Genomic DNA, 60948 nt, shown 5'->3' on the forward strand with positions numbered 1-60948 from the left:
GCCATGTATAATGGACCAGACATGGTTCAGAAGCGGTTTGGGTGTGGGGGGGGGGCAGCAATTCAGGTGAAACAATCACAGAATCGAGGGGTTTAGTAAGTTCAGTCTAAGTCATCAGCACAATATGGTTGCCAAGGGTAAATTCAATTTTAGGCCATATTAATAGAGATACACTATTTGGAATAAAGGAGAGGTTTGATAGTCCTGCTTTACTCCGAGTTGGCAAGGTATCAGTCATCATAGCAGTGGCTGTTTAGTGAGCTGGGAACGTTGAGGCTGGAGGGGAGGAGTCAGGACTCATTAAAGCTCAAATTGTGAAGGGGAGGAAGAATTAGACTAACATCATGTGACACACTGCTTACCAGGGCCGGTGAAGGTGACGGTAGGGCCTGATTGGGGATGGTGGGGAACCTGAACCAGGTAGTTGGGTCTTTGTTGAGGCCCCTTCCCACCAAGATCTGTGATTCCTCCTGCTTTTGTCCTTTTTGTACCCCTCACCAAACCTTCGTGCTCCCCTGGACCTGAGGTCAGTCTCCTCTTTCTCCACAGGGCTCCCTGAGGATGCCACCTGCACTGATTACATCAAGTCCACATCTTTTCATTATTTAGCATCTTTCATTGTGTTTAACTGTCACTACCTTATGAGCTCCTTGAGGGCAGTGAAACATGATACTGTATTTTCATATAAGATAATAAGAAAAATTTTTAACAAGATGGAGATGAAGACAAAACCCTAAAACACACAAATGTTCTCCTGGTCAATACACGGGATCAAAACTTACTCATCACTGACTGTTCTCAGCCTCCCTCATCTCCCCTCCCCTCACCCCCAAGATAATTTTATCCCTCACCTGTTGTGGGAAATCTTGTCTCGGCCTGCTCAGTTCCAGAGCTTTTGTGATGCAGAACTGGGAGCTGAGCAGGTGAGAGACAGGAGGCTGGAGCCAGGCAGCTTTCTTGTGGGTTAGGGAGAATCTGGGTAATGGGTGAAAGAAAAGGAAAATAATGAAGCCTGACAGGCTAAGCCAGTCTGTATGATAAGGGGATGAAAGCGGGCTAAAGGAGGCAGAGGAGCTGCGTGGACTACAGAGGACAGAACCTGGTGGAGAGTGAGTCAGCTGCCGCATGCTGTAGCAGACAGAAGAGGGAAAGGGAATTTTAACAAGTGGAGCCGTAGGTTACGAATTGGATCATCAGGAGATACGAGTAAACTTTGGGATTCCTTTTTGAAATGATTTTTGGTGGTGGCAAATTATTTGGGTGGCGGGATCCCAGACTATATTCGGGTTTCATATTCTGCCTCTTTCCTGGGTTCCAGCATCATGCCAGGGCATGGGCACCCCCAAGACGCAGGACTCCAGTCCCAGCAGATGAAGTGGACATGGTCCCAAGGCCATGAGATTCTGCCAAGAAGACTGAAATGTTAGGCTTCTTCTCTTACCTTCTCTTACCAAGAGGTTTGTCTTGGAAAGCCATGGCCTAATCTGGGGCTTCAAGAAGTGCCAAACGCCCAGCAGTTAGAAGCGGTTATAGGTTTTGACAGACAGAGAACATGAGCCCCAGGCAAGTCCATCGGCTTGCTCGAAGTCACAGAGCAGGTCTGAGGTCTGACTGGGACTAGGACTATGCTGGGCCCAGGGATTTATCCACAATCCAGGGATGGCATTGTTCAACTGGGCCAGAGAGCCACCTGCTTATGAAGAGAGTCTTGATGAGAGAGAAAAGGGGGAGCCCCAGGAGCCTGGGCAGCTGAGCCCCTCTCCCTGTGTTCAGAGCCCTGATAAGGCGGCCAAGCCTGCCTTCCCAGATCTTGTGGCCTTGCAGGAAAATGAGCCAGACACAGGAAGAAGTCCAATGGAAAGTTGGAAGCAAGCACTGCAGTGGTGTGGTGGGGAGGGTCTGGACTGGGAACCAGGAGGCCTGTGTACCACGGCCAGCCATCACCCACTAGCCACCATCCTATCACCACACTGGGCCTCAGTTTCCTCACCTGTTAGGTCTATTTTTTTAATTAATGAATTATTTTATTGGGGGGCAGGAGCAGAGGGAGAGGAAGAGAGCATCTTAAGCAGACTGCACTGAGCAGGGAGCTGACACGGGGCCCCATCTCAGGAACCTGAGATCATGCCCTGAGCCCGAAAGCAGGAGGAGGAGGCTTAACCCGACTGAGTCACCCAGGTGCCCCGACCTGTGAATATTCTCTCAAAAACAAAAGCTCTCTAAGGCCACTTAAAAGAGCAAATTATAGCACTAACTAACGTATCTTGTTGAGTGCTTCAGGCTCGCCCCTCCCAGCACAATCTCAGAAAGGTCCTTGCCCCTCAGTTGATGGCAGAAAATAAAACGTTCCCAGGACCCAGAACTGCCAGGCAAAGTGCACGGTGAAGGGTAGGTGACATGTGACTCTGGGCCCCAGCTTCCTGGTAGCCTCTCCAGGACTTCTAAAAGCCACCCTCCTCCCCCCCTCCCCACGCCCACCGGCGCCCCGGAGTGTGTATTTCTGGATCCACTAACCAAGCCTGCTTGTTTGTTATCTTCCCGATAAAGAGCCCAGAAGATAAACTCATCCAATCCTTTTGGTTTACATATGAAAAAAAATAAGGCTGGAGGCAGGGTGTGACTAGGCCAGGGTCACACGTGACTAGGACAAGGTCACAAACTCTTGACTCTCAGGTCTGTCCTCTTTTTAGGTCTCGGGGAATTTCTTAGCAATGGATTATTGCTGTGGGTGGGGTGAGGGAGGTACCTGACTGGCTCAGTTAGCACAACATGCGACTCTTGATTTCGGGGTTGTGGGTTTGAGCCCCATGTTGGGTGTAGAGATTACTTAAAAAATAAAATCTTTAAAAAATAAAAAGAAAAGGAATGGGTTGTTTGGGAAGACAGCCTTAGAGATCCCTCCCTCCTCCCTCGTAACATCTGGTGAGATTCCTTGCTGGGATCCTGGTCTATCTTTAGGCCTCCAGGGATATGTACTGTCTGCCCAGACAGAACCTTAGGCGCACCTTAGGCGGCCATAAGTCTCAGCTCAGATGTTGCTCCCTGAGTTTGTAGGAAACTTTTCAGGCTCCTAACTCCAGGATAAGGGTCTCTTTCAAGTGCTCCCCAAGGCTTCATGATACTGAATTGAGATCACTTGTTCGCTTGTCTGTCCCCACTTAGACTGCAGGCTCTGAGGGCAAGGACCACATCTGTCTTGCTCACCGACATATACCTACTGTCTGGTCCAGTGCCCGGTGCATAGTAGGTCTTCAAAAATAGTTTTTGAATGAATAAGTAGATGGGGTTGGTCAGAGGAGGATTCCAGGAGGAAAAGGCAAATATTGAGGCAGGTGTCACAGCCTTAAAGGAGGACAGAATTGCCCCTATTTGGGTGAACTGGCCACAGAAGAGGGAAGTCTTAGATGCTTAACGGGAAATGGGGAGAGGGTGGGAAGTAAGGCAACTGGAAGGAAAAACAAAGGAAGGAGGAAAGGAAGTCTGCAAGGGCACGGCCTTCAGTAACCTGGGAGGGCTTCTGGGTGGAGGGGAGAAAGGGTCTCAGCTCTGAGGGGGAGAAAGGGAAGTGGTTTCGATCACCTAAAATCGCTCAAGCGGGGTACTTTTATGAGGAGAAACCCAGAGGGCAGCTTGGCTGAAGGAGAGGGAAGCTGGAGTGCAGCAGGCTAGCTGGTGGAAGCTTTGAATATAGGTTTGAATTTGATGCTGGGGTCTGGAAGGAATAGGCGTTCTGGGAAGGCTGGGGGCACAGAAAGAAACAGGTGAGGAGCAGCTTCCTTCGACTGACCCCCTCTGTTAGGTTGAGAACCTCGGAGGACAGGGTCATGTCTTCTGTTACCCGCCCCCCCTTCCAGGTCCCTGGGCACCTGGGACCCACAAGTAAGAGTCCCCTCAGGCAAAGATCTGGAAGTAGCTGAGGCAGCCTGCTGAGTGGGGGTGGCAGAGCAGGTGTTGTGGGAGCTCCCTCCTTCCATCAGTCTTCCCAGAGGAGTCTCTTTACCTCCGGAAGTGCTATTCCTTCGGGAGTAGTACTCCAGCTGTCTCCCAAGTCCTCCACCCATTTCCACCTGAACAGAGCTGGAGCCGTTAACTGCTAAGCCAGTTCTAGCCACCAGGGGGCCCAAAACAGGCAGCCCTTAGGTCAGTGTCCCTCCACTCCCCCAACCCACCCCCCTACACCTGAAGGCCAGGATGGGCGGTGCCTCACCTGGCTCTCACACGGAGTCGGGTAGCCCCGTTAACCCCTTCCTGCCCAGCCTGGGTTACTTCCCTCAGGCGGAGTCATTCAGAGTACTGGAAGGCAAATCTGATGGTGGAGGGGGTGCTGCCCGAGAAAGGGGCTGGGGTGAAGGCGATATCAGCGTTTCCAGTTACTCAGGCGCTCGTCCTAGCCGGAGCTGGCGGAGGCTAGCATTCCCTGCCTCCGTTGGGGAGCTGTCTCCGCAGAAAGTCGAAGGCAAAAGAGGCAAGGGTTGTGGTCACCTGCGCTGGGCCTCACAGGGGATACAGAGAATGCTGGGGCAGCCGCAGGAGCCAGACTTCCGGGTTCTCCGCCGCCTTCCGTCTGTCAGGGACCTTTGTAATGACTAGTGTTGGTGGGGGAGGGTGGTCAGAGATTGGAGGGAGAGACACGGAGGACTGGGGTTGGGGGAGTAAGGACAATTAAGATTTGCCCCAGAATGGGCCAGATCACTCAGCTCTCAGGTGCCCGGTTTTGTGCGTATCCCCTCGAATATCGGTCAGCCAGCCTTCCAGGGCTCTGATCAGCCCAAATCCCGAGACTGCATTCCGGGCCACAAGGTGTTAAACAGTGGTGGGAGTGGGGTCCGGAGTCCCTCCCTCTTTCTCTCCCTCCCAGCGTCACCACCCCGGAGTCCACCAGGCTGGCACACAAGGAGTTAAGTCTGCCCGCAATCTGCAAGACTGGAGCCGGGGAAGGGGAGGAGGGGGAAAGGAGGGGGGAGAGAGAAGAAGGGGGAAGCAGACTGCAGGGAGACAGCGCCAGGAACCCCCTCCCCAGGGACCTGGCCCCTGGGCCCCCAGCCCCAAAAGAGGCCCTGCCCTCCCCGGGGTCGCGCTCTCTTCCCCCGCCCAGCCTCCGCCCTCCAGCTTTGTGTCCCCAGGAGGGTGGGCTGCTGGATTTCCAGCCAAGCCTTGGCTGCCTGCTCAGTTTTTCCAAACCCTCCAGTCGGGGAAGGCGGGAGCCCTGTCAGGATAAGAGTCCCTCCCCCACTGCCCCTGCCGGCCCCCTCTCCCAGCCTCCTTTTTCCTGCCCCCGCACCTTTCCCAAACTTCTTTCCCTTTCCGATCCTGGCCCCTGCGCCCCCTATCCCCACCTCTGTTGGCTCCCAAGTTCCAAGTTCAGGTTGGAGGGGCCAGGTGGGTCCCATATTCCTGGCGAGGCGCTGGTAGAGCCAAACTCCGCAGGCCGACACTGAGACCTACTGGGCGCCCGCCCGACTGCCAGCTGGCGCCCGCCCCATCCCAAGACGTGGCCCCAGGTCCACCGGGGAAGGTGGCCCAGGGGTCTCCCGCCCCGGGACGGAGGTGGTGCTGGGGGCGCCGGCAGAGCTGGACGGCGGACTCTGGGCTGCTGGTGCCAGGCCTTGGGGCACGCTTCGGGAGGGGGCAGAGTGTTCCCAGCGTTGGCACGGTTCTGTCCAGCAGGTCTATTACATAATAATCACCATCTATCAGGAAGCCAGGCAGCTGGAGTGAGTGGGGAAGCCAGGATGCCCGGATCCGCTCCTCCTCCAGGCCCAGGAAGATGTCTCCATCAAGATGGGGGTGTGGGCGCAGCCCAGAAGTGAAACGATGTGGGGGTCGAGGGGCAAGTGAGGGGCCCTGGGCAGTCTGAAGGCGGCCCCGAAAACCCCGCCCCAGAACTCTGACTGACAGTGCTCTGAGCCAATGATTGAAGTCACTGTAGGGCTCAACGTTAACCCTTTCTTGGGTCCTTAGTTGCTTTAGGGGATTAGAGTCCCTTCCCAGGAACTGAATCTCTCCCACCTGCGAGAGGTTAGGTGAGGAGTCCCAGCTGGAGAATCCTTGCGTCCTAATCGCCTCACGAAGTAATCTCAGATCATCGGCAGCCCTAGCGCCGCGCCCCCTACCCCCTACCCCCGCCTCCAGTCCCAAAGTTAATTGTGTTACATGATGCGGTTGTGTGTGTACACTCCGATTCCAAAGCCAGGCCCGCTTGGCACCGGCACACCCACACTGAGCCACGAACAGGCACCCTCACACACCTATACCCATGCAGGCATTTCCACCGTCAGTCGCTGGCACACCTGTGACACTCCTCGTGACACAGTGACACACAGATGCATGGAAACACCCGGTGATTTCTCGAGTTGGCCAGTAGAGGGAGCCGCTCGATTCCAGCAGTGGGCTGCCAGCCCCTCTTCTCTCCTCGCTCACTCCAGGGTTCCACCCAGAACTCGTGGCTGCCTGGAGCTCAGCTCCGCATCCCAACCTGGACCCTACGCTGGGGGAATGAGTCACAGCCCCACCCAGGGGAGCGCGCCACACGGCTGCTCCACTGGACATGCAGCATGCACTTGAACTTACTGTGTACCGCATTTTACAGACCTTTTGAAACACAGCCGTCACTCACTTCTGCGAACACTGTTTTCTGGACCTCCTGTGAACCGGGCATTGTGCCAAACAGATCGTAACATGCCCATGTGGTTTGTCATGTATGTAATGGGAAACTGATCCACATAAATGGGGTGGACCCTTCCTCCTAACAAGCATTCTGTTTGAGAAATAGCCCCTTTTCCCTTGCGGGTTATATTATATCCACTGGACCCTGGAAAGCGGAGAAGAAATTAAACCCTTCTTCCATGGGTCAGGTCATGGATCCTAGGCTCTAGGATCTTTCACACCAGAGCTCAGCTTTTCTGGGCTTCAGTTTTCCGTGGCAATACCTACCTCATGAGATTGTAATGATTCAACCCCTAACCCATCTTGGTGTTTGGTACAGCAGTTAGGAGGCATTTGAGGAAGTTTTGTTGAACAGATCAAAACATGATCTAGAGATAATGTGTATGAAGAAGCTTTGTAAACTGATGTTAGATACACGGGGGGGGGGGGGTGGTACTGTGATCTTTTTTTAGTGTTTGTCCCCCATCTCCACCTGTGCCTCCTCAGACTTTGCCCAGTGCCCAGCTGCTGGCACTCTCAACTCATTGAGTGAGTCCCCCGCTCCCCCAGCAAGTGAATGGAAGTGCTACTATGAACAGAGTGCTTGAGTGCTGTGGGGAATACAAAGGCATAGGAAGCAGAGTTTGGACCCTAAAGGATCTTTTGGGGCAATCAAATAAACAAAACACCCATCTCTGTTGGGTGTCATAGATGTAATAGGTAGTCAGAAAGGAGGATGGTCTATAAGGGTTAGGGCTCTCTGGGGACCCAGGAGGGGCCTGGGAAAAGGCAGTGAAACTGAATACCAGGAGCAAACAGGCTTGTTTGTTTTCTTCATTTCTGAAGCAGTCTTGTTAGTGGTTGGTATTAATTTTGGGTGGGAGCAGTAGGATATAAGGAAAGCATCCTGGGACAAGGAGTCCCAAATTCTTCTCCTGGGCTTACCACTTTCTAGCTGTATAACCCTGAGGAGGTCCTTAACTACTATAAGGCTCAGTTTCCCCATCAGTGTAATGGGGCCATAACCTCTTTCTCAAAGGTCAGTGGTAAACACTGACATCACATTTGTGAAACGCTTTTAAAAAGTGCTTTACAATTTCTTATTCATTGCATCTACCCTCTTATAGGGTCTTGTGTGTGTGTGTGTGTGTGTGTGTGTAGCACTTTGAGGTTAGGAGTTCTTTGGAGAAGACAAAGATTTTACTTCCACATTTTCTTAGCATCCACTTTGTGCTAAGGACTGAGATGAAAAACATTCAGTCTATGCCCTCAAGGACCTCATGGTCTACTAGGAAAGACAAATGAATAAAGAGATGCTCGGTTTATAATGAATGTGGATGGGTACAGTGAAAAGGGATCCAGCAGAGAGAGAGAGAGAGAGAGAGAGAGAGAGTGTGTGTGTGTGTGTGTGTTGGGGGTTGAGGGGAGTCCAGGGAACTCCCATCCCTTCCAATCAGTGTAGACTGGAGGGTAGGTTTGTGAAACCTCTCTCCAGCCGGGGATGTTGTTGGCGCGCCTCTTCCCCAGTCCTCAGGAATGGGGAGGAGAGGCGGATAGAAGCCCCCTCCCCACCCCCGGACCAACCTGCCTCCCGCATCCCGGCCGGGCGCCTTACCGAGTCAGACCACTGGGAGGCTGGGGGAGCCGGGTTGGGCGAGGAGGCGAGAGAGATGGGGGAGCTCTTATTTTGACAGGGGCCTCTCCGGGCTCTGGTATGAAGGCAGAAGGAGGCAGCCAGAGAGCCCCGATGCTTATTCAGGCTGGGGAGAGGAGCCGAGTGGAGGGGCGAGAGAGGCTCCGGCAGCGCAGGGGAACCCGGGGAGGCGGCGGCGCGCGGCGGAGCCAGTGGCCGGACATGCCCCGGACCCGGGGCCGCTGCACCACTGACGCCGCCCGGAGCCAGCCGGCCGGACGCCCGCACGCCTGGGTCCCCCGGCGCCGCGCCGCCCGGGGGCTGCGACCCGGACCCTCGGCGTCCGACCAACAATAAGCGCCCAGACAGCCCCCTCCCCGCCCCGCGCCCGCCGTCCCCGCGGGCCTCGGGGAAAGTGAAAGGAGGAGGCGAAGGAAGGGAGGAAGGAAGGAAGGAAGCAAGGAAGGAAGGAAGGGAGGAGGAGCAGGAGCCGGAGCCGTGAGGTTTGGGGCCGAGACCCCAGCCCCGAGCCCCGGGTCGGGCGGGTGTGCACGCTCTCCCGCCGCTGTCCGGCGCCCACGACCATGCTCGGCGGTTGGGAGGCAGGAACCCAGGCGCCCAGCGACCCCCGGATACCCTCTCCCGGGCCGGGCTGGTATTGAGATCAAGGCGTCCAGGATCAAAAGATCACCGCCTGCCCGCCCCCCTCCGCACCTCCATCTGGCAAGCCGGAGGACCCCAATCCAGTCACCGACCCTGATCTGGTCATGGCGTCCAGCTCCGGTCTGGCGTGAGGACCCCCGACCCGCGCGAGGTGAGGGGTGGGCTGGGGCCGAGGGTGAAAGTCATGCCAGGCGGGCAGAGGCGCGAGGAGGGAGATCCAGTTTGAACTGGGGAGGGGGAACATAGTCTGATTGTCTGTTGCCCTCTGGCACGCACCCCCAGGCTGTTTAAGGGCTGGGGGACTCCCCCAGGGTTAGTGGTGACTACTCTTGGGCCCCCAGTCAGGTTGGCAGCCCCAGAGCTCAGGGGAGAGGGCTTAGGGACAACCAGGGGACCCTGCCACCCTAGCGCAGAGAACAAGGCCGGCCTTGGGCCAGCTGGAGCAGCAACCCTGCCCTGGGGGCTTCTGGGAGATGTAGTCCCCCTCCCAGGCTCCCCAACCTCTTGGGTCTCACACCCCAGCACTCCTCCCCTGGCTGATGGGAGCCTCCAGAAGGAAGTGCATTAGGATTGGGGATTGCTGGGGTTACCCTCTGCCCCCAAGCAGTGCCTAGGAGCAATAGGGGCTGTGACTCCTGGAGTCTCCCCTGCCAAGGATTCTCAGCAGTGTGGGCTTGGCTGGGGGGTGGGGCAGTCACACAGTTCCTTGGAGGTGTCCCTGCACTGCTAAGGGGAGGCTCCCCCTGCCTTGGTGCTGGGAGCTCCTGGGGGAGGAATATGAGGAAGAGAAGTGAGACTTAAGGCTTTTAGCTTGTCTGGAGTATGCCCTATCCCTGGGCTGCTGGAATTTTGGTTTCTGGAGACACTAAAGTCTATTCTCCCCTTCTCCCTCTGGGCTGCTGAGAAAGAGCATGTCCCTCGCAGTCTGGGAGTCTGGAGGGTGTCTCTCTGGAGCAGTGAAGCCAGGATCTGCTTCTGTCTGTCTGTCCAGCCTCCTTCCTTCCGGGTTTTTCTGACACCCCCTCCTCCCGCCTCCCTCAGTCTGTCTGCTGCTTGGGGTGTGTGTCTGTGTCTGGGGAGGTGTGGAGGGGGGCTCTGCTGCAGGGAGGAAGAGTGTTGCTTTGGGAGAGGTGAGCTGGGCATGTGACTGAGCCATGGGATAGGGGCTTGAGGCCCACTTGATCTTTGGCCTTGGTTTCCAGTTTTACCTAGGAAAGCTGTCTTCACACTGTGTCTGCTGGAACCCTACTGATGTCTCTGGGCAGCTCTCTGAGCCTGACCTCCAGGGTGGGTGGCCTTCTACTCCTCTTGTTCTCCCCACTCCTCAGCCTCTCCGGAGAGCAGACACTTCTGCTGGGCCTGGCTTTTCTGTGGCTTCCAGCACGGGTCTTGCCTTCTCTGGGTCAGGACCACGATTTCATAGCCCCAGGGGAAAGCATGATCAGGCCCCGTCTTTCTGTGTCATCTGTGAGGCGACTGGTTTGAAGCCTCAGGATGCAGTGAGAATGGGTCAGGAAGGTGAGGGGTAAGGGAAGTCTGGTAGAAAAGGAAGGTGTTACCTCCCCAAGGTGATCAGGCTCCTTGGCCTTGGAGAACCAGGCCTGGAAGGCCAGGGTCTAGCCACCTCTCTCTAGAGGCTCCCTGCTTACCTGTGTTGCTCCTGATTAGGGGTGGAGCCTGGGGGAAGGGTTGATGTTTGAGAAGGGTGCTGGTTTGGGGGTAGAGTACCTATCATCTTCCATCCATGGCAACACTTGTGTTTGGAATAGCAGGGGCCCCATGGCTGGAGATGGGTCCTGGAGGTCCATGTGCGGGTTCAAGATGAGTTTCTAATTACCGGGCTTGAGGGTCAAGGTGGGACGACATTACAGAGTCCTGGGGAAGGTTTGGTGGTCCACAGAAACCTGGGACTAGTGCAACAGTCGTAATGGGGGGACTTGCGAACTTGCTTATTGACCCTGTGCAGGGCGCCTGTGCCTCTGTCTGCGTAGTTCCTGGCCCCCAGCTTCTGGGTACCTGGGTTAAACAGAAGCCCTGGGCTGGAGACTCTGCTTCCCTGAACAAGCAGGACAGTAGCCTTCTGGGCAGAGGCCTAGTGGGTGGCAGTGTGGACTCAGCTGGAATGCCTGGCACCTGCTTTAGATTAAAGAAGATGCCTGCAAAGGGGGGATGCCTGCCTGTGGGGGAGTGGCCGGGATGGAGCCCAGGAGTGGGGTGGAGGGAGAAGAGAACCAGGGTTGCAGGTAGCAGCAGCTCTGGCAGGAGTGGAAGGAGTCAGAACTCACCCAGCTCCGCAGCCCCTCCTCCAGGGAGTATAAGACCGGAGCTGGGGGCACCCCCACACTGCCTCTGGCGCCACAGGCTGAACTTCTGCCCCAGTGCCCAGGGGATGGGGCAGCTAAAGGGAGCCAGGGTGTCTGAGTATCCGTTCTTCCCGGGACTGGGAAAAGCCTGCAAGGAAGTGGGGGGAACACTTTGGGGTTCTTGTTTACTCTTCCTGGGGCTCCTTGGTTGCTGGTGGTGAGGCACCCCAAAAGCCTGGGTACCCAGGGGTGTTGGGGAAATGGCATTCCTTCCTTGTGCCAGGAGCCCTGGGCACTGCCCGGGTGCTGACCTGGGGGGAGGGGGCAGAAGGGGATGGCAGCGTGGGAAAGCGGGCAGCCGTGGGAGCCAAGCGGGTGCAGGCTGGGTGCCGCGGGCAGGGAGCCTCTGCCAGGCCCGCTCTCCCTGGGGTGGGGCTGGCTGTTCCAGGGACTGGCTCAACCTGTTGAGCGCCTGGCTGCTGTAGCTTGGCATGTGTGCCCCTGCCTGCCAGCCCTGGCAGCTGCCCACCATAGCCACACTGGAGGGGCTGCCCCCAGGGATCTGGGGAAAGGCAGCTCAGAGTGGCCAAGGGGCCGGGATGGGTCTGGTAGAGGCTGTTTCCCCAGGTCCAGTCCTCTAACTATCAGAGCTGGGCTGGGGCCAGTTGGAGGGCTAGGTAGCCGGAAGCCAGGAGCTGGGGGGCTAGGCGGAGAAGGCCCCCACAGCGCTCTCGCTCTTGAGGTGCTGCTTGTCCTTTGGATGGGCGGCCCTAAAGGCAGCCTGGAGTTACAGCCTGGAATTTCCTCTGCTGGGTGCCAGGGCCAGGCCTCCAGAGCCCCACCTCCAGCCTGGCCTGACCTCCCCTCCCTGGGAGAGAACTGCCCACTTTCCCTAGAGGCTGGGGGAGGAGCAGTAAGGGCATTCTGCTGCCCTGGGAGGGGAGGGGTGACTTCCTGGGTGTGGGGGTATGTGGCATTGCCTCAGTCTCCTCAAAAGCCCCCCTCCCCATGAAGAAGAGGGAAGCCCCTGGTTCTCCAGGAGCTGTCTCCCACCTTGCTCTGAGTATGGGGAGTCCTGGGTCCCACGGAGGATCTCTGAGCCCTGTGGGGCCCTTGCTGTCTCCCCACCCCCTCGGACCCCTTAGCTTTGGGCCCACCTTTGGGCTCTACTAGCTGGTAAAGGGGAGCCTGGTTGTTACTCTGTAGAGGAGAAGGGCACAGGCAGCTTCCCTCTTCCTCTCACTCCTGAGGGGAACGGCAGCCTCCCCTGCCTTCTTACTTTTTCAGTCAGTGGCCAAAGCAGAGTCCTCTCGTTCTTCGCCTCCTTTCCACCCCAGGCCCTTCCTGCTGGTGCCTAGACCACCAGACCCTCCTAACCTTGGTGTCTCTTCCAGGCCCCCCCTCTCTGGGGGGCTGGGATTCCCTCTGCCCCACCCCCTCTCCAAAGGGCTGGTGGCCCTTCGCTGGCCTGCCTTCCCCTCCCCCCTACTCTCCACCCCCCAGCCTCAACTGGGAATGGCCCTGAATCCAGCATTTCCAGCATTTCGAAACCAAGATTGTTTTGAAATCCCTGAGTACTTCTCCACCCCCCTCTGGCTCCCCTCCTCCCCACTAGTCCAGAATTTAGTCCTCTAATCTGACCTCACGCTGTGCATTGCCAGGGTCTGTGTGTGTATGTGAGTTCGAGTGCTAGCACTCAGCCACGTGCATACTACTGTGTGTGTGTGTGTGTGTGTGTGTGTGTGGTGTGTTTGTGTATCCCAGTGTGGGTATATCTTCTGTCTGTCAGCAGGTCTGTGTGACTGGCCTGTGTCTTTTGTGATTCTGGCTCTCCTCATTCCTTGGGAGTATGGCAGCCTCTGTGGGTCTCGAGGCATTCTTAGGGAGTTTGGGGTTATTTTTAGGAGGTAGAGATCTTGGACGTGTGTCTTTGGGAGTCGTGTCTGCGTCTCAGTTGCACGTCCCAGGGAGTGTCTCTGAGGAGTGTGTGTGCCTGGGGTTGTGTCTCTTCGATGAGTTTATGTGTGTGTAAACATGTGTGTGTGTGTTCTGCTTCTGTTCCTGCTTCTCTCCTCCTCCCTTTGAACATGACTGGTGTGTGTAGTCACAGGTCTCCCCGCAGCAACCTGGGACATGGAGTACTCTGTCCCTTGATAGGGAGATTTCCTGGAGTGGGGCCAAGGCTTCTGGCAGGGCCAGGGTCCTTGGAGAGAAAGTGGTGGCATGGGGAGACTTTGGGATAAACTGCTCCCCTCCCCCCGACTGGGCTCTCTTCCTCTGCCCCTCACAGACACCCAGCACCTTTGGGGTCCCAACACCCTCTTCTTGACCTCATGATACAGTGGTGGGTGATCATAGGGAGGCCAGTCCCCAAAGGAAGGGCTAGGAGAGGGAGTTAAGCCTCCATCCCAGTCACTTGCTTCACTGGGGTTGAGGAAGGGGCTGGCCGCATCAGACCTGGGAGCTTGGTGGCTAATTTAAGATTCAGGAAAGTTGACTTCTTTAGCTAGGGGGAGGCAGCAAAACAAGACAAGACATTCATATTTCCAGTCTTTACAGAAGACAGAGGAAGCTAGAATCCTAAGGGGGTGATATTCCACCCCAGAAATACAAGGCATTTGGGGTATTTGGGGTGGGGCCAGCTGCCATTGTAGCCTGGGAAGTCCTTCATGTTTAAGTTCATTCTGCAATTAGACAGTGTTCTACAGTGGGGGAGGAGGCAGGGGGGAGGTTTTTTTTGTTGTTATTATTATTTTTTTTTTCCCAAAGCAAGGGTGGTGATAACAGAGTTATGTTAGCATGGGATTCGGGCCCCGGAACCCTTGTTAATCTCCTATGACTCAGTATCCCATCCTGGGGTCTCAGGCTCTAATTGAATGCTTTCTTCTAGAAGCACTTGGGTCAGATCAGTGAGGAAGAAGAGGGCCCAGGCAGGGGCTGTTTGTAGGAGTCCAGGGCCTGTGCAGACAGCAGCAGGATGTAGGCAGAGGATAAGCTGTCCCTTCCCCCCACCCCCGTGGCCTCTGGTCCCAGGACACAGTGGGAGGAAGGGAGGCCTAGAGGCACAGGTTGGTACAGTGCTCAGTGACCCAGCAAGGGGAGGGCTTTGGCCAGGAATTTTCAGTTTGTTTCTCAATCTCTGTCTCTGAGACACGCACACACACGTCACTGCAGACACCTTCAGGAGATGAGCCTAGAAAAGTCACCTAGGGGGCGGCAGGGCAGGGCACTACCAGATGGGGCTGTGTGGAACCAGCTTCATTCTGGCAGCAGAGGCCCCGCACCTGCCCTCTTGAACTGGAAGTTGGGCCCAGCTGGAGGTCTCCTACCCAGCTCCCCCTTCCTGGGCCTGGGAGCAACACAGGCTGGACAGGGTTAAGTCTGGTTGGCAGGGACACCCCCCTGCCCCCAGTGCAGAGAGAGAGAGAGAGAGAGAGAGAGAGAGAGAAAGAGGGAGGGGTGGTTCGCAGCTTGCTCTAGTTGGCGTCTCTCCCAGAATTCTTCGGAAAAGAACTCCCCTTTGACCCCCAGTACAAACTGAGCCCAGCCACCAGCTTCCCTCCCGCCTGCCTGTGGGAGCTTCACCCAGCCCCCCTCCTACAGAACTGCTAAGCCAGATCCTCTCACCCCAGGCCCTCCCAACCAGGCCGGTGGGGACTTTGCGTCTTCAGGGGACAAGGGGTATAGCCAAAGGGACCACACATGGACACGGGAGAGGCCCCATTTTTATCTCTGACATAGGATGACCCTGGGGCTGGCTGGCACTGAAAGCCAGGGTCCTCTGGTCTCCCCATCCCTTCCCCCAGGACCTCAGGCCAGGTCATGGGAGTCATTGGCCCCGCCTCTGTCGAAGGCATCTTCTAGTGCCTTCTCCTTTCCTGCTTCCAGGATAGGGAGGGGGAGCAGTGTGGTGCAGCAGCTGGGTCAGGCCTGGCTCCCAGCCAATCCACAGAAGTCCTGGAGTGGGGGGGGGGGGTGTGTGGTCGTGTCCGAGTAGCTCAGAGACTTCCTGGAGCTGCAGGCTGTGTGTGTGTGTGTGTGTGTGTGTGTGTGTGTACACGTTTCTGTGGTGTACATGTTGGGGGAGGGGCTGGGGTTATGGGAGGAGCAGGGCCCTAGATTGCTGGCTTGGGGCTTCTAGCTGTGAGTGACCCTCTCTCCACAGGGAGCCCCCTTCCCAGACCACACCCTTGAGCCTGAGCCCGGCACACGTTACTCCTGAGGTGAGAGCTCCGTGTGCTTGTGCCCGCCCTCTGCAGCCTCCTTGCTGCTCTCCTGTCTGCTGGTCTCCTGCTTGGCTTTTTGTCTTGGGCACCCTCCTCCTGGCTTTCTGCCCCCACTTCTCCTTTCATTCTCCTGCCCCCAGAGGAGGGGAGCTAGCAGCCTTACAACCTGGAACCTGGGGGGTGGGGCTGGGGCAGGGAGGGGTAAAGCCCCACCCCTGTGAAAGTCCCAGGTCTTCTCAGAGCTGGAATCTTTCCAGGCCCGGGAGGTGGGGAGCTCCTGCCCAATCACCCCTGGAGGGCAAGGTAGGGTTTCCTGGTCATCCCAAGTGCTTGCCCCGCTCTGTCCTGGCTTTGGCCTCCCCCTGCTGAGTCAAAGCCAGGGTGGCTATCAGCCACCGAAATGTGGTTTCTGCCCTGGCTTCCAGACACACAGACACACAGACACACACACACACACACACACACACACACACACACACAGACACACACACGCACGCTCTCTCCCTACTGCTAACCCCCCCTCCTTCCCTCCCTCCCCTCCTTCCTTACTTAGCAACAACTCCCTGAATTCACAACAAACACGCCTGTAGGCTCCTGGGCTGACTAGGGAAGGCTGCAGAAGGCAGAGGTCTGGGAGGAGGCACGTCTCTCAGACTGTCCTCCGGAGGGAGGGGCTTCTGATCCCCCCACTCTCCTTCCTGGGGGCCCGCTGGAGGCCACTGCCTCTCAGGGACCAGGAGGAAGTCATCCCATTTCCAACTCAGGCAATGAAAAAAGTGGGGAGCAGTGACAGGTGTGGCTGAGCAGGTGTGGGGGCAGGGCTTGGACTCTACCCTTCATTAGTGAGTCCCACTTGACTTTTGACCCCCACCTGGAGAGGGAGAGGGGTGGCAGACTCCTCTCCAGCCCACCGGTCTCTCTCAGCAGGGGCCCGGTATTGTTGTCATGGTAACTTGCCTGGCTCCCTTCCGACTATTAGGGACCAAGGAGGACATAGCGGACTGGGGGTGGGTGGGACTGGGGGCCCCCCGGAGAACTTTGCTCTCAGGGCACCTGTGCCGAGGGGGTGGGGAGGGGTGCCCTCTCTCTGATCTCTTCCTTGGGCAGGAATTTGTGGTCTCTAGCCAGGACCTGGGGCACATCGGGCGTGGAGGGAGTGTGTGTGGAATGGTGAGGGGCGCCCATTCTCTCGTTAGAGCACTGATACAGGGTGAACTGGTCTCGCAAAATGGTTAAGAACCCAGTTGCGGGCGTGTCTGGGTTCAAATCCCTATTCTTCTCATTCTGGACTGTGTAATTTAGGCAAGTCACCTAACTTCCTTGTGCCTTAAATTGGGGGATCATAAAAGTACTTTGGTGTAGAGCTGTTGTGAGGATTAAATTAGATCGTGTGTATGTGTAGTGTTCAGGACAGCCTGATGCGATGGCGTAAAATGCTCAGTATGAGGTAGTGAGCCTCCTCTTTGCTCCTAGACATTGCTTTCTCCAGGAACTCCTAACCCCACCCCCGGGGGCGCTTTGGCCTGGAAGAATGGTTGGCCATCGGCAGTGGAGGACTGGGGAGTGCGGGTGGGGGTGGGGGAGAACAACCTTCCCAGTACTTTGGACTCGGAGATTCTAAGACCCTTCCAGACTCACTTTCTCACTGCCTCAGTCTCCCCACTGTTGGAGCCAGCTTACATCTTGGGTGCAGGTTCACCAAATGGCCATAGGCCCAGAGAGGGGCCTTGGGGACGTAGGACATGTCCCTCCCTATCTGCCAGTGCTTCTCAGGCTGAGCTCTCCCTCCCCCAGGCTGCTGGCTCAGATCAACTTAGCACCCTCCCACCCTTCCATCCCGGCTGCTCTGTTCTTGCACCAGGCTGAACGCCACATTCTGTCCTTAAATGGCTTAACTGGCTGCCTCCTCTCCTTCCTGGCCTAAGGGGTCAGGGACCTTCCTTGGGGAGAACAGTGGCAGTGTGGAGCTGCGACATGCATGGCAGCTGTTAGGGCTGCCCCAGGGTCCCCCGGATTCCCTGTACCCTCTGCCTGGGCATTTTCCCCGAGTGTGGCAGAGCAGGGCCCAGGCCTGTGATATGTATAGAAGCCCAGATGGGCATGCCTGGCACCTGCCACACACAGACGGGCAGGGAGGAGGCATCCTGAAGCTCAGAGGAGGGGTGGGGTCACATCAGTATCCATAGGGGCCAGAGGACTCTTTTCATGGGCTGCGTGGTAAGTGTGGGCAGCGCTGGAAAGAGTTCTGCTTCAGCCCTGTGTGCCCTGGGGTAGGGTGAGTGCCAAGGAACACGGGGTGAGCAGGGCTTCTGAGGGGAGTGGCATGGAGCCGAGGCTTGGGAACCTCTGGAGGAGGACCCCAGGCGTGGACAGCAGAGTGGACAGACAGCGTTTGGCTCTTCCAGGGAGTGAGTATCCAGATCTCAGGGGAAAGTGGATTGTAAGATGTGGCAGAAGTGCCTGTGATCCCAGGGCTCCTGGGTCTGAAACCTGGGCTTGGTGGCCAGGAACCTTCTCTGGCCTGGTACCGCCCCTGGCTCCACGCATCCTTCTGGAACCCTCAGCCCTTCTTCTGGAGCCAGAGAGGACCCTTCCCTTCTATGGGCCTGAAAGTGAGGGCTCTGGGTTGGCCTGGGCCGTGCTGCACTGCTGGGCTGGCCATGCTGCCTATGCCTGGCCCCTGGGGCCTGTTCCTTGGGCAGGCTGGGGCTATTTTTGGGATCGGGCTGGGGCTCTAGGGCTGGTTTCAGATGTTCCAATGTGAACAGGAGAAAATGGGAACAGATGGCTGGAGGGTCCTGCTGGGAGCAGGTTATTTTTAGGGCCTTATTAACCCTTTGGGGGCTTGTGGAGCCACCCTGAGAGGGACAACCCTCTCTAGTTGAGAAGAGGACAAGTCTTTTCCCTGGACCCCTGCTTTCCAGAACTTCCTGCACCAGTTGCTACTCTGGCCCTCTCAGACCCTTCGCTCTTTAAGGACGTGCATGCATGAGGAGAAAGTAGGCTCCAGCTTCCTCCACCCCACGTCCTGCAGGAGATGACCAAGTAGGCAGGGAGAGGGCTGCCTGGCTGGGGGCAGCTGGGCCACTATTGACAGGAAATCCCCTCTGACTTGCCTCCTGAGGTTTTGAGACACACACCTGAAGCTAAGAGAGTGGATAACTGCTTTCTGGGTTCACACTCTGGTTTTGAGTGTATGTCGGTGAAGTCAGTGATGCCCAGGGAAGAGCTAGCTCTTCCAAGAGAGCAGAAGAGCCACGTCTTTGTACCTGGTCCCCCTTATATGATGTCCTTGGGCCCCATTCCCTTGGATGCTCCAAGGGCAAATGCCTACCTTTATTTACCAAATGCCCACATATCTGGGGGCTACGAGAGGGTAAAGAAGGGGAGGGACATTGTGGCCAGAGGTGGTTTCTTGAGGGCCAACTATGTCATAGGCATTCTCTGAGCTGGTTTCACTAAGAAAACCATCTTACCCTATACATGTACCCTCACTTTGAAGATGAGGATACAGGTCAGAGGGACAAGTCCTCTAGCTCAGACAGGGCGGGATGTGATTGGCACCTTGTCTCCCTGACCGTGAACCCGGCCCTCGTAACCCTCAATGCACTCCAGGCCTGGCATCCCAACCCCAGGAGGTAAGGCTTCTGGGGACAGGATCTCTTCAGGGAGCAGGTTTCTGGAATGAGTGTGGGAAAGGAGGCCTGGGGGCAGGGGACCCTGCCTGTCCCTGGTCTCACAATCCCCTAAGCCCTTCTACCCTGAGGGTGCCAGGACTGACACCAGAAACCCCGTTTGGCCTTCCTGTCTTCCCTGCGGGAGGATCACAGGCATACATCCTGTCTCTCAGTCCCCACCCCCACCCAGTCCTGGCCCACAGGCTCCTGCTTCCTGCAGGGTCACGGCCATCTGGATGTCAACGTGGGCAGAGCTGGAGGGCCCTCCAGGTGCTGCTGGGGCCAGGGGCTTGGGCCAGGCAGGCGGGGTGAGGGGGCAGGGAGGATGTGTCTGCCGCTGGCGGTACCTGGGGGAGCAAGCCGAGTGTCGGTCGCTGGGTGAGGTCCCGCCCCGTGGTGCGCTGCTGGCTGTGCCAGCAGTCTGCCCGCACTCTGGTCCTCCCACAATGGCCCCATTGTTCCCAGCCGCCAGGCAGTTTGGAGGAGGTTCCTAGGCCACCCCCCCCCAACAGGGGCCAGATTAACCCCTTGGAGGACAGGCCAGGTGAGGGCCTACAGGGGGCTACCCTGCCCAGTCCTCCCTTCTGGGCCTCTGGGCTTTGGGAAGTCACCTTTCACCCACGTGTACCCAGCGACAGGACCACTGCAGACACCGGGGTCTCCCCCAGGGAGGGAGGAGCACCTAGACCCTCTCCCACCCCCACCGTGGTGCAGGTGCCAGGGGCCAGGAAGTGCCAGTGGGGTGGCAGGCGGAGACCAGATATATTTGGGCCGGTGGGGCTAATTCCAGCCACCACTGCCTGCCCTACTGGCTCCTGAGCTCCTTTCCTTCCTGTGAAACCAGAGCTGGGTTGGGCCTAGCTCAGGATTTCGGTGGATTTAAAGAGGCAGCACCATCCCTGCCAGCCTGGCTTCCTCTCCCCCTCCCCAGGTAGGGTCTGGGGCAGAGAGAGGACTGAAGAGAACTTCTGGCTCTTGCCTTGCCCCGGGCTAACCCTGGGCCCTTACCCCGGTTGGGGGTACCAGGCTCTTGGCAGCTCCTCTCTCCCAGAGCTTTGGGCGGGTGGGGTGGGCGGGGGTGGGCTGTGGTTTCCTGTGTTGGCTGTTTGTGCCTGGCCCAGAGTGCCCGCCGCCTGCCTGGGCTTCCTGCCCTGTCTTGTTTCCTTGTGCCCCCCACCCTCCCTTCCCCCTCCGCCCTGAGGGAGGGGGCAGCCAGGGACTGGGCAGCAGCCTTTGGGGGCACCCCACTGCCAAGGCATGACTGCGTCCCAAGGTCTGGCCACCTTGGCACTGGCTGAGGGAGCCAAGAGAGGTGACTTCAAGCTTGTCTAGGCAATGCCACTTGTCTTACAGACTCCAGAAGGGAGAGTGGGCACCAGAATGGGCAGAACACCCCCTTCTCCCCAGAAGCACCTTGTTCAGAGACCCCAACTAAAGTAGTCTGGGACTAGGAGTTCCCACAGAACTGCAGGACTGGGGTTGCCTGGCAACACTCTGGGGCTGCAGGTGGGGCAAGGTGGTTTGTCAACCAGACAAAAATGATTGATTTGCATGGTCTCCTTTGGCAAGAGGTGGGGTTGGGGGAAGTGGGGAGAGCTGCCAGGAGCCAGGGTGAGGGGAAGGCCTCCGAGGACCCACACAGAGGGTCCCAGAGCAATACCTTGGTCCTCGAGCAGATTTCCTGCTGGGCTGTGAATCCTTGACCTCCCCTCTTGGGCTGAGTCACCACCTCAGGAAGAGGAAGTGACCTGGGTGGTAGAGGAGAGCTTCTAGGGACCAAGGAGTCCAGAAACCCAGGGGAAAAGGGACCCAGCCCTTGTCTTGGGAGCTGCATCTCCTTGAGCCCAGGGACAATAATTCCACCCCCATGGCTCACGGAGGGCCTGAGCAGCCCATTTCTTCTCTATAGAGGAGTCTGCCCACCATGCTGGGGAGCATGAAGCCTCCAAACCATTTTCTTTTTCTTTTAAAAGATTTTATTTATTTATTTGACAGAGAGAGATCACAAGTAAGCAGAGAGGCAGGCAGAGAGAAAGAGGAGGAAGCAGGCTCCTGCCGAGCAGAGAGCCTGATGCGGGACTTGAACCCAGGACCCTGAGATCATGACCTGAGCTGAAGGCAGCGGCTTAACCCACTGAGCCACCCAGGTGCCCCTCCAAACCATTTTTCTTGTTTCCTCTCTTGGGTGGTTTTGAGCTAGGCAATGAGGCCAGTGGGCCAGTTGGAGAACCAAGCAGGGGGTCCCAGCGCTGGGGCAGCTGAAAATAGTCAGGTTGCCACTGGTGTGTGAATGCCCATTATACCTGTGCTGGTTCTGTGTTGAGCCTCCATTGAAGGCATCCGTGGAAGCCTTCCTGATCTCCCTCCCCCCACCTGGGTCAGGTTCACCGGCTCCCCCTAACGCCCTAGGGAAGGCCATGGGGAAGCAGCTGACCTCAGGCTCTTTGTCTCAACAGCCTCCTGGTTTGTGCCCCTGGCCCTTTGCTCCTGCTTGTGAGCACAAGTCACCACTCCAGTGTCCCATGCCTTTCCTTTCCCTCATCCCAGGCGCTCCTGCTCCTGTGCGGGAGGCCCCCTTCACTCCCAGCACCCACCAGGAGTTAGCCACCCCCCATCCCTAGGCCCTCCAGGTGTCTTGGGGGGAGCTGAGGGTGTAGAGGTGGAATGGTCTTTGGGAGCCCCTGCAAACTCCTGAGGGGTAGGGGGGAGGTGTGAGATGGGAAAGTCCTGACTCATCTGTGCTTGACTCAGCTCGCCCTGCGGTGGGGTGGGAGCGAGGGGGTGGGGTTGGAGAGGGGAGGGCCACTCCAAGATCCTTCTGAGGACTGACTGGGGACACCGGAGAGAACTAATTTTCTAACAGCCCCTTCCCAAAATATTCCAAGTCCCAACATTTGAAGCTGTAAACACAGGAGGTAGTGCGGGCCTAGAAGCCCACCTTTCTGGTGCCGGCTCTGATGAGGAGTCTTGACTTCAAGGGAGGGGGGAGGAGACACTGAAGTTGGGGTGGGGGAAGCCCCAGGAATGGGCTCTTGGAGCTGCCACATACTGGTCACATGACCCAGGGGCACACAGATTCCTTTTGGCACACCTCAGTTTCTTTCTGGTGAAATGGGGATAATAATACTGTCTCTTTAGGTGATAGGTAGTTTTGAGGACTTTGGTGGTGAAGGTGCGAGCTTGACTGAGAAGCGTCAGGCCACAGGCCCCGTCCCTAAGCCCAGGTCCCTCTCCAGCCCTCCTCTTAACTGCTTCTGCTCTAACCTGTTGCAGGAGATTGGGGCTGGCGGAGGGAGGTTTCCCAGCCGGCCCTGGACTTTGGAACCGTCCCCTGAGGAGCCTCTCTTCCCGGAGGGAGACCTAGAAAAGGGAAGGCCAATACGCCTGGGGTTAATTTAGGGTTAGACTCCCACACGGTTAGGGGTGGGTGGGGGCCTCGCCTCCGCGTCCAGCCCAGCCTCCAGCAGCCCCGCTGGGAGCGGCAAGAGTGCGCACCGGTGTCACGCTGGGCGGATCACGAGGGCGAGGCTGGGCCCAAGTCTCCCCCCCTCCCCCACCTCGATCGGTGGGGCGGGGGAGCGCAGGGCAGGGGGCGGTTGGGTGAGGCTTCTGTGTTTGCGTGAGTCTGTTGGTGTATCTATGGCCTCGCGTGTTTGTGTGTACGCGCGCGTGTGTTCCTTTGTCACTACCAGGCTCAACTTTCTCTGGTTCCCTTGGGGCCGGGTCTCAGTCTTTTCATCCGTTCCCTGAGTCGGCGCGCTCCCTCTCTGCCGTCGGGCAGCTTGGGCGGCTGCGGGTGCCCCAGGCTGATTCCGTGCTCCTGCTTGGGCCAGCGCCTCCCTCGCCCTCCAGCACACCTCCGCGGGTCGGCGTGGGCGCGCCTCTAGTTTCCTGGGCTCCGTGCGTGTCTTTGTCTCCCCGTCCACGTGTGAGCTGTGAGTGTGTGTGAGTCAGAGTTCGGGTGCTTGCGGGTCTCGGCGCCCCTGCCAGGCGGCGCCCAGGGCTAGGCCGAACCCCGGCCCGCAGCCGCCGCCGCCGCCGCCCCGCCCAGCCCCTGGCCGCACTTGGCCGGGTGTCTGTCCGTGCGGCGCGTGCGGGGCCCGGCGAGGCACGCTGCAGTTCTGTCCGTCTCCCGCTCCCTCGCTCGCTCGCTCGCTCGCTCGCTCGCTCGCTGGCTCCCTCGCTCGCTCTGCCTCTCGCTCGGGCTCTGTCGAAGGGGGCGGGGTGGGGTGCAGGGGCGGGGGGGAGGAGGGGAGGCTCCTGCATTCTTGCGGTCGGGGAGGAATCTGAGCCAGCGTTACTGGTCTCCAGAAGAGCCCAGCTGCAGCCCCGGGGCCCCGCCAGGCCTCTCGCTGCCCGCCCGGGCCTGCTGGAATGGGCACGGGCTAGGCCTCGAGCTGGGGGCGGGGCGGGGCATTGCCCCTACCCAGGCCGCCTCGATGCCGGGGGGCGCCCTGGGGGCGGGGCGAGAGGAGTACCCCATCCGGGGTGAAGGACGTGCCTGGGAGCGGGAGTCCCCCAAGGGGCCAGAGCAGACCTCACGGCCGCCTCACGCGGGCGCCTTTGCAACCTATCCTTTTAGTGACTTCTGCCTCTGCCGCCCGGGGAAAGGGGGGCCCTGCTAGAGACTGCAAGCTCCCTGAGGGTCAGGTGCGGGAGGGATGGGGATACAATCGGCCTCTAGGATAGAGACCCCACCTAGTAGTCCTCCCTTTCCATTCCCACCTTACCCTGTCTAGTTCCCTAGTCCTAGGGCTGTTGGGTCCTCCCTTCTCCCCTCCCCTCCTACACCCCCTCCCCAAGTCACAAGTTTTCTCTTTGGGGCTTGTTGCTGCAGTCCGTGCTCCAGTACCGAGTACCTGGCTGGGCCCTGGGCACGCACAGGGGCCGTAGCCCCACTGTGTGTGGGAGCCATGAGGATCCTGGCTAACAAGACAAGGTGTGTGGGTGTCGTGGAGGGCGGGAAGTGTGTGTGTGTGTGGAGTGCGGGGAAGGGAAGGGCCCAGTGATCATGGGGCTGAGATGTGCTGGCTTGGACAGTGAGCCCTATGGCCACTTGGCTTCTAAGGCCACCGGTGGGCTAAAGGGGGGTCAGAATGGGATGGCCTGCCCAGAGGCAGGAGCCCACAGCCTTCATGTCTGGTCCCAGGGGACAGAGGGCAGTGGCAATCAACTAGGCCTGCTGTTCTAGTCCCTCTCAGCCCTTGCCTCCTAAAAAACGCTTTGAGCAGACCCCGGCCCACCCCACTGTCGGGTGCAGTGGCGCCCTCTGGCCTCAAGTCTAGCTGGGGGTGGAAGCTGGAGGGAGGGGCGGTGCCTGCCTCCCTCCCCTTCCCCAGGAGAAGCCGGCAGACAGGGCCAGGCGGCAGCAGCAGGACAGCAGAGCTGAAATAAATCTGAGCTGGTGTGGAATGAGGGGGGATAAATATCCTCTCCCGTGATGTGATCTTTCCAGCGGCTATTAATAGGTCTCCGGGGAGGGGGAGGCGGTGGGGGGAGCGGGCTGGAGCTTAAAGGGCCCGCAGCCTGGCTGCAGGAATCCTTGGCTTCCAGCTTCGCTCCAGTCTGCTCTGCACACCGTGCCCCTCCCCCTTCCCTCCTGCTCCTGCCTGCCTGCCTGCCAGCCCTGCTGGTAGACCCCCTTCAGGCTTTCCCGTCCTGCTCTGAGGAGCTGTCTGGACCAGTGGGTACCACTCTGCAGTGTGCTTGTCCCCACGTCCCCAGGGGACTAGGGCTGAGGCATGAGCAGTGACCCTGGGGTCCTGTGCCCCTTACCTGCTGGTGTGGAGCACATCAAAGTTGAGGATTAGGACCTTGGAAGGAGTCTGGAGAGAGCAAACCCTGAAAGAGATGTTCAGGTGTTGGTCAGGTGCTAGTTGGGGGGAGTTGCTGGGAGGCTTGCTGTCCGATGGATGTTGGGGGTGGGGGTGGATTCTGCCTCCCCAGGCCCTGGTTTGTACTTGAATTGTGGGGTCTGAGAGGTGGAGAGGATTGCCCTATCTTCACTCCCCAAGGTGGAGAAAGGCATCAGCCCTTGTCTGAGGGACCACAGGAGGAGATAGGGAATAGCTGGTGGTCTTAACACGCTCCTTGGCCCCCACGCCCATTACCATTAAGTGAGGCAGGATGGGGACGGTTAAAATGCAGGCATGCTAGGCCCCTAGCAAGATTAACCTTTCGTGTTTCTCCCACCTTGTCCCAGGTTACCCCACCCCAGGAGGAGAGAAGCTCCAGGGAGCCCGCCGCTGTCCCCGCGCGGCCACTGCCCCCCAGCCCCAGCCAAGCCAATGCACCCAGAAAATAAGTTGACCAATCATGGCAAGACAGGGAATGGAGGGGCCCAATCCCAGCACCAGAATGTGAACCAAGGACCCACCTGCAACCTGGGCCCGAAGGGCGTGGGGGCGGGGAGCCATGGGGCCAAGGCCAACCAGATCTCACCCAGCAACTCAAGTCTGAAGAACCCCCAAGCAGGGGTGCCCCCTTTCAGCTCACTCAAGGGCAAGGTGAAGAGGGAGCGGAGCGTGTCTGTGGACTCTGGAGAGCAGCGAGAGGCTGGGACCCCATCCCTGGATTCAGAGGCCAAAGGTACCCCATTTCCTGATTCCTAAGACCCCAGTATGTTCCAGTCCAAGGCCCACGCTTGCTGCCCCCTTTGTCTAATCCTTTTCCCTTGCTTCTCTCCAGCATTTATGTGGGGTCACCTTTCTCTTACCCCCGTTATACCCACTGGCTTGGCCATTCTCTCAGGAGCAGGGGTGGCCAGGGTGGGGCCTTGTTATCTTCAGGTGCCACCCATGGAGGGGCCACACAGCGTGATGGTCAGCCTCATTCCTCTCTGGAGGGGGAGAGGGAGGTGCTCTGGGGTGAGGAGCAGACCCACACACCTCCTAAGGAACCTCCTGGTATCCCATCTGGTGGGAGTCTTTGAGCAGGCTCTGGGGCCTGCAAGGGTAGCAGTGGCTCTCCCCTCCCTCACCACCCCCCTAGCCCTAATTAGAACCAGTTGTGGTTGGGGATTATGCCGTGCTTGGTGCTGGGTGGGGGGAAGGGAGACAGGCAGCGGGGCTGGAGAGAGAAATCAGAAACAAATGGTGTGGTGGGGGCCAAGGGCTGGCAAAGTGCCCACCATGGCCTGGGCAGTGCCCTCTTAGGGTGGGACATCTGGGAGAATGGGCCCATGGAGACCCTGGCTGTGGGAGGACGGGGCCTCTGGGCACTTGGTTTGACCCCTGCCCGCCTTGTCCTGCCTGGGCAGAGGTGGCACCCCGGAGTAAGCGGCGGTGTGTGCTGGAGCGGAAGCAGCCATACAGCGGGGACGAATGGTGCTCAGGACCCGACAGCGAGGAGGACGACAAGCCCATTGGGGCCACCCACAGTGAGTGCCCATTGCTGCCAGGATCTTGTGGCCCATGGTGCCCCAGGGACATGTCTGCCCTGAGGGAGCCTCCCTCTCCTCACCTTCAAAGGCCTGAGTCTGAGATAGAGCAAGGGCCAGAACCCAGACTACTTCTTTCCCGTCTCACCTGTCACTCGGTCCCTCCCTACGCTGTGACAGCTTAGCCCCTGCCTTCCAGGTGCTCAGTAAGCCCCTCTTCCTAGGGACAGAGGTGGAGTGGGGTAGCCCCTCCTGGCCCTACCACCTCCACCTCCTCCCATGAATTCTTGGCCTCTGCTGCCACCTACTGGTCAATAGAGGGAGGGTGGCGAGCGTCCTGCATTGCTGGGAGCCAGACAGTTGGTTCAGAAGTCTGGCTGAGCCTGGGTGGGAGCTGACCTTGGCTCTGTCTCTGGCTCCCATCCCCAGCCTCTGACTGACGGCTGGCAAATGCCTAGCGTGCATCACCAGGACGAGGTGTGGGTGTGGGTGGATGCCAACCCTTCTCATTCTTTTATTGACCAGTGTGTATTTGGGCCTTGCTCAAATAATGGGGAGAACCGGACACTCTTCCACTCTTGGGAAGCCCGCACACATTTATTGGGTGATCTCCCTCAAAGCTGACATCTCTTTGAGGGGAGAAACAACTTAATGCCGGTGAACTAGCCAGAGAATGTTAAATTGTGACCTGCTGGGTGGGCTGGGACCCTAGAAAGTAGGAAGGAAAAAATGTTCTGGCTCCTTTGCTACTTTGTTTAATCCTTCCAATAGCCCTGGGAAGTAGGTGTGGTTACGGTTAAGATGCCTGTTGCTTGGTCACAGGCCAAGCAGATGTTTTTGGAAGGAGTGGACCATGTCTGTGGAGGTGGGGTGTACAGGCTGGAACTTTAAAGGTCCTCTGGTCCCAGGTGCCACCCCAGGGGACTGGCCGTCCATGAGCCCCTCTGAACCCATCAGGGACAGATGGGGGTGGTCACTGCCTCCTGGGACCCACAGCCCCCATCAGTTCGCTTTTATAACTTTAGACTGCCAGGATGTAGAAACATTGGAAGAAACAGGGAAATACGGAGAAGGTGCTACCATCCCGTCCCCAGCACTAAGGCAACCACTGATACTATTTTATTTGTAGTTGCCAAGATGTTCTCAGAGAGTTCTTATCTTGGGGGCAGCCGATGTAGCGGCTAATAGCACAGACGCTGCAGTCACACAACTTTGGTTGGTATCTTGGATCTCCCATTTATTATTTGTGTGAGTTTGGGAAAGGGTCCCAGTTTCCTCATCTATAGGAATGGATTTCTTCACAGGATTGGTGTGAGGAGTAAATAACTTGCTACATGTGACACTTACAACACTGCTCGTTTTCATTATTGTTATTGTACTAGAAAGTTCCTTATTGGAATAAAGCCTGCCTCCCTCCTATAACTTGTACCTGGGAGTCCTAGCTCTGTGTACAGAATATTATGCACCTTTCTATTCCCAGGACAGCCCTCACACACTGAGGCCAGCTCTCAGGCCCCCCAGCCCCCAAGCTTTTGTCTCTGTTATTCTGTGCAGAATTTGTTTATCTTGGCATGGGAGTGGGTCCACTGACTTACCTAGTCTCGTTAATGACCACGCATAGATCTTTTTGGGGCTTGGAATTCGGTCTACTTTGTGACCATGGGACAGACATCATTTGGTGCTCAGGTGGTCAGTCTACGCCGGGAGGGCACCCACTATGCCAGTCTTTTCTAACTCTGTTTTCTAAGTGATTGTTGTTGTTGTTGTTGTTGTTGGCGACATATTTCTGAAGTTGCTGTAAAAATAGATTTCTTTGACATGTCCCGCTGTGCAGAGCAGGGAGTTAGTGTTCCCATTTTATAGATGAAGCAACAGAGGTTTAAAGGGATGAGCTGTCTTGTTCCTAAGGGCACAGAGTCCGTTAGTGGTGAGCTAGAATGCAAAACCAGTTATCATTTGACTCATCAATCTGTGCAGTCTCTTGGCCTTCTCGCCTCACCTGGTCAGAGCATTTGCAGGTGCACACACCCACCCACACACACACCCGTAGTCTGTGGGCTCAGAACAGGCCTTTGGAGTCCCAGCCCAGGTTCAGATCCCGGTTTGGCACTGATGGGCTGTGTCATGTCGGGTGAGTTAATGTCATTCCTCCAGAGTTGTTTCCTCCTCTGTAAAGCAGAGTGTAGGACACCTGCCTTCCAGGGATGTTGTGGTCAGAGGGAATCACATCTGTAAGTGTCCTTTGGGATGCCACGCACAGGGGAGCCTGTTCCATTTCCCCTCCCCCTCATCTCCATATGGTCCCCATGATTTCTGTCCTGGTTGAAGATGTCTAGGGCAAGTAAGCGTGGACACCAGGCACGTACCACCGGAGTGTGGCAACAGATCACCTAGCTGGCCTGAGCTGAAAAGCAGTGAGCCTGCCTGGGATGGGGTGGGGGGCAGCGCCAGCGGGCTCTCCTTTCTGAGTCGAGGCTGCTTACCCGGCTTCTCTCCTCTCTCCTGCAGACTGTAATGTAGCAGACCCAGCCATGACGGCCCCACAGCTGGGTCCCGGCCAAGCCGCCCAACTTCCCCTCAGTGACAGCAGCGCCCCAGGACCCCCACATGGGCCGCCGCCTGGCCTCCGGCCAGACGCCCCTGGGGGTGGGGGTGGGGGTGTTCCTGGCAAGCCTCCCTCACAGTACGTGTACGTCTTCACCACCCACCTGGCCAACACGTAAGTGCCTCGGGGCAGGCCCAGCCTGCTCTGTGCCCCCTCAGCCTGCAGTCCTGAGTGTCGGCCTGCAGGGAGCCAGGGCTGGGCTGGGCTAGGTGGGGGAAGGGCAAGAGCTCCCCCCTACCCTCCCGCCAGCCCACCTGCCTCCCTGACCGATTTGTGCCTGACCCTTCTGTGCAGGGCCGCCGAGGCCGTACTGCAGGGCCGGGCTGACTCCATCCTTGCCTACCACCAGCAGAACGTGCCCCGGGCCAAGCTGGACCAGGTGAGTGGGGCGCCTCTGAGAATAGTGGGATTGGTTGGTGCCTCCCCTTACCTGGCTCATGCTCCGCCTCTGTCCTCCCACAGGCCCCGAAAGTGCCACCTACCCCAGAGCCGCTACCCTTAAGCACGCCATCTGCGGGCACCCCGCAGTCCCAGGCCCCTCCGCTGCCACCGCCGCCCCCATCGGCCCCCAGCAGCGCTCCACCCACTCTGCCTTCAGATGGGCCACCTGAAGATGCCAGTCAGGACCTGACACCCAACTCCGTGGGAGCAGCCAGCACGGGCGGTGGCGCCGGGGGCACCCACCCTAACACCCCCACAGCTGCCACCGCCAGCAATCCGCTGCCTCCGGGAGGAGACCCCGGTGGTGCCCCTGGCCCTGCCCTGCTCGCGGAGGCTGCCCCCACAGGAAACGGGCAACGGAGCCTGGTGGGCTCTGAGGGCCTGTCCAAGGAGCAGCTGGAGCACCGGGAGCGTTCCCTCCAGACACTGAGGGACATTGAGCGGCTGTTGCTCCGCAGTGGGGAGACGGAGCCCTTCCTCAAGGGACCCCCAGGAGGAGCCGGCGAGGGGGGACCACCAGCACAAGCCCCTCCTGCCTCTCAGCAGCCCCCCACGGCCCCTCCCAGTGGGCTGAAAAAGTATGAGGAGCCCTTGCAGTCTATGATTTCACAGACGCAGAGCCTGGGGGGACCCCCGCTGGAGCATGAGGTGCCTGGGCACCCCCCAGGCGGGGACATGGGGCAGCAGATGAACATGATGATGCAGAGGCTGGGCCAGGACAGCCTGACACCAGAGCAGGTGGCCTGGCGCAAGCTGCAGGAAGAGTACTACGAGGAGAAGCGGCGGAAGGAAGAGCAGATAGGGCTGCATGGGGGCCGCCCCCTGCAAGACATGATGGGCATGGGGGGCATGATGGTGAGGGGGCCACCGCCTCCCTACCACAGCAAGCCTGGGGATCAATGGCCCCCCGGCATGGGTGCACCGCTGCGGGGCCCCATGGATGTCCAAGATCCCATGCAGCTCCGGGGCGGACCTCCCTTTCCCGGCCCCCGTTTCCCAGGCAACCAGATGCAACGGGTGCCTGGTTTTGGAGGCATGCAGGGGATGCCCATGGAGGTGCCCATGAATGCTATGCAGAGGCCTGTGAGGCCAGGTATGGGCTGGACCGAAGACTTGCCCCCCATGGGGGGGCCAAGTAATTTTGCCCAGAATGCCGTGCCCTACCCTGGCGGGCAGGGTGAAGCAGAGCGATTCATGACCCCCCGAGTCCGGGAGGAGCTGCTGCGGCACCAGCTGCTGGAGAAGCGGTCGATGGGCATGCAGCGCCCCCTGGGCATGGCGGGCGGTGCCATGGGGCAGGGCATGGAGATGGAGCGGATGATGCAGGCACACCGGCAGATGGAGCCGGCCATGTTTCCTGGGCAGATGGCTGGTGGCGAGGGCCTGGCAGGCACCCCCATGGGCATGGAGTTCGGCGGAGGCCGGGGCCTCCTGAGTCCCCCCATGGGGCAGTCTGGGCTGAGAGAGGTGGACCCTCCCATGGGGCCGGGCAACCTCAACATGAACATGAATGTGAACATGAACATGAACATGAACTTGAATGTCCAGATGACCCCACAGCAGCAGATGCTGATGTCACAGAAGATGCGGGGCCCCGGGGACATGATGGGGCCGCAGGGCCTCAGTCCTGAGGAGATGGCCCGGGTGCGGGCCCAGAACAGCAGCGGTGGCATGATGGGTGGCCCACAGAAGATGCTTATGCCCTCGCAGTTCCCCAACCAGGGCCAGCAGGGATTCTCTGGGGGCCAGGGGCCCTTCCAAGCCATGCCCCAGGACATGGGCAATACCCAAGACATGTTCAGTCCCGACCAGAGCTCAATGCCCATGGGTAACGTGGGTACCACCCGGCTCAGCCACATGCCCCTTCCCCCTGCATCCAATCCTCCCGGGTCCGTGCATTCGGCCCCCAACCGGGGGCTGGGCAGACGGCCTTCAGACCTCACCATCAGTATTAATCAGATGGGCTCGCCCGGCATGGGGCACCTGAAGTCGCCCACCCTGAGCCAGGTGCACTCGCCCCTGGTCACCTCGCCCTCCGCCAACCTCAAGTCACCCCAGACCCCCTCACAGATGGTGCCCTTGCCTTCGGCTAACCCGCCGGGACCTCTCAAGTCGCCACAGGTCCTCAGCTCCTCCCTCAGTGTCCGTTCGCCCACTGGCTCGCCCAGCAGGCTCAAGTCTCCTTCCGTGGCGGTGCCTTCTCCCGGCTGGGTCGCCTCACCCAAGACAGCCATGCCCAGCCCTGGGGTCCCCCAGAACAAGCAGCCGCCTCTCAACATGAACTCTTCCACCACCCTGGGCAGCATGGAACAGGGTGAGTCAGCTGAGCCAGGCCGTGGGGTCCAGGGGGTAGGGGAGTGGGGACGCGACTCTGGCACTGGGGACCTGGGAGGGGAACGGTGTGGTGTGTTCTTACTGGGGCAGGTGAGCACGCAAAGGCATCTGTGCAGGGCGCAGAGGCGGACACTGCTTGAGGGACACATGTCAGCAGCTGAGTGTGAGCTTCCACAAGGAGTGCCATGGGGCTCTGCCAGGCATTTGGAGGGGTTTGCTCTTGGGCTGTCTGCACTGTCTGGGGGCCCCGAGGCTGCAGGAGCTGCCCGAAGCAATGGGGCAATGGTGGCAATGGTGGGCAATGGTGATAATGGGTTGAGCAGAACACTGGAGTAGAGGTGTGCCTGGTGGAGTCAGGAGATTTGGGGGCTGGCCTCTTCCTAGCCTACTATGTATGTGAACCACCAAACTCGTCTTCCCCTCCCTGGTTACCCGCTGCTCTTTCTGTCTCCCTGCTTCTGTAGGTGCCCTCCCGCCTAGTGGCCCCCGGAGCAGCTCCTCAGCGCCTCCCGCCAACCCTCCCAGCAGCCTCATGAACCCCAGCCTGCCATTCACTTCCTCCCCAGACCCCACGCCTTCCCAGAACCCCCTGTCACTGATGATGTCCCAGATGTCCAAGTACGCCATGCCCAGCTCCACCCCGCTCTACCACAACGCCATCAAGACCATCGCCACCTCCGATGATGAGCTGCTGCCTGACCGACCCCTGCTCCCGCCTCCGCCACCTCCGCAGGGCTCTGGGCCAGGTGCGAGGCCAGAAGGGGGTGCGGGGAGAAGAGGACCTGGGGGTGGGCCCCGGGTGTGGGAAGAGCTGCCACGGCCAGCTGTTGCCCCTGTGGTTATGCTGGCTCTCCTGTGCTCCCAGCGGGCCCTGGGAGTGGGAGGGTGATGTCCCAGGTCAGGTTTCCTCTTGACATGGAGTAAAACCAAGCCCAGGGCAGCGGAGTATCGTTTCCGACATCTGGTGAGTGACATTGTCTGTGGCAGACTGGACCAGAACTCGGGTCTCTTGGCTTCTAAACTGCATGCCTGAAGTCTGTGTCCCTGTGGCCAGCACAGGCCCATGGTAGAGGCCCTCACCTCTGTTGGCATGAGCCTGGCTGGGGTGGGGGAGGGTAAGAACTGAGTTCTGCAGCCTTCCCCAGCATGGCTCACACAGCTCCTGACCCCTTTTCCTCTCTCTCGCCACAGGGATCAGCAATAACCAGCCCAACCCGATGCACCTGAACTCCGCTGCTGCCCAGAGCCCAATGGGCATGAACCTGCCAGGCCAGCAGCCCCTGTCCCATGAACCCCCGCCTACTATGTTGCCCTCCCCTACCCCTTTGGGGTCCAACATTCCACTGCACCCCAATGCGCAGGGGACAGGAGGGCCCCCTCAAAACTCGATGATGCTGCCTCCAGGGGGCCCAGACTCCCTGAATGCCCCCTGTGGCCCAGTGCCCAGCTCCTCCCAGATGATGCCCTTCCCCCCTCGGCTGCAGCAGCCCCATGGTGCCATGGCCCCCAGCGGAGGTGGGGGCGGGGGGCCCGGCCTGCAGCAGCACTACCCTTCCAGCATGCCTCTGCCCCCAGAGGACCTGCCTAGCCAGCCGCCGGGCCCCATACCCCCTCAACAGCACCTGATGCAAAGGCATGGCTGGGCGCATGGGTGACGCCTACCCCCCGGGCGTGCTCCCTGGGGTGGCGTCAGTGCTGAGCGACCCCGAGCTGAGTGAGGTGATCCGGCCCACCCCGACGGGGATCCCTGAATTCGACTTATCGAGGATCATCCCCTCTGAGAAGCCAAGCAGCACCCTCCAATACTTTCCCAAGAGTGAGAACCAGCCCCCCAAGGCCCAGCCCCCCAATCTGCATCTCATGAACCTGCAGAACATGATGGCGGAGCAGACCCCCTCACGGCCCCCCAACCTCCCGGGCCAGCAAGGCGTCCAGCGGGGTCTCAACATGTCTATGTGCCACCCTGGACAGATGTCCTTGCTGGGCAGGACAGGTGTGCCCCCCCAGCAGGGCGTGGTGCCCCACGGCCTGCACCAGGGAGTCATGTCCCCGCCACAAGGTCTCATGACCCAGCAGAATTTCATGCTGATGAAGCAGCGGGGGGTGGGGGGGGAGGTCTACAGCCAGCCCCCCCACATGCTCTCCCCACAGGGCTCCCTCATGGGCCGCCCCAGCAGAACCTCATGGTGTCACACCCACTGCGGCAGCGCAGTGTGTCTCTGGACAGTCAGATGGGCTACCTCCCAGCGCCGGGCAGCATGGCCAACCTGCCCTTCTAGCAGTCCCCTGGGGCGGGTGGCTGGAGCTGGGGCGGTCCCACAAATATGATACCCTTAAAGAAGTTCCTTCCCCTCCAGTGTTGGGATGGCCTGGGTCAAGGGGTGGGGTGGATGGGGTGGGAGGGGCTTGTGTGGGGAGTGGCATTTGTGGAAACCAGACTTGCCGGCAGCTTGGGGGGAGGTGGCAGAGCGGGGTGGGGGGGTCTTGGGTTGGGGTTCCATTTCGGCCACTGGGACTGCCCCTTCCCCACCCCTCCCCAGTCAATGGAGCCTTTCTTGTCCCTCATTCTCTGCACCCCTCCCCTTCTTCAGCTGTGCTTTCAGAGTCCTATTATGGAATCCTTGGGGGGAGCAGAGAATCCTGGGTGGGGGGCAGCCAGAGTAGAGGAGAGGTCTCCCCCACTCTGTCTCCTTTCTGTGGCTCGTATCCTAGGCTCTGTGTGCTCCTGGAGCTTCATTCTCTGTTTCTCTGCTCCCACCGGTTTTTCCTTCTGTCTCTTCCTGCCTCCTTTCCTCCCCCTGCTGCTGTGGCTGAGCCCCTCTCCCACCCCTCCCTGCAGGCGGCTGGCCCGGTGGGCAGTGCCAGCTGCAGCTGTAAATAGAGCGCTGCGCTTTTGTGCTGGTTTGTGTGTGTGCTGTATTTCTGTGTTTTGATAGAAGTCACAAAAAAGAGAAAAGGTTAAAAGCAACCCTTCCCTCCCCTCCTTCTTCAAATTGTTGCCCCTTTCCATTCCCCTGGACTCAGGACCACGCAGTCTAACACACTCTCCCACTGTTTGCGGGTCTCTGGGTCCATAAGGATACCATTCCGGTCCCTTCCTCAAATGGTGAAACGACAGATACCCCACACCTAAGCTGAGGTCAGACCACCTGGGCTTCCATCTGGAGAGCCTCTTCTGGGCTGAGATCCGCCCTCCACTTCCCACCCCCAGAGTGGCAGCCTGTCTGCTGCTGAATGAATTCAGGAGAACGTGTGCTCAGGCTGGCTTGTTCGCCCGACACAGGAGACCCCGGGCCCTGGCTTCCCAGCTATGGATGTCTGGCGTCCCCTGCTGCTACACCTTAGTCAGAACTTGAAGTCCTTCGTCCCCAGTGTGGGATGAGGGAAAGGAGGAAGAGGTGGAGGCTGTGTGGCTCCTTGCGCAGAGCCAGGGAGGCACAGCAAGGCGGCCCAGATGGCTTTGTGCCTCCTGCAGCAGCCCCCAGCCCGGGGAACCCCCAGGCCCTGATTTTTCTGGGAGCTGCCACCCACTTCTCATCAAAGGTGGAAAGAAAAGAGGTTGGCTGAGTAAATCTGTGTCCCTCCAGCCTCCACCCTTTGAGGAGTGATTAGAGAAAGTGGTGGAGAAGCAGGGGGCATCCTACCTGCCCACTCACCGGCAAGGTCCCTCTGCCTGGGGCTCCGGGCACTGTGCCCAGGCCCAGGCCCAGCCACTGCCTCCCCCTTGCTCCCCTGCTCTTTCCCAAAACTCCCCACCTGCCTCTGGTCAGAGCTGAAGCCATACAGATTCAGTGTTTTGCCCCCTTGGCCCCAGGAGTAAAACACTTCTCCTTTTCTCACTTCCTTTCCTGCCTTGTGAGGTGGCAGGGCAGTTCCCTGGCCTCCGTGCCCTGCCTCCAGGGCCAAGGGCCATTTCTAGACAAGGTGTCTTCTGCCACGGCCCCGTCCCTAGCCTTCCTGATCTGCAGGGTCTGGCCTTGCATTGGCAGCTGTGATACAAAGGGAATTTGCCCCACTTTTCCCAGTCTGGTGCTGTCCTCAGTCCATCGTCAGCCAGGTCAAGCGCTTCCTCTGGGGCTGGCTGGCTGCAGGCTCCTGCCTCCCCCAGCACCTCCCTGGGGCCCCGGGGTCAGGGCCCTGACACCTGTGTTTGGGGGCCACCTGCCTTCCATCCTGCCAGGCGCTTTGCCCACCCTGCCTCAACCTGGGCCCTGGGCCTGCCAGCTGCGCCCCCCCACCCCCCACCGCCAACCCAAGACTCCCCAAACTGACTCTTAAGTGTTTCCTGCCCAGAGGAGAGGGGTCAGACCACAAAGGGCCCAGTGTCCTCCCCATTCTCCTCTTGCCCCATCTCCGCCACCAGACTAGCTTTCCAAGGTGAACTCCACAGGCCAGCCTATGTCCCTCCATCCATGGCCATACCCCCAGCCATTTTGTACCATTATATAAATATATATATATAAATATAAATATATAAATACAATATGTGAAGACATCTTCTTGTTTTTATTTTGAAACAATTTTTAGGCTTGTTCCGGGGGTCTCTGTGCTGCCTGTACTGTATTGACCTGTTTTATAGGTGCCTTTTTATTAAAAAGAGAAAATTAAAAATCCAACCTCTTGCCTTCTTTGCTTCCGTGTCTGGCTACTCCCCAAACCCAGCTTACTGTTGGATGCTGGGAGGAAAAAGGGGGACCCTGGGGCTTTCCCAGTGTTCCATGGTGAGGACAGAGTCTCTCCCTCCTCCCCTGGGTCACAGGTCTGATTTCCAACATGGGGCCCCCCCAAGGGGGCTTGGTTGGCTGCCCTGGAGTGGGACTGGGCCTCCCCCAGATGCCCCCTCAGCAAGGGCAGGGGTCCCCGACATCCCACCCTAGCCAGAGCAGGGGCTGCGGAGGAGGGCGGGAAAGCCCTCCCCGCAGAAGGCGGGCAGGCAGGCACGGAGCGGTTTCCTCTGGTTCCATCTGAGTAGTATCCTCTCAGGGGCAGGGCTCGGCTTCCTGGGGCTTGGGGACTTCCCTGCTTCTCACCCTGCCTGGCCCGAGGGGATGCCTTGTGGCTCTTGCGAGGCCCAGAGAGGTGGCAAACTCTGGGTCTGGCCCGCAGGTAGGGGGCTGGATGAGATGACCCCAGAGGCCCTTTTCAGTCTGTCATTCTTCTCCGGGGGTCTGCATTTCTGTTCCGACCCTCCATGAAGTGCTCCCTCTGTGTGATTGGGACCCCTCTGCTGCCCCAGTTTCTCCTGGTTGTCTGGCCTGTGGAGAGCGGGGGCAGGAAGGAGCAGTCTGCCTCCTTCCTTCTCAGTGGCCAGACCTACCAGGGCTCCAGACCTGACTGCCCTTGGCCCATACTGGGGCCTCTCCACCCTGGGCAGAGAAGACAGCTGGCTTTGGTCTCTACTTGTCCCTCCTTGAGGCTGAGGAAGGAGAATCTTTTCTTTCAACGGCTTTTCTCTGCTGGCTTGGCCTCCGTTCTTCCCTAGGATGCCGGCTGATGTCTGAGGGTGCCTGGAGTCTGCCCTGAGTCTGCAGACCTCCCCGGCCCGGTGACATGGGGCTGGCCCGGGGCCACTTGGGTCAGAGCCGGGAGCAGCTTCCTGGATTGGGTCAGTCGGCGTTTCCTGCTCGGTCCAGATGCAGGGCTGGTGGCCGGGCAGGGTGTCTGCGTCTGTCAGGGTCCGAGATGGTTAAGGCCACATCCTTTCGCCAGCGGGCCTTCCCTCGGCCTCGCCCTCCATCTCTCCCCTGGTGCTCTGCCTCTAGCTTCTTTCGGCCGGAGGGCTGAGAGGAGAGGCGGGTCGTTGTGGAGACCCCTGGTCCCTACGATGGCGGAGTGCGTTCTGGGAGGCGACTGACCTTCCCAATCGGCAGGGCCGGAGCAAAAGTTGTTTCTTGAGCTTCCAACAGTTAAGATGAAAGAAGGGGAGACCGATGACGGGCACAGGCTTCCACCGCTCGGCCTCGCGACTGCTTCCGCTCCCAGGACGGCCTGGTGGCCTCGGGCGGAAGGGCGCGCAGGGACGTCCCGGAAGGAGGGCGTGGCTCTAGCTGCCCCGGATGAGGAGAGTGGGGGTCCCATATCCTAGGGTCCCAGCTCCTGCTGGAAGGGGTTCCGGCAACACCGCACCCGCACGGAAGGCAGGCCCGAGGGGGGCCAGGACCTAGAAGGTGGTGAGGGAGGTGGCGTTCTCGGACTCCGAGAGGCTGCTCTTGCGCCACGTGGGGAGCAACTGGCAAAGGGACGCGGGGCCGGCACAGCCCAGCTTGGTCAGAAGGCGCGACAGGTCGCTGCGGAACTTCACGCCCGCGAAAGTGTAGAGCATGGGATTGAGACAGCAGTGGGCCAGGCCCAGGAACTCGCTCATGGTGATGGCCACCGAGAGGTAGCCGTTGAGCTCACAGCTGTAGCCCACGGTCTTCAGCCTCGCCAGGGTGTCCAGGAAGATGACGATGTGGTAGGGTGACCAACAGAGAAAGAAGACGCTCGTCACCAGGATGGCCACCCTGACTGCCTTCTGCCTCTGAGGGCGCCGCTGGGCCTGGCACAGCCTGTGCACCACCCCGACGTAGCACCAGCCCATCACCAGCATGGGCAGCAGGAACCCTCCGACATGGTAGAGGAAGCGGGAGGTGAACCAGGCGTTGGTTTCAGCCCGGTTCTCCTGGGAGAAGGTACAGCGGGGCAGGGAGTCGTTGTGGTGGGGTTGGCTGACTTTGGCGAAGAGGATCTCCGGCAAGGCGAAGAAGCAGCCCGCTCCCCAGATGGTGGCACAGGTGATGTGGATGGAGAGGAGGCGGCGGTGGCGGTAAGCGTGGACGGCGTGGACGATGGCTAGGTAGCGGTCCACGGCGATGCAGGCCAGGAGCAGGCTGCTGCAGTAGAAGTTGATCTTGTGCAGGGCGATCACAGTCTTGCAGAGGACAGTGCCCAGGCGCCAGCCCACAGAGCCCTCTACCACGGCGAAAGGCAGGATGAAGACCAGTAGGAGGTCGGCCACCGCCAGGTGGAACAGGAAGGTTTCCGTGGAGCTGCGTGTGTGCCGGTGCCGCTCCAGAATCACCAGCACCAGGATGTTGCCCATCATACCCAGGAGGAAGATAAAGCCATAGGCCACCGGCATGAACACAGCCTTGAAGGAGGTCAGGAGGGGCCCCTCGACGGTGGAGCAGAGGTGATTTTCCACTGTGGGACTCTCAGTGCTGTCGCTGTAGTTGCCTAGTTCTCTGTACTGCAGGGGCGGGGAGACAGCAGGGCGGGAGTGAAGGACCCGTCTCTCTCCACCACGCAGGGACCCGGACTCCCCTGTGGATTTCTCCTGTTCCCCCCACACCACCCCCTAATGTTGCTTTTGTCCCTGTACTCCCAATATGTCCCACCGACCAATTCCCAATCTCCCCTTGTGTGTCCATGAACCAATCACTTTGCCTTTTCCAACTTCAGTTTCCCCCTGGGAAAGGGACTAATGCCCTGCAAGTCCTGACAAAGATGGAAGGAGATACATGGTGTATGTGGTGGGGAGACGCTTCCCTGAAGGGCACCTGTAAGTTACTTTGTGTTTATGTGTCCTCAAATATGGAAGGCTGTGGGCTCCCAGGCTGGAATCTGGGGAATGGACCTGGTTGGGGCAAGGAGCCATCTGGTCCAGTTCTGAACAGAGCAGTGGGCACTGGAGCCTAAGATCCTGCTGAGGGGGTAGCCACTGGGGTAGGCTCCTGGCTTCCTCTTGGGATGTCTCCCTATTCCTGAATGTCTTCATTATCCCCGAAATGGTAGTATTAGCTACCTGTTTTGTTTAATCTGCGCAACGAGCTCGGGTATGTGATATTCCTATCTTATCCATGTGTCTTGCTAACGGTCGGGTGAGAGGTTGGGTGTGTTTGAACCCATGCTGATCCACCTCCAGATCCCATTCTTTGACCCCTACGCAGTTTTGTCTGGGGTTCCCTCAGGGCTACTTTCCGTCACTGGTCATCTCTCTCCTCTGCTTCCCTTTGCCTCAGAAGCAAGTGAGGAAGGGGAGATGCCCACTTTGTCTCCGGAAGCTCCTCCTCCCGAGCCTCCCCCTCCTCCCTCCTCCTCCGCCCCGCCCCTGGCCACCAGTGCTCAGGTTGTTTACCCAGCTAACCGCAAAGGAAGACTGGTATCTGTTTTCATACCTTTCACTCACAGCTGTCCCTCTGCACCTGCTCCTCCTCACTTCCCAGCCCCATTCTCCCCCCTCCACCAGACCCCTCCCCATGGTTTCAAAACCAATTATAACCAACTTCTGTGGGTTGAAAAAGATACTTCTATAAATGATGAGCCCAGGGAAGGAGAGGATGGGATAGAATACTCTGCACAGACCCTCTAGCTGGTCTCACGTTGCCCTTCTTCCAGGAGAGCAAAGGGCTTGCTTTCATTTGAAAACCATGGACTGGCAGAATGAGGTCTGCCTTCCCCTACAGGGGTCTTGAAATGTCTAGGAGATAGCCCCCTGACTTTTCAAAACTCATCTTCTCCTTTATTGCTTTAGGCACTGCGTCCTCCGTGTTCCTCATCCTACTGGCTGCCTGCACCCAACACCCCAGTGCCCCCCTGTCTCCAAATCTTTGCTCCAACTCTGCCTTGTGCAGAGCACTCCTTTCTCGCCATGATTGCCTGGCGAATGCCTAGGCTTCCTTCAAGGTCCCGCTCAGTCCCACCTCCCTACCTCCCTCCTAGCTTGGGAGGAGATTCTCTTCTTACGGTCTGCGTCTCCTTGTTTTATTATGGCATTGGGCATTGCCATGTGAGTTTCCTCACTAGATGGCGAGCTCCTGAAGCTGGCCCTCTGTGTCCCCCTGGCAAGGCCATGTGTTTCACACATGACAGACATGCAACAGATGTGTGCTGAAAGGCTCTGAGGGCAGGTTCCCTGAGACAGCCAGGCGCCCTTCTGTTCTGACCCCTTAGGCAAGTCCGTCTCTGGGCCACCACGGAGACTCAGACACTCCTTTTCCCCTTCCTCGGTTCCTGCCTCCTCCCAATGCCCTTGAGAGCCTGGAGACTGTCTTAGGTTCTCTTGCCACATTGGGAGCTATGTCCGATACTGTCATTGACTACAACCATTTGGCTCATGTTGGAATTCAGCAGGAGGCAAATGGGGAAATAGTGAGATGAGTAGTCTCCATGCAGAGCAAAGCAGTTCAGACCCAGGGTGAAGAAATGCGGGAACCTGGGGCTGTCTGTGGAGCTGGACTCTACCTGCCTTTGGGAGGGCTTAGGTACAGTCTGCCTTTCGGGCCCGGAAAGCCCTTTATGAGAGCCACTCAAGTCCTGACCCTCCAAACCATCCAGGCTGATTGGTTTATGCTCATTTAAAGTCAGGACAGTGGGCTATGTTCCCAGGACCCCTGAAGCCCCATCTCCTGACAACCCAGGTTTAGAAGACCGTTGAGAGGAAACTATCTTTCCCTTCTTACCAAGAGCTATTTGTTTGGCAAAGTGCTCAGGCAGGGAGGACATGGAAGGAACATGGGAGGAAACTAGTTTCAGGGGTGCTGGGAGTTGTTAGTACATCTCAGCAGGAGGTGTCAAACAGACATTTTGGGGGCTTGGGGGTGGAACATGTCAAAGCCACTTCCCATACCTAGGGCATCAGTCACCACCACCCCTTCCCAAACCCAGGAGGGAGGTAGTGAAGCAAGGTTGGCTCTGGTCTGGTGGGAAGTAGAGGGATCATGAATCCTATATGGTGTGGGGAGTGGGGCACAAAAGGGACCCCTCTAAGACGCCTACCCAGAGGGAGCTCGGTGTAGACAATCTGGCCAATTGCTTACTCATTTCTTGACATCAAAAGCCACAGGAGCACAAGGCTCTCATATACACACACACATGCTCTGACGGCATCCGGTTTAGACACAGCCACGTGCCCAGGTCAGGCCACGACAGCATGTGGCCTAGGCGGGTACCCAGCAGACAAAAGCATGCTTACAAGCCAGGGACTCATACCCCAAAGACGGCAACCCAACACGAGGAGAGGGATGTAGCTGAGCGCCGAGCCAGGAATCTAGGTGGAAAATTGCTGTGAGCGCTGGGGATAGGGCAGGAGAAGGAGCTAGCACATTTCAGGTCCCAGTATTGAGGAGGAGAGAGGATGAACGGGGGAGAGGTGGGGGGTACAGGGAGAGCAGTGCCGTAGGGCCCTGCACTGGCCAGGGAGAAAACCAGCGAACACTTGCTGACCAGATTCTGTTCGAACAGGTGGGACAGGGGCTGACAGGGGCATTCCTCGGGAGTCTGTCCTGGACTGCCTTCTCTCTGAGCCTCTCTTCAGAGCCCAGAGAGGCCCAAAAATGACCAGATGGAATTGGTAAGGAACAACAGAGAGATCGAGACCCGCGTTTAAAAGTTCAACTGTCCTGGGGCGCCTGGGTGGCTTAGTGGGTTAAAGCCTCTGCCTTCAGCTTAGGTCATGGTCTCAGGGTCCTGGGATCGAGCCGGGCATCAGACTCTCTGCTTGGCGGGGAGCCTGCTTCCCTTCCTCTCTCTGCCTGCTTGTGGTCTGTCTGTCAAATAAATAAATAAAATCTTCAATTAAAAAAAAAAAAAGTTCAACCGTCCGGGGACAAGTTAGGGAAGACCTGGCTTACCGACAGTTGATGAGAAAAAGACCTGAGAATGTGTTGATTGCCAGCTTCAGATGAGTCACAGGGTGACGTGGCTCCCAGAAGGGGTACTGTCACCTTACCCGAGGTGAACAGAAACCTGGTGGGCAGCTGACACCACCCCGGTTTGTTTGGTCTGGACAAGGGTGACCAGTTTGCTGAGGGGTCTGGAAGTCCCTGCCCTGGAAGGAAGTGTTCAGGTCCCAGCACTCAGAGTCTAGGCAGAAGAAGAGCTGCCTTCTTTGAGGACTAGAAGAGCTGCCGTGGCCAAGAGGGCAGAATGGGCTTATCGTGGGAAGCTCTAGAGGGCAGACCAGGAGGAATGGGCAGAGGCTGGGGTCGGGGGTGTTCTGTCAAAGGAGAAAGAACCTTCTCCCAGGCAGAACTCTCCAACAGGGGTTTGGGCGGCGCCTGGGAGGACGAGGAATGTCTGAGCTCAGGAGCATGGGGAGGGATTCTTGCCCTGGACAGGAGACTGGGTCTTGCCTTCAAATGCCCCTCACACACCTCCAGCTGTCATGCTCTGCGCAGGGCTGAGTGGGCTCTCAGCATGACCTTCGTTGAGCTCAGCACCTGCGTGGGAGCTTTGTTTCCCTAGCTCATCTGCCCTAGAGCCAGAGAATGCCCCAGACTGACCTTGCCGCTCAGTCCCCAGGAGAAGGGAGGGCTGCCGAGTGTGGGGCTCATCTAGGCAGAGCCCCACCATGGCAGGGGCCTCAGTCATTCTGGCCATGGGAGGCATCTGCACACACATGCGGTTGGTTGTTCTGGCCATAGGGAGCACATGGAGGCTCTATCTCCTTTTAGGCCCCTGTATGGATATCTCCAATCAAGAGTCAGGAGCTGTGCATGGGCCAACCGGGCAGCTCTCCTCCAGCCTTCAGTGACTTGAGGGGGGAGGGCATCTGGGGGATTGAGACTGGGGTCTGTGTCCTAACCCCACTCTTCCTTTTGAGGGTCCACACTCCCAAAAGACCATCCGAGACTCTGGCTTATCACTTGTCACATCACCCCCTTGCTCCCACTCCCCCTTCAGGAGCAAACTTGCCAGGCCCCTCTTTCCTCTCTGTCTATGGCCTGATTAGGAACATGGTACTGCTTCGATGTGGTTCTGGGGGAAGACTTTAAGCTATTCCTACCTTTGCACTGAGTCTTCAGTACAAAGGTTTAAGGGGGTCCTCTCCTGGTATCCCAAAGTCAGTTCACACTTTGGGGACAGTCACACAGTTTGAGGCGGACATGTATCCTAGGTGTGTAGAGCAAACCCTTGAAGCCATCTCCTGGGTCCGCAGCCCCTTGAAATATTTTGTCCTGTCCTTCCTGAAAGACTTGATTCTCAGCGCCTAATTCATGGCCACTTTTTATGACATTAGCCAGAGGGATGGGACCTGTGTCCTTAAGAAAAGCAAGGATTCCTGAGGGACACTGTGGTCTGAATGCCTGAGCCCAGATTCACCTCAACACTGATCTCTCCCCAGGCTGGCCCTGGGTCTCTCCCTCATCCCTCACCCCTCAGACAACCCCCCACCCCCATGTTGGGGCCTCTTCCCCTGGGATTCCTCTGGGACTTTTGACCTATTTTGAGGGAGTGCTCCTTCCCTCTCCCAGGCATAGTCCAGAAAGAGCGTGGTTTTGGTTTCTCTTTCTTATACCTCTTGATTAAATGAGATGGTACATGTGGACAGGCTTTGTAGCCCATGATGCTCTGATCACAGTGAAATGGTTTTGGAGGATCATCACTGAGGAGTTAGGGGGAGGCAGGCCCTGGGACTGGACCAGATTGGCCCTCCTCTCTAGCAGCTTCCTCTCCTGGCTTGTGTATGGGGTAGGGCTGGAGGTGCAGTTTCTGCCCAACCCCCATAGGTACCCCAGTCCAAGCCCCCCTACTGTCAAGAGGAGGTCTGCACTCCGCGATCCAGTTTCCTGCAGACAGAGACTTCTCTTGGTCTGCCTAGATCTGTCTTCCTAGCAGAATGGGTCCCTGGTATGCCCACCCCAGGGACCTGGCTCCTTATTCCTTGTGCTCAGCCATCTAGATTTCTTGTTTGGGTCTTCCATTCATGGGAATAACAGCTTATCTTTGAAAAATGGACATTTTAACTGGCTAGAGTTGATCTTAGAATTCAGGGGGTAGGAGGGAAGACAGGATGACAAACACTTGGCAATGGCCAAGGGCCCTCAGTTTTTAACCTAATGTTAGAGTATAGAACCCTGTCTTCTAGGACAGTGAACCAATACTTGGTTTGGACGAGGACAGGAAAGGGAATTGGAAGTAAAGAGCACAGAAGCGAGACTAACTTCAGAGAGAAACGACAGGCAAGGACTTCTGATACATCACAGGCCAATAAATACATATTGAGAAGCTACTATGGGCAAGACCGTTCTGCTGCTCTCTGCCATCCCGGGGCCTCTGTGCCATGAGACACTGTCAGGCGTTATAAAAACTGCGTGGAGCTGCAGTGAGGGGGTGGGGTGGGGTGGAGGGAGAGGGTCTGTGCTCCTGAGGGGAAGGAGCCCGGAGAGGGATCGTGTCCAGGGAGTAAGGGAGGGCAGGATGAGGCCCCGAGAGCTGGTGGAAGAACTCCAGAGCCTGGATCGTCCCAGGACTCCTGGGCTCCTGACTAGACTCTGATCAAGGGAGGTTGGGCGTGCTGGGATGCCTGGCCCAAGACCACTCAGGTGGGTTGCGACACTCAGCAAGTAGCCAGGTCTGTCTCCCTGGGCTGTCAGTTTTCTTTCTTATATGGGACATGCCCCATTGTCCCCTGCCCCTGCCACCACCTGTCCCTAGTAGGTCACGCAGTGGAGTGAGGCATGCAGTAAGGGGAAACTCTTGAGGTTTCTCAGAAGCCCAGACCGGGCAGGTCTGGGTTGGTTATGATGTTATCCAACTGGGTCATGGTTCGTGGTCAGCTCAAAGCTGTGGGCAAAGGAAAACACCCACTAACCTAATCAGGGGAGGCCAGGGCCAGGACAGGGAGCCAGGCTGGGAGGGAGGTGCCTTGTCAGGGTGGTGCAGTTTAAGTCTGGTCTAGGGTATTGCTCAGACTCAGTGATGACTCTCAGGGTCAACTTCATGGGCATGTGATCCTACACTTAGAAGAGTTCCATGCTTGGTTTAGTGCTCTGCTGTTGCTATCTTGAAATTCTTAATAATTTTTGAATGAGGGGCCCTGCATTTTCATTTTGCGTTGGGTCCCACAAGTGAGGCAGCAGGTCTGATTAGACTCATGGTTCTGGCTCTACTCTCATCTGGGGATTGGATCTGAGAGGCTGGACTTCTCCCCACTTTCCCCCCTTGTTCTACTTAAGAGTTCTAAGCTCTGGGATCTGGGCAGGTGAGAGGCAGACTTTTCCAAGCAAGTCTGGGAACATGGTGGGTAGAGTTCTAGTGGAGACTCTAGCCAGGGGAACTAGAGGGTGTTGTAGAATATCTCAGGGTATAGGAGAAAGGGTTTATGATCCAACCCAGAGCACAGCTCAGAGAAGTCCTTTCCTCTGAAGTGCCATTGGCCATGGGGGAAAAGGAGGAAGGGAGGAAAGAAGTTCCCAAAAGATCCTCATAAACAGCCCCCACCTGCCTGTACACCAGAGCCCCAGGGCCTCCGTTGAGCTGTTCCCTGTACATATCCTTTGAGAGCCCGGTCGACGGAACCACTCTGGTTCACAGGAGGGACTTGGGTGGGTGGGCGAGTGTGACATAGGGGACGGTGTTTTCTTAGCCCATCCAAGAATACCTCATCTCTAGAGATTCCAGTTTTTTTGAGGGGGCTTACAACATGCTCTTTAAAACATTTCTAGGATTAGCACAAGCGTTCTCCCACCAACTTGGCATCCCTTTGCCCCTGGACTCTGACCCATTGTGTGGTCAGAGGTCCTTGCTGACCACCTGGTCTCACACTTCCTTGGTTCAGCACATCATTATTATCTAAAGCTTCCAGTGAGTGGATTTTTTTTTTCTTCTGCGGATAGACTGTGAGCTATTTAAGGATGAGGACCAAATCCTCAACTTCTCCATCCAACACAAAATGTAGAACCCTAATGATAGGATCACAGGGCAGGAGATGAATAAATATACTGGCGCAATGCCAGCTTCCCGAGAGTAAGAAAACCTCCCAAGTACTTTCCCATCTGGGCCCTTATTCTACCCCCGAGAGATAAGGAGAGAATCTTTTGAACAATGGAGAGGCAAAGTGACTTGTTCCAGGTCACACAGCATGTCAGGGAGGACGCAGACACCAGAACCCATACTTCTAGTCCCCCGAAAGAATGTCTATTTCAAGCAACAGCTCTATGGATCAGCGTCTTCCAGGGAATGGGAAAATACAGTCGTAAAGGCAAGAACCATGGGGCCTGCCTCGATTCTGCCAACCCACAGCGGGAGGGGACTCCACAGCTAGCCCCACTTTCCCGGTCCCGGGCACAAAATATCTAGAATTCCAGGGAGGGCCTGGGCAACCAGCTGTCCTACTCACCACGTCCTCCAGGTTGTAGTTCATAAGGTCCATGTCCAGGGTTAGGGGGTAGTTCATGTTTGTAGCCGTATGTCAACCAGGCTGGTCACTGACTGATGCTGAGAGGCTCTCTGGTGCCTATAGAGAGGTGGTGGCCGTCAGCTGCAAATTTAAACAAATGAGCAGCGCACTGTCTCCTCAGGCTGCGTAGGACCCGCTGTCTGCCTCACAGCTCATCACTTTTTTTTCCACTGGGTCTTTTCTGTTGTGTGTGTGTGTGTGTTTTTTTTTTTTTTTAAAAGGGAAAATCCCCAGAACATCAGTGCTAGTCAAGCATTTCAGCCTCTTTCCTGGCAATGGTTGTCTCAATGGGGCTTGTGACTGTTATGAAGGCCGGCCCTGGCTTCTCGTCTCCATTCCTCCCCATAAGGGAGTTGTACCTTGTAATGAAAACCACCTCACCAGTCTGTGGGGCAACAAGGGGAACTCCACATAGAAAGGGAACAGAAGGACAGCCTTCCAGGATCTCTTCTCCAAGCCACCTTCAAATCTTCACCTTTCTTGCCACTTGGGAGACCGATCATCCGGTCCCCCCCCCCAAAGACTGAAAGTCCCATATCCTGGGAAACCCCTCACTCCTAGGCTAATGGGGACACTTGGTCACCCTACTTGCTACCATCCTTTTGCCCAGGCAGGGGCAAAACCCCTTCCCTTTCCAGCTCAAGTTCAGGAGAGAAAGGTTAGAAATTTTCAAAGGGAACAACACTAAAACATTACTGGAAGTCAAAAATGAAATCACCCAAATTACCAGCAGAAAATGTAAGTAGTCATAGAGTCATCTTCTGACTCAAAAAGAATGATGTTCTAGCTGCATATGAACTTGGTTGGCACCTGATTATTAACCTCAGAGACTACCCAGCTGGAGTAGATTCTTACACAGGAGGACCCCGAGGTTAAGAATGCGAGAGGAAGAGCCTCGGGGCCCATAGCTGACCAGTGGCAGAGCTGGACCTTGAAGCCAGCTTTCCTGACCGCACGTTCAGTGTTTTCTCTACACCAGCTGCTGCTCCCACGGGCTCATGCAACCCTCTCCTTTCTCTCAACTCTGTTCTGTCTGAGGACCCCTTCCTTTAAGAAACCCCTTTATAGGCACTGATCAGTATCCCGTCCATGTCTCCTCTTTGTGCCTTTTCTTCCAGGAGAGGACATTGCCTCCTTTGAGCCCCAATAATGTAAAAATAATGACAACAACTAGGGGCACTCACAAGGTACATGTGACTTCTTGGCTCTTGTCATCATCCCTTCCAGCCAAATTACCATTTGCTGGGATTCTCCCCTTTCGAATGTCTTCATCTTTTCCTCCATATTCATCCCCTGTCTTTCTTTCCTATACACCTTGCTTATAAGCACCACTGCACCCCAACAGATACAACTTCCTTGGGTTTCAACAATTTGAGGAGTTCTTGGCCTCTGTTTGTGCTGTTGGGGCCCATCTTTCCGCTCTTCATTCACTTACCGGCTTCAGCAATGGCTTTCAAGGGGGAAGAACCCCAGGACAAGGGGTAGGAGTTCTCTTCCATACTTCCAGCCCCGAAACGTTCAGGAAGAAGCTGCTCCGATGTTTCCTGTGTCCCATGCTTGCTAAGCCCTTCTTCCAGCCCCATGCCGAAACACCCCTGCCCCTCCAAACCACTGATATATTCAAATTCATTTTTGCTGCTCTAAGTACATGGATTAGGAAGGAATATAGGAGCACCTGGGGGCTCAGTTGGTTAAGCATTCAACTCTTGATTTCAGCTTAAGTAATGATCTCAGGGTTGTAAGATTGAGCCCTCTTCCACTGAACTCTGTGCTGGGCATGGATCATGCTTAAGATTCTCTCTCCCTCTGCCCATCCCTCCCCCAAGGAAGGAGTATAGTATACAGAATCACATAGGAATTAGAAGGGTATTTGGAAGATACACCAGTCCCTCCTCTTTCCCCCTCCTTTGCCCCCAACAAATGCAAGATTCTTGTCATTACATCCTTATCAGAGGGCCAGCTGGAATTGGACAAACATCACCAGGGGTAAGAAACTTGTTCCCTTCAAAAGATTGTGTTTAAGGCAGGATGATTTAATCATCCTCATGCTGAGTCAAAGCGTGTCTCCCTGTAACTCATCCCAGAGGTCCTGGCACTGCCTTCTCTCCGGATTGTCTAATAAACACCTTCTGAAGACAGACCACCTCCCCATTAGTCTTCTCCTCTTAGAGGGTGCCTAAGTCCTTCTAAGTCCTGGGTGCCTTCAGTCCTTCTTCAAAGGACGTGATTTCTGGGTCCCTTATCAGCCTCTGGGTGATTTCTGGTTAATGGTCCACATATTATCTGACTAGGACTTTCTATATCTTTCTATAAAGATAAGAATTTCCTTGTTCAAGACTCTGTACATACATAACTATAATTAAAATGGCCTTACCTGGGGCTCCTGGGTGGCTCAGTGGGTTAAGCCTCTGCCTTCGGCTCAGGTCATGATCTCGGGGTCCTGGGATTAAGCCCCACATTGGGCTCTCTGCTCAGTGGGCAGCCTGCTTCCCCCTTTCTCTGCCTGCCTCTCTGCCTACTTGTGATCTTGCTCTCTCTGTGTCAAATAAATTTAAAAAAAATTTTTTTTAATGGTCTTACCTGTGGGCTCCGACTCCCCTCAACAACATGCCTCAGAAACTTCCTTCTTGAAGGTTCGAAGGCATCATCTCAACCTACAAAGGGAACTTCTGCAGTCCTGGTTCAGTCAGCCCTGCTGTGCTGATGACTTAGATAAGTGTGTCATTCTTCAGTCTGTCCCGGCCCTGATGGGAAATATTGGCGGGACAATGCAAAACACAGAGCTCTGCTTCTTGTCATTAGAGACCTACTGCTCTCAAAGGCCAGGGAAGACTTCATGGGAGAAGCAGGACATGAGCTGAACATTGATGTACCTGGAGGGGAAGGTGCATGGTTAGCATGGTTAGTGGGAGATACTGAGGATTGCATGAAAAAATACAGGGAAAGAATTACCCAAGGTTCAGGGTGTGATGATGGTAGTGATGGTGATGATGGTGTCGTAGCAGGAGGAGGCAGGACGAGATTGCAGTGTGCGCTGGAGAAGATGGTAATTGCTTGCCCTTCTCTCACAGCTGCCCATTTCCCTTGATGCATTGTGGGCCCAGAAGAGGAGTCTGGGAGGAGGCTCAGAACGACCTCTTCGTTGTGGCAGCAGGCTAAGGCAGGAAGATATCTATGAGCTTCTCAATGGCCGACCTGGGTTTTATGGAGCAGAGGAACCTGTGACTGTCTGGGTCCTTGAGTTCCTCATGCTTCTTGCACCGTGGACCCATTCAGACGTTCCTTCCCATCTCTCCAGATGCTGGCACATACTGTAGGTCCCCAGGGCCCACTTGTCCCAGCCACTGACCTTGATGGTTTGCCTTAAATGGATAAATACCGCCTGATCATGAATTCTGATGTCTTAGCAGGTTCAGAGAGTAACTGCCTCTGGTAGAAAAGATGATCCTGTGACTTTCAAACCCATAAAACCAGACCACCCCCCAACCCCAGCAGAGAGAGCAATCACTAGGCTATAATTCCTTGACCGTGAGGATGAGATAGCAGGAGTTCCACCTGTTTGTGATAATCACATGGTTTTGGGGGGTGGGGGGAAGAGCTTCCAGATCGTGCAGCCCAAATTTTATTTCAATGTGCCACTTGTTTATATTTCTACTGCGTGGTTTTCCAATCCCCACACCACAGGCAGCCTACCCGAGGCTGAATTGTTTTCCAGGCTTCTCATCAAAATGACTGCTGGTGGTTCTGCCACGAGTGGGCTTGTGTCTGCCTTCGGGAGTAACTGCTTCCCATCAATTAGCTCAGGTGAATTTTCTCAGTAATTTTACTTCACAGTTCACGGATTAGATTAAATTTCTATTTATTCCAGAGACCAGATATAATCGCTTGTTTTGGAGTTCATTTCCCACATCCCACAGAAAAATTAAGCTGTTCTGCAGAATGTTGGGTGAAGGGAATGGATCGGGGTTTTCCCTCTGTTCTTCCACTAACCTGAGACACTGTCTTCCCATCTGGGCAGAGATCTTGTGTCTGCTTTCTCTGAGTTTTTCCCAACTGTTCAGAGCAGAGCTCTGTAGGTCCCCACCTAGTGAGTGGGCCTGCGGGAGTGTTGGACATCTCTCTAGGCACCAAAGGAGAACAACAATGGCTTTCGGATAGTATTTACCGATGTACAAAGCTCTACAATTTTGGCATTTAATTTTACTTTGTATTTAACTTGATTTCACATTTAATCCTATTTGATCCTCAAAACACCTTGTGTGGGAGATATCAGTATCATCCCTGACTTTGTTTTGGGGCATGGGTGGGGGAATGAAGAAACAGGGGCTCAGTTCTTTGCTCAGGATTACAGGGAGAGTAATTGACAAAAGTGAGGGTCGGAAGGCAGGTCCCGTGGACAGCAAACCTGAGGCTCTCTCCACCCGACCACACCACCTTCTCTCCGGGATTGTTTTTGCAAAGGACCAGCACTTAATCTGGTTATCCGAGGGGAAAACTGCCTCCGCTCTTCATGGTCCACTCAGCGGTTTACTCACTATGTGCCATGAAGTGTGTGAAATCCACACACATTCTTTCCTTCCTTCCTCTGAAGTCTTGTAAGTGTTAGGTATTTTTATCACATTATCACACATGTGGAAACTGAGCTTCAGGTGGTAGTAGGAAGTAGTTGTGAGTGTTAACAGCTCACTCAGGCACGGGGACCCAGAAGCACAATACAAATCAACACAGGAAGTGGGGTGGTGAAGGTTCTCAGTGCGGGGAACTAGCACCCACGTACAGCTCCTTTCTCATTAGGTAATAGGTGGGAGACCTACAGGGAGAGAATGGGCTGCAGGTGCTTGGAGGCACATCAAGGTCAGCTCAAGGTTACAGGGGCCCTGAGTGCCCTTGGGAACAGGTTCCCAGGGGTGGGCTGTGTGGCCAGGGTGCTCAATCAGGTGTTTACATACTGAGTGGGAGCTGAACCTCCAGCAGAGGGGGAATGTGAAGATCAAGGGTGACAGGATTCGGGCTCCATCCTGGGAGCATGTTGTATAACAGAGGAGGCTAGAACAGATACGTGTGTGCAATCTTGCACACTCATAGGCACACGCACCTTGAGAATGCTTTCAAAGCAACATATGTGAACATACTGTATGTTCACATATATGAATGTACGTGACATATGTGAACGTACTGTGCGGGCTGAGTGCAGCAGTGTGGAAGGCACCAGAGTAAGGAGAAACCCCGCGTTCCCTCACACACGCGTGCAGGGCACGAAGGTGCTGCAGGAACTGTGGAATAACGCTGGATTTACACCAGGAGGCCCACATCAGAGACCTGGAGCTTCTGTTTTCCACAAAGACTGCTTTTAGATGGGACACTGCCTAGCTCTTCAAAGACACCCCAAACCCAGAATGCCCATTAGCATCCCTAGGAAAATGGTTCTCAGATGTGATGCCGCAGAATCAGCTGGAGGGCTTGTTAAACATGGGTGGCTGGGTGTTCCCTCAGAGTTTCTGATTCCCGAGGTCTAGGGTGGGACCTGAGAATCCTCGGTTCTCACAAGTGTTCAGGTGATGCCAATGGTCCTGGCCCGAGAACACTCTTTGAGAAGCCCTCCCTAGGGTACTCAGGGTTGCTACACAGAGACGGCTCACCCCGACACGGTGGGTATCCCAGGCTGGAGCTCCCGACCCAGCCCTGCACCACTCTCGGCCTCTCCCTGCAAAGGCTACATAGCTGAGGCCTCTCTAGCACAACGGGTAACACCCCGTGCAGCCGGCGCCATGACACGCAGCCGGCTTCTCCCGGAGCACCGGGGCCTCCCTGGGGCCACGCGGCACCGCTGAGATCTACAGCAGGCTGCTTCGGTCACTCTCACCCCTGGCGTCTGTCCGCTTGGTCTCGGCCTCAGCTTCAATTGGTGGTGCTTACGCTCTGCTAGGTCATCTCCAGCCTGCCCTGGCACCCAGTCACTTTGACGTGGCCCCGGAAAGAAATAGGTTTCACATCACAACCTTGTTGATGTGTGTGTACACACACACACACATTTCACAAGTAATACCACGCCCCGTTATGTGTGACATACTCATCTTGTGTACTCTTCGTTTACCTCTCTCTCTCACAATCTGTTTCTTTAATGGAGGTCGCTCAACCCAATTATTTTCGTGGATCCATAAATAAGTCACAATCCCAGGTATGTAAATAACAAATAAAGCTTCTCCAAGGGGCAGTGCCGGGGTGGGTAAGCCGGCTCAGTGTCCAACTCTTGATTTTGGCTCAGGTCATGATCTTGGGGTTGTGGGATTGAGCCCAAGGTGGAGAGGGGGCGTGGTCAGCTCTCAGTGGGGAGTCTGCTTCTTTCCCTCTCCCTCTGCCCCTCCCCTTCCAAAAAATAAAAAATAAAAAACTTCTCTGAGCCTTAGTTTCCTAATCTGTACACTTGTAAGATGCCTACACTGCAAATCTTGTTGTTCTTTGTCTTGAATAATATCGTGTATGCAAAAGTTTTTTCCAGAGAGAAATCTTCCACGCTTATGAAGTGCTATTAGACACACACGTGCACACACACACATGCTTTTAATTTTTTTTTAAAGATTTTACTTATTTATTTATTGACAGAGAGAGAGCTCACAAGCAGGGGGAGTGGCAGGAGGAGGCAGAGGGAGAAGCAGACTCCCTGCTCAGGAGCCCAATGCAGATCACCACCCCAGCCCAAGGTAGATGAAGGCAGGTGCTTAACCAGCTGAGCCGCCCTGGAGTCCTCATACACATGCTTTTTATTTCTATTTATTTATTTATTAAGATTTTGTTTATTTGACAGAGATCACAAGTAGGCAGAGAGGCAGGCAGAGAGAGAGGAGGAAGGAGGCCCCCCGCTGAGCAGAGAGCCAGACAAGGGGCTCGATCCCAGGACTCTGGGATCATGACCTGAACTGAAGGCAGAGGCTTTAACCCACTGAACCACACACATACTTTTTAAAAGGGGCCTGGAAAGGGAAGACTTTAAGCAGAACTCTGAAGGAAGGGAGAGGGAATGGCCTCAGGCCCAGCAGAGGCTGACCCGTGATATAAAGCATTTATATATGCTGGGGAGAGGGTGGCGGGCACTTTGTCTGGACTGGAGCAGAGGAGAACGTGGGAAGAGGACGAGAGGCAAGGACAGCGAGGGCCGAGCAGCACAGAGAGCCTGTCTGGGCATTTGGATTGCAGACAGAGCTGCTGCAAAGCACAGCGTAGTCTTCAGAAGCAACAGAACTTCACAATGAAACGGATTTAAGGAGGTTTGTCATTTCAAACTTCCAAAAAACATTCATCTGTCGCCTGTATGTGGCCGGGTTTAGCAGTGAACAAGACAGGCTAGCCGAGTGGATGTCTCTAGTGAGGGTGGGCTCCTCGGATAACTTAATGCATTATTCCTTAAGCCTCCACTGTATGCCAGGCACTGAACTAGGTGCTGGGAAAGCAACAAGAAGCAAAACCAAACAGGACTCCTGGCCTCTTGCAGTTTACAGCCTGGCCAGGAGGCAGGTGTTAGATAAGCATACGTACCTAGTAATAATGATAACTTGCAATTCTAAAAATCTGAAAGTGCTACGAAGAAAAAGAACAGGGTGCCCCGAGAGAGTATAATAACATGAACTCAGTCTTTACGAACTAATAACCACATTTGCAATACTCCCAGATTGATTTATAGTTTATGAAGGCCTCTCTCATTCTTTGTCTCACGAGGACCTCGTCTCGAGCCCGTGGAGAAAGCCGGCCAGGATTTCTTAACTTCTTTTATGTATAAGGAAACCAAGGCGTGGCAGGTGTCGCGAGCAGCCCGTGTCTATCCAGTTGGAAAGGAAGCACAGCTGGTTCTGACTCTAGACCCCTTGCTCTGTCCTCTGCGGACAAGAGATGGGTTGGCCCCCAGTGGCCCGCTTAGCCGGCTTGTTGTAGACGAGATGTCAAGTAAAATGGCAAAAAGTTCATCTCCTCCATGCCCATGTCCTCAGAGCCCCTTTGAGGGAAAAGCAGGGAGGGGGCTGAGTTGGACGCCTAGCGCCAAATGACCGAGAGCGGGGCCCGCAGGATGGAACCGTCTTGACAGGCAAAGGCAGGAAACGGCTAAAGCAGAATGGTGACATGACATTTGTCAAAAGGCATCCACACCCAACTCCGGCAGTGAAAGTGTACCAGGCCTTGGGCGGAGGTGATGGGCTAACGAAACTCACCACCGCATTCACCTCTGCGATTGGGGACATGGTAAGGCTGGCCCACCTGCCATATCAGCACCTTGATCACGGAGCTCATCAGAGAGAGGTTTCCAAATGACTCGGCCCCGCTGCCCCAGGAAGGAAGCTTTCTGGGCTGCAGTGTGGGGGCTGCTGGGTGTGGGCCAGGCACTTGAAAGGGAGTAAATGATGACACAGCAGTGAGGGACAGGGTTGCTGACACTGTGGGACCAGCTCTGGAGAGGAGGCCGGGAGAGGCTGATAAGGGGCTGCCCCTTGTCCTTACCTGCCCAGCGGGGACATTGGAAAATCACACCAGTGGCCCCTTGTAAGGCAGCCAACAGGTGCCAGACTCCAGAGCTTGGCATTTTAGGCCCCCGTGATCTGTCCCCGATGTATGGTTTTGGTTTTCCAGGTGGATAAAGACTTATTGAATGTTCACTGAGTGTTTCCGAACCTAACTTCCTGCTACCTTGCAGGTGCCCTTGCCTCCAGCCCCGGGGACCCCTCTGCTCTTCCCTACTTCCCCTGACACCGTTCCTGAACCTCAGCAGCTCTGTCCCCACATTGTGGCCGGATCCAAGCCTGAACATTCTCAAGGCCCATCTTGGTGCCTCTTCCTCCTGAAGACGCCACTGAATCAAAGTAATTGTTTTTGCCCTTGACTGAATCTAGCACTTTCCCTGGATTGCTTACCTTTACCTTGCACTGTAGTTACTCATGTACTCTATTAGGCAGAGAGCTTTCCGGGACAATCATCATACATAATTCATTCTTTCCCCGAGAGCTTTGTACCAGGAGGTGTTCGATAATTGTCTTTGACTGACTGAATGAATGAAGAGGGAATGAGGGTAGGGATCCGTGGAGAAGTGGTGGGAAATCTGGGGTTGGGCCCAGGGGCACCTGGCTCTCCATCGTGGCTTTCTGTGGCCTGAGCCTGTGGGGCTTCTGCTGGGCCTGCCCACAAGGTCAGGAGAAAGAAACAGGCTTGGACTCTCAACTTCCGTGCTCAGGAGGTGTGTGTCCTTAGGCAAGTCTCTGTCTTCTTCCTTAGCCATAAATCATGTAACACCTACCTCAAAAGATTATCATGAGAATCAGTACGTGATCAATACACGGGAATAGTCAATACCTAGTAGGTGTTTCAGTAAAGTGTGTTTACCAGTTACCCAAGTGAGAGTAATGTTTTAGCCTTCAATTTTAGGTGGGAGTGGAGGTCAGGCGGGCATTTGCCTTACTGTCCGTAATAGAGACATCTGTGTACATGTAGGTTCCTTCTGCCTGGATTATAACCTCGCACGGTGTCAGGCCGCAGGGTAGAGGCAGCGGTCCCCAGAGGTCTGCTGAGGTGGGGGGAGGAACATGTGCACGGTCACTGAGTCAGTTGTCTCTGGAGTTTAAAATCCTACTTGCAAGGTGCTCTGCAAACTAAACGAACATAAGCTGTCGCTGTTCCTAATGTTCTACCTCCGACAGAAGAATTCTAGTCCTCTGCACGGGTGGGTGCTCCCTAGGCCCCCCAGCTGGGTGTTGTGGAGATGGCCCCAAGCAAGAGGTAAGAGATGGCTGTCCCAGAAACGAACTGGGGCTTTTTGCCCTCACAGGCCTGAGGTAGGGTGGAGGAAGCCACAACCCGCCGAGCCCGACAGACCAGCCCAGTGTGTCGAAACTGGACCCTGGCCCAGGCCCGATGGCTGTGAACTCACTGTCCTGGAGATTGGTCTGGGGGGGCTGAGCCCTGGTCAGCTGCAAAAAGAGGACTCTTAGGGTTGGGGGCTGGGTAAAGAGAGTGGCTGGGGAGGGTTCTGGGGTTGGGGAAGAAGGAGCCCCCGACCTTCTTCGGGGTCTCCTTCTTCCCCAACCCATGCATCTAATTTTGCTTCCAACGTAAGCAGAGTGTGGAGTTGTCAGGCAGTTGGATATTGAGATGTAGAGTTCAGATGAGAGGAAGGAGCTCATTTGGCACAGTCCAGTGGTGTTTACAGCCCAGGGGGAGAAGAGACAGACAAGAGAAGGACTGCGGTCTAAGGCATACCAGGGTTTGAAGGTTAAGGACCTCTACTCATTCATTAATGCTTACAGCAACCTTCTGAGGAAATTACTTTTCATGTCTTCATCTTCCAAGTCATGAAACTGAGGCATAAAGCGGTTCACTTGCCAAAAGCCACATTGCCAGCGAGCAGCAGAGCTGGGATTCGCACTCACAGTCTGGTTCCAAGTGTTATGCACTTTGCCTTTGGGTTCTAGGGGTGGGGAAACTGAGGCTTAGGTGAAGTAATTGGCTAACACTGGCAGCAGAGCTAGGACCAGAACTCTCTCGCTGACTCTTTGGGAGGTCTCTGCTTTGTTAATCACGCTGCCCTGTGACCTGCACAACATTTGTATGGTGGGGAGAAAGCCTGTTCTGTCTCTCAAATTACAGCCCTTAGACAACTGCCTTTCCCACTCATACACGAGACTTTTCTGGCCCGTCGCTATGCTCGGAGAAATGGGATGCCAGGTCTAGCTGCCAAGTGAAACTCCACCTCTGCCACCCCTCCTCTGCCCCCTCTCCTGGTCAGGAAGCCCACAACTAGACACGCTTCCTGACTTCTGGAAGCTCAGGTCTTAAGGTAGCCTGGCGGAATGCTTCCATGTGGCCATCAGCAAGCTGGTACCCTTCCCAGCCTCATTTCCGTCTTCAGTGAAACTAGGAGTTTGGGTCAAGACAGTGGTTCCCAAAGCTGGCTGCGTCTCTGAATCACCCACCTGGGGATGGTTTGGATCCTGTCTCGTCCACAACAGACCCAGTGGCTCTAGCTCTTCTGGATTGAGGCCCAGGCATGTGTATGGTGGTTCGGACACACACCTTGTTAAGAAACCCTAGATAAGATGGTCTTAAGGTCTCCTCTCGGATCTCCTCCTCTGTGGTTCCAGAGCCTCCATCGCTCTTGGGCTGTGTTCCTTTGATGTCTCTCTCAAGGCCTAGCACCTGGTGGACCTATGCGTAGAAGGCAGGAGACCTGAGATCTCATCGCCACCAGGCCCATAACTCAGCTCCAACAGAGAGGCTTCCTCTCTTTGGACCTCAATTTCCCCATCCACCAGAACAATTTGTGTGTGGGGGGGGGTTGCTCTAGATTCATTTACCCAACAAGTATTTATTGAGCATCTATTCTAGGCTAAGATGTGCAGAGCACTGGGTCTGAGTATAACTCATGCAGAATGGTAACGTCATAAGGGCGAGGGTGGGAAGGGCGCTTCTGCCTGGTTGCCCAGACTTCTAGGCATGGATGCCAGAATACCTTGTTAGCACCTGCGTGATCGTCCCCTCGCCCCAGACCCTGGCCCTGGCAGTGCCACCTGGTCTCCACAGCAACAAGCAAACCTGCTGGGCTCAGGAAGGAAATGGTATGCAAAATTGGTCAAAGAAAAATGAGTAGCTTTTCTAGATAATCATGATAGCCAGTTCTGAACCATGAGACTAAACCATCTCGTTCAGACCAGCACGACTACAACCTGACTTTCCCAAGTGAACTCCCAAGCATGGCCACGACAGCACCTAGGAGCTGGGTAGAAATGCAGGATCCCGGCCTCCACCCCCAGGAGGCTGAGTCTGCTTCTTAAGAAAATCCCCAGCTGGAACGCCTGGGTGGCTCTGTTGGTTAAGCGGCTGCCTTCAGCTCAGGTCATGATCCCAGTGTCCTGGGATCAAGTCCCACATCAGGCTCCCTGCTGAGCAGGGAGCCTGCTTCTCCCTCTGCCTCTGCCTGCCACTCTGTCTGCCTGTGCTCACTCTCTCTGACAAATAAATAAATAAAATCTTAAAAAAAAAAATAGGAAGCTCCCTGGCTGACTGTATGTTAACATTTGAGAAGCACTAAACAAAAAGAAATCACCTCAGAAAACCCTTCATAAGAAATATAGGTGAGACCTGGATGAGCAGAAGCCAGTGACTTTCCTCACGTGGATCATGACTGCATGTAGCGTGTTCTGGGATAATGCAGAGCGGTGGTGTGAAGACATCCATTCTCACCCACGTGGAACGTGTCAAGGTGATTTGTGAACGGTTCCTCTGAAAGGATTAATGGATAAGAATGTTGTTGTTTTTAAAGAAAGTAAACATAATTAGGTGGGATTTTCCCTGATAGACAGAAATAGTGTTACATGAGAATATTCAGGTCTGGAGGAAGTTTGACTGTGGCCCCACTACTTCCTGGACATGTCACTGGTATAGACTGAATTGTGTCTATCACACACCCCCCCCCCGCCAGATTTACATGCTGACGCCTTCATTCAGTGTGACTGTATTTGGAAATGGATTCTCCCCCTGCACACACACTTGCCGCATGACCACAAAGGAAAGGCCATGTGAGAACAGAGACACAGAGCAACCATCTACAAGTCAAGGACAGAACTCTCACCAGAAACCAAACCCTTTCGGAACATCCGAACCTTGATCTTGGACTTCCCAGCCTCCACAACTGTGAGAAAATAATTTCTATCATGTGAGCCACATAGTATTTGGTGTGGCAGCCTGAGTGGACAAAGAGAGCTGTCCTGGGAAAGATCCTCAGATTCCGGGTTCAGTAGCGGGGGTGGGGGGATACCACTGATGACCCTGTTAGGAGTGTTAACGTGGAATATTGTGTGAAATGTGCCAGCGCAATGCCTAGCCCTGACCAGCCTGAACAGCAAGTACAATGATAACGACTGTGGCCCTGGGACACAAAGTCACAGAAACACCAGTGGCACCAAGTAGACAACCCGGAAACATACCTTGGCATTTGTAATAAGTTCCAGGGGTCAGGAGAGGGACTATGTTTTTATTCACCACGTGTCATTTTCCCCATGCCTACCATACATGTAGCACATAGCAGATGCTTCAAAATATCTGTTGAATGGGGCGCCTGGGTGGCTCAGTCGGTTGAGCGTGGGACTCTTGGTTTCAGCTCAGGTCATGATCTCAGCGTCAAGGGATGGAGCCCCACATCAGGCTCTGCCCTCAGTGCAGAGTCTGCTTAAGAATCTCTCCCTCCACCCCTCCCCCACTCTCCCTAGAATAAATAAATAAATCTTTATTATTTTTTTAAGGTTTTATTTTTTTATTTGACAGAAGGAGAAAGAGCATGCACAAGAAGGGGGGGGTTGGGAGAGAGAGAAGCAGGCTCCCCACTGAGCAGGGAGCCCAACTGTGGGCTCGATCCCAGGACCCTGGGATCATGACCTGAACCGAAGATAGACATTTAACCAACTGAGCCAACCAGGTGCCCCAATAAATAGATCTTTAAAAAAATATTTGTTGACTGCCTGAATTAGAATTTAATACATGCTAAAGAAGGATTTATGAATCAGTGGTGAAAGAAAAGACCCTTCTTCAAAGGATGCTGGAAAAAATTGCTGACTTGGAATAAAACAATTCAATTTTATCATTTCATCCCATAAAGGGGCTTTCAAACATTTTGTGACCATAACCCACAGTAAGAATGACGTGAGTCCTGATTGTTCTAAAGTGGTATTTGCTAAGGTCAGAGAACAGACTATGTTTTATCTAAATCTCTTAGCTTGATTTACAACTTTTAAATATGAGATCTCCGGGTTAGGGTCTTGCATTTACACTCTTGCCCCGGGTCTGTTTCTGTCAAGGGCAAGCCAGGCTGAACAGATGGATAATGAACCCTCCTCCCCAGGATAGGATCGGGT

The 60948-nt window shown here is 56.1% G+C and overlaps 2 protein-coding genes across 2 annotated transcripts; one reads left to right on the forward strand and one right to left on the reverse strand.

Annotated features, from left to right (window-relative positions):
* The first annotated feature begins 8312 nt into the window (after nucleotides 1-8312).
* Nucleotides 8313-36521, forward strand: BCL9L (BCL9 like). The gene is given in 12 exon segments (XM_045080450.1): nucleotides 8313-9092; nucleotides 15410-15467; nucleotides 23985-24086; nucleotides 25350-25735; nucleotides 26406-26525; nucleotides 29034-29244; nucleotides 29425-29509; nucleotides 29593-31885; nucleotides 32370-32651; nucleotides 33097-33532; nucleotides 33534-34066; nucleotides 34069-36521. Coding segments are annotated over 10 exon segments (4488 nt in total). The 5' UTR covers nucleotides 8313-9092; nucleotides 15410-15467; nucleotides 23985-24060; the 3' UTR covers nucleotides 34185-36521.
* CXCR5 (C-X-C motif chemokine receptor 5) lies at nucleotides 36391-47212 on the reverse strand. The gene is made up of 2 exons (XM_004749972.3): nucleotides 47006-47212; nucleotides 36391-39133 (listed from the first exon to the last, which is right to left on the reverse strand). Exons 1-2 carry the CDS (start codon nucleotides 47060-47062, stop codon nucleotides 38066-38068), a joined length of 1125 nt encoding a protein of 374 aa, XP_004750029.1. The 5' UTR covers nucleotides 47063-47212; the 3' UTR covers nucleotides 36391-38065.
* Nucleotides 47213-60948: the final 13736 nt, after the last annotated feature.

Source organism: Mustela putorius, unplaced genomic scaffold (genome assembly GCF_011764305.1).
Source record: "Mustela putorius furo isolate JIRA1106 unplaced genomic scaffold, ASM1176430v1.1 tig00000460_pilon_pilon_pilon, whole genome shotgun sequence".
NCBI classification, from domain to species: domain Eukaryota; kingdom Metazoa; phylum Chordata; class Mammalia; order Carnivora; family Mustelidae; genus Mustela; species Mustela putorius.

Bases quoted from the DNA above. Each gene is read 5' to 3' on its own strand.
- CXCR5 (XM_004749972.3), bottom strand. From the start codon at position 47,062: ATGAACTACCCCCTAACCCTGGACATGGACCTTATGAACTACAACCTG. The intron at 39,134-47,005 runs GTGAGTAGGACA...CCGCCCCTGCAG, and splicing joins ACTACAACCTGGAGGACGTG to TACAGAGAACTAGGCAACTA.